The 69,983-nt window shown below is 50.1% G+C and overlaps 2 protein-coding genes and 1 long non-coding RNA gene across 12 annotated transcripts; 2 read left to right on the top strand and 1 right to left on the bottom strand.

Annotated features, from left to right (window-relative positions):
- The first annotated feature begins 26,936 nt into the window (after positions 1 to 26,936).
- On the top strand, positions 26,937 to 31,729 carry THY1 (Thy-1 cell surface antigen). 2 transcript variants are annotated; one of them, XM_074357018.1, is made up of 4 exons: positions 26,937 to 27,082; positions 29,004 to 29,061; positions 29,679 to 30,014; positions 30,470 to 31,729. In XM_074357018.1, the coding sequence occupies exons 2-4, from the start codon at positions 29,025 to 29,027 to the stop codon at positions 30,580 to 30,582; spliced, it is 486 nt and encodes a 161-aa protein (XP_074213119.1). In that variant the 5' UTR covers positions 26,937 to 27,082; positions 29,004 to 29,024; the 3' UTR covers positions 30,583 to 31,729. The 2 variants fall into 2 exon arrangements, with proteins under 2 accessions (XP_074213119.1, XP_074213120.1); XM_074357019.1 differs by lacking the exon at positions 26,937 to 27,082 and adding an exon at positions 27,683 to 28,581.
- A 12,993-nt stretch (positions 31,730 to 44,722) lies between these two features.
- Positions 44,723 to 69,758, top strand: USP2 (ubiquitin specific peptidase 2). Of its 9 annotated transcripts, none has more exons than XM_045515562.2 (14): positions 44,723 to 44,857; positions 52,685 to 53,502; positions 53,742 to 53,927; positions 65,103 to 65,153; positions 65,667 to 65,790; positions 65,994 to 66,105; positions 66,204 to 66,314; positions 66,460 to 66,524; positions 66,698 to 66,801; positions 66,888 to 66,968; positions 67,099 to 67,217; positions 67,308 to 67,502; positions 67,685 to 67,805; positions 68,036 to 69,758. In XM_045515562.2, exons 2-14 carry the CDS (start codon positions 52,726 to 52,728, stop codon positions 68,183 to 68,185), a joined length of 2,196 nt encoding a protein of 731 aa, XP_045371518.2. In that variant the 5' UTR covers positions 44,723 to 44,857; positions 52,685 to 52,725; the 3' UTR covers positions 68,186 to 69,758. The 9 variants fall into 9 exon arrangements, with proteins under 9 accessions (XP_045371518.2, XP_045371520.2, XP_045371519.2 ...); XM_045515564.2 differs by having other exon boundaries at positions 44,728 to 44,861; XM_045515563.2 differs by lacking the exon at positions 44,723 to 44,857 and adding an exon at positions 45,767 to 45,917.
- On the bottom strand, positions 59,404 to 61,392 carry LOC123616435 (uncharacterized). The gene is made up of 2 exons (XR_006724429.2): positions 61,130 to 61,392; positions 59,404 to 59,743 (listed from the first exon to the last, which is right to left on the bottom strand). It is a non-coding gene; the product is annotated as an uncharacterized LOC123616435 (long non-coding RNA).
- Positions 69,759 to 69,983: the final 225 nt, after the last annotated feature.

Here is a 69,983-nt window from a genome sequence, read left to right as displayed (position 1 = left end):
TATATAGGTCCATTAGAACAAACTTGTGTTTGCATTCGTTACATCATTGCTGATATATTTTCGTCTACTTAACATCAATAATCAAGAGAGATGCATTGAAATCTTCCATTATAATGAAGGATTTGTTCATTTTTCCTCACCATACTATTCATGATAGATGTGACCGGAATCTCTTTGGATATAGCCTGTCCTTCATTCTTTTTCTTCTCGCCTTCTGACTTTAATTAGGCATTTATTAGACCATCTTATTCTAGCTTCTCTGTCTCTTAATTTCCCGTATTTTCCATCTCCTTTTCTCTCTTTGTTGCATTCTGAATAATTTCCTCAAATGTGTCTTTCTGTTTCCTACTTTTTTCTCAACTGTGTCAAAACTGTGCGTTTTCAACCTATCCACTGAGTTTTCATTTCAACAATTATATTTTTGATTTTGAGGTAATCCATTTTTTTGAAGTGACATTCACATAACATAAAATTAATCATTTTAAATGGAACAATTTAGCGGCATTTAGTACATTCACAAACCTCAGGGCTCTCCCCCTACCCCAGCCCAATACCTGCCGGTCCAGGCTGGCTCCCACACAGCCCCAGCCCCCAGCCCCCTCGGCCACCCTGAGGGGAGTGGGGGGCTCCTTCTGCAACTTTTAGCTATCAAGTCCCAGTTGCTAGCTGCCACAGATGGGGTCCCAGCCACTCTAGGACCAGATCAGGACTGCTTGTTTGTTTTTGATGGTGGATCCCTGGAGACCTCTCCTTTTGTGAGAACAGCAATGCCTCAAAGATATGTCTTACTTAGAGTCAAGCTGTGATTCAGCAGGGGGTCTCTGAGCCCCCAGCAGTCATGATCCTGGCCCACTCCAGTATTTACCCATAATTAAGCTGATATTTCTATCATCATCCTGTGTCTCTGCCTCGCAGTTGGCTCTGAATTCAGGCACAAAAAGTGGAATTATTTATTGGGTCCCCTCAAGTGCCAAAAGAGCACAGCCAGGAAGAATTGGGAAACACAAGAGGCAGTTGTGTGAGCACGGACTGCCCCTTCTGAGTCTGTTTCCTCTAAAATGGGTATAATGCTTAATGCAGCCACTATGGAAAACAGTATGGAAATTCCTTTAAAAACAAAATAGAATTACCATATGATCCAGCGATCCCACTCCTGGGCATATATCCAAAGGAAACTCTAATTCAAAAAGATACGTGCACCCCGATGTTCATGGCAGCACTATTTACAATAGCCAAGACATGGAAGCAACCTAAATGTCCATCAACAGATGACTGGATAAAGAAACTGTGGTATATTTATACAATGGAATACTACTCAGCCATAAAAAAAAGAATAAAATAATGCCATTTGCAGCAACATTGATGGACATGGAGATCATCATACTAATTGAAGTGAGCCAGAAAGAGAAAGAAAAATACCATATGATATCACTTACATGTGGAATTTTAAAAAAGGACACAAATGAACTTATTTACAAAACAGAAACAGACTCACAGACATAGAATACAAACAATGGTTACTGGGGAAAAAGGGAGTGGGGAGGGATAAACTGGGAGTCTGGGATTGGCAGATACTAACTACTATACATAAAACAGATAAACAACAAAGTCCTACTGTATAGCACAGGGAATTATATTCAATACCTTGTAATAACCTATAATGAAAAAGAATATGAAAAGGAATCTATATATGTATACATATGTATAACTGAATCACTATGCTGTACAGCAGAAATTAACACAACATTGTAAATCAACTATACTTCAATAAAAAAAAAAAATAAAGCGGGTATAATTCTACCTGGGCTGACTACTCCCAGGGTTGTTGTAAAATTAAACGTAAAGGCAGATGGGGAAGATCTTTGAAAGCTGAAATAACTCAGTTAATTTTTAGGATTGTTAGTACTGCAAATATCATTATCACTGCTAAAATTAACCATAATAACCAACACCAGGGTTTCATCACCAGCCCCGCAGGCAGGAAAGATGGAAAATCAAACTCTTCACAATGCTCTTGGGTTTCCTGCTTTGGCAACGGTGTGGAGACATGATGGCAGCCAGTTGCTCAAGCGCAATTATTTTATTTCATACCCTTGGATGCAGAGTTCTGCAAAAATGCCACCCAGACATTCTTGAGCCATAATCCTCAAGGTGTTGACTAATGAGCTTGTTATTTTCAGTTTAAAAAGCCCTCTTTTTCCCTGTTTCCTTTCCACCACCCTCACCATCCCCACTATTTGAATTCACTCCCTTACGGGAAAAGAGGTAGAAGTTGCAATTGAGTTCTGCCAAGTGGGGCAATTCAATATTTTTCGACATATTTTACTGCAACCCATAGTAAAATATACAATTTACACAGCAACCCAGTACACACACACACACACACACACACACACACACACACACACACACACAAACATACATCTCACAAAGCAACTCCTACCTTACATATTACATACTTTCATATTTTCAGTTCTATTCTATCCTATACTGGTATAGTCTTCGTATGTTTTTATTTGCGGTCACAACTTACTAAACCGACTTGCATGGGGAAGTAACAAAGAAGGGTGTATGTCCGCCTCCCTCAAGATCCTGAAGAAAGACACGAGTTTCTCCCCTGCATGTCTCAATATGTGTTAAAGTACAACTTAAGCCAGAAGCAAGAATGACCAGGGTGAATTTTCCTGATTTCTCTGAGACAATGCCCGCTTTCCTCCTCCTCTTCCTTCGAAAAATATGTATTGTGCGCCTGCTATTTGCCAGGCACGGTGCTAGATGCCGGGACTACAAAGACAAGTGAGAGGTAACAGACATTCCCAAAGCTAATCAAAGGCTTAATGGTTAAGCCTAACGGGTTAACAAAGGAAGCCCAGGGAATGGGAGGGGTCAAGCCTCTTCCCCATCCTGATGCACTCCCCCGACCCTCCACACACTTCACCCCAAGCGAGGTGGAGGGACTTCCCTGGTGACTTTCGAAGGAAAACTTGCCATGTGTGACCCTGACATTTTCTCTTCCCTTTCTCCTCAAATCAAACTGCCTTTGCAGAGTGCAAACTTTACTCTGTCCTCTAGGTTGAAAGTTTTACAAACAACCTGCCCCAGCACTGCCTGGGACGAATTGGGTAAGTGGACCTCATTCTGGAGTTGAGTATTACAAAAAGTCACAATCTCTTGGGGGCTGAAAGATCAATGTTGTTTAAGGGGACAAACTTGCCATGAGTAGTAATAAGCCATAGAGATCTAATGCATGGCACCATTCATATAAACACTATTGTGCTATAATTATGTAATGTGATAAATATCACTACAGTGTATTACAACACATACTACAATATATAATGTATCCAAGTATACATATACCTTACATTTATACAATGTTATAGGTCAAATTTATTCAATTTTTTAAAAAGTCACAATCACCAACACCAGCTCTTTCATACTGTGACAGCTCATCTCCATCTGCCTGACGCCCCATCACCCTGTCTTCGTGTTCATTGTCCCAGGATTTAAGGAGGAGGGGTGTTATATAGAGGGTCTCCATGCACACCTGGCATCTCCCACAGGTGAATCTCAGCCCTTCCCAATGCACATCCCCATCCTGGCTTCTCTGTCTCTTTCCACTTCTCTCACCAGTGTTCTGCTTCACAAAAACCAAGGAACCAAGTTGACAAAGACAACCATCCCCAAAGAGGGTAGACGAGAAAAAGGCTCTCCCAAGAAGACACAAGTGTTTTCAGTGAGCAGATGGTGAAGAGGCTGTGACACTCACATCCACAGAGTGAGCCACAGATCCAATCCTCAACTCGTTCTCAAAGCCCAGACCCCACCACGTTTCCCCCACTTAAAACCTTCCGATGCCTCCTAACAAAAGCTCTCCCCTCCGCCACAGGGAGCGCTAGTCCCCTCTTTGCCTCCTTTAAGGCACTCTTCAGCACCCCCTCCTCTATAATAGTTTCTCAGACACCCCTGGGCAGAGGGAAATGTGCTTGGCACCCACATTTAGCTAGTTTCTGTCACAATGGTTTAATCCAGCTATTGTCTGACGTGCTTCGATTCTTGAGATTCAATGGAATTGGCTAAAATCCCATTCCCACCTCCATCCCAGTCCTTCTGAAATTCTAAAGGCGACATGTCACCTGCTCCAGCCCTACTTTGCCTAATTTGTTCAGGTGCATTGTCCTCTCATAATGCTGCCCCTGTTCTGCAATAAAATGACCCAGATGTGAGATTCACACATACACATCCACACACATACACTGAGGCCTTTATTTAATAGATTTGACTAAAGGTTTGTGACAGTGTTACATTACAGGACCCAAATGATTTAAAATTAAAAATAGGCATCCTGTTCTAAGAATCCTATCAATTCACTTTCCACCGTCCCGCCTGTTACTTGGCCCCCTCTTTGCCTCTGTGATGTTCAGTTCTGGTAGGTTTCTTACACAGACTCGTTTAGATGTCACCCTCCCTTCTTAGGATCTTGCCAACACTTGCTTCCAGTTAGCTCATCAAGAACCTTTTCTAAACGGATACAGTTTCTTCCAAAGAACAACTGGGTTGTAGGTTGTGACTGTAAAACTTTTATTGTCTGTATATAGTCGTGTTGGGTTATGTTTGCTTGTTCTCTAGAAACGGTGAGCATCTGGGAGCAACGAGAGGGAAGGATCTGCACAGGTCTGCCTGCTCTTCAAGTGGCAGATCATTTTGATGATATTTATTTATGATCCCCTCCTGGCCATTTCCCTTCCCTTTTCCCCCATCCGAGCAGATCAACAATTCCTGTTCTTCCTTGCTTCTGGGAGGGCAGAGACTGCTGATTGTGACTGTCATCATTTTCTTATTCTTGTAGTATCTGACCATCCAAGTTTTAGCTGTGCTCACAGACAACCAGAGTAAAGGCGACATTTGCCAGCCTCCCTCATGATCAGATGTGACCATGCGACCAAATTCGGTCACTTCTGAATGAGCAAAAGTGGTGTGTGCTTAAAAGGAAGGGGCATTACCTTCCCTTCTCCTTCTTTCCCTTTCTGCTGGCCAGACGTGGGCCCAGAGACCTGATGGAGAGCTCTCAGGGACCATGAAGATAAGAACAACATCCCAGGGGGTGACAGAGCTGAAAGTCACAAGTGTGAATCCCCAGCCCCACGTCAGCCCTGGTGCCCACGTTCAGACAGGTTCATGAATAAAAATTAATAAAAATTAACCTCCATCTTGTTCAAGCCACTGTATTTTGGGTTCCTTTGTTACAGCAACCAAAAGCAAACCTTAACTACATTACTTTACTAGAGCTTCCATAACAAAATGTCACAAACTGAGTGGCTTAGACAACAGAAATTTACTTTCTCATTGTCCCAGAGGCTGGAAGTCTGAGATCAAGGTGCCAGCAGGGTTAGTTTCTTCTAAGGCCTCTCTCCTTGGCTTGTAGACAGTTGCCGCCTTCTGGTGTTTTCACACGGTCTTCTTGCTGTTTGTGTCTGTGTCCTAATGTCACCTCATGAGGACAGCAGTCATGTGGGACTAGGGCCCATCCTGAAGACTTCATTTTAGCGTAATTACCTCTTTAAAGCACTTATCCCCAAATGCTGTTACATTCTGAGACACCACGGTTTAGGACTTCAGCACAGGAATTTTGAGGGGACACTATCTTGCCAATTATACTAACAAATACACATTTCTGCCTGGTTTCTGTTTTCCCCTCAGTGGATATGCTAAGTATCCTTGAGAGAGGGGGGAAATGCTTGGAAGCATGGAAAGAGAGTTAGTCTTCTGGACGAAAAAGAGATTCTCTTGAACCAGAGAGGCAACAAGGACATGCTGCCGGCACTGGGGACCACATCCTGCTCCCCGGTAGCTCCTCAGCAGATGATCCGGTACAGGATTCCTGTACCCCAAGCCCGAGCCCTGGGGGCGTGGATGTCAGCAGGGAAGGCCTGCAGGAGGCTGAGTAGCACGAGGGCAAACACAGGGCCCACAGGCCGGCCTCCCTGGTGCCTGGGTTCCTCACATGACCTGGAACCTTTGCACTTGCCTTGGGTCACAAGGCTGCTAGATGACGAAGATGCATTTCCCGCCAACCCAACACAACAAAGACTTGGAGTCCCAAAAAAGTTGTTTTACAGAAAATAAAGAAATGCACTCTTTCTCGCATATCTGAGTTAATTAACTAAAATCAGCATTTGTATCTGCCTGGGCCTAACAGAATCCAGCACAGAATAGCACACTTGAGGGATCGGTGGGGAGGAAGGAAAAGGGAACAAAAGCAGATACACAAGCCAGCACCTCCTCCATCTTTCTCCGGTCTCAGTCTTCCCCAGGAAGCTTCCCTCTTCTGAGCTCCAGTGGGCATTTATCTTATCACATGTACACTGGTTTCCTTGGCGTGGTTGTGCTCTTGCCTTCAAATCCCCACAGAGGGTGAGCAACACCTGTCTGCTCACCCCTGATCCTACACCCCAGGCAGGCACTCAGCTAGGGTTTTTTTTTAATTGAATGAAATGGGCACTGGGTCAAGACACAAAAACAAGAAGAAACAAGGAGTCACTCAGGGTGGAGTCTCCTGAAGGAAGCTTCCTGAAGGCAGAAGCTGGGCTGGCTCCGGGGAGGGGAGGAAGATGTACTTTGGAGCAGTGTGGCAGGAGCAATGGGGAAGGCCTAGGAGCCAGGCAACGCCCCCATCTCTCTCAGGAGCTGGCGCCAGGCCTTCGGGGGAGTCCAACACAATGCTGTCCTCTTCCTGGTCATGATTTATTCCACTGCAGCTGTGACTGAAAATATCCTAGGCAGCTGGCTTACTCTCTGAGGACCCAGCGTGTGGGAGTGAGACAGGAGGGAAGGGGGCAGGGCGCAGCCATTAAAGGAATGACACAGCAGTTAGCACCGAGATGGCAGAAAATTCAATTCCCAGGGAGCCTAGAGGCCCAGGATGGCGGGAGGTTTGACTCCTAGTAAACCTGGAGCTTCATTACACGCTCACGGTAAAATATTAGTGTGGTAAATGGCACTCCCACAGGCGCCATGACAGTTCCAAGGCTGACCGTAAAAGGTCAAAAGTGGGTGGTGGCCCAGTTCCTGGGAATCCCAGCCCCTTCCCTAAAGTAGTTGGAATAATCTGCCCACTTGTTAGCATATGAAGTTACCGAGCCCATAAAAATGAACAACCCCACACCTCGTAGCCTTTCTCTTGCCTTTTGAGAAGGCTCGCATTCTGTCTATGGAGCATGTATCTACTTTTACTTTAAACTAAACACCCATGCCCATGCCTTGTGGCCTCTCTGGCCTTCTAAGACAGCCCGCACTCTGTCTATGGAGGATGTATCTCGCTGAATAAATCTATCTTCACTCAACTAGGGCTCACCTTTGAATTCTTTCCTGCCCAAAGCCAGGAAAGGACCTTCCTCACTTGGTGGGGCACATCCCAGGGACTTGCCCAAGAACTGGGACATGGCCATCCTCTTGTACCCCATTTTCCCGTATCAGGAGGGCCTGGAGTGCAGCCCCAGGATACAGACCCGAGCTACACAGGATGTTCGGTCAGCACCATGGGGGTCAGACATCAGCCCATTTCAGAGAACCACACTGAGGCCAGAGAAATGACAGACCAGGGTCACCCAGAGCCAAGCTGGAGGAGAAAAGAGGGAAATATGACTGCCCAAGAGGAAAGATAGCATTTGTCCTCTGTCTTCTGTGGAAATATGGGTTGCCATGATCTAAGTGCCCTGACCTCCATGCCAAGTGCCAGGTGAGGAAATCCAGGCCTGGCTGAAATGAAGCGGCTAGAAGAAAGTCATTCAGGAGCCAAACCTCTGGGGTTCTGTCCTCACATCACCAGAGCCAGGAAGCAAACATAGACCATCTGTGCCCCCATCTCTGAATGCAGGGCAATAGCTCAGCTGCCTTTTCTCCATCACTCAATAACATGGTCCTCATTTCTGTCTGAGACCACATCAGAATGGCCTCTACCGTCCATATTTCTACCAACGTTCTGTGCATGATTATTCATATATTCTCTGAAAAGATGGAAGTTTTCTCTATAGCTCTCTTTCCTTTCTAAGCACTCACCAGACTCCTTTCAAGTCCCTTCACAGCTATATCAGCATTTTCCAGAATATACTTCAAAACTCTTCCCGCCTGTACCCATTATCCAGTTCTAAGCCCCTTCCACATTTTTATGTATTTGTTATTACAGCACCCACTTCTGGTACCAATTACTGTCTAAGTCAGTATTCTCTAGAGAAACAGAACCAACAAGCAAGAGGGAAGGAAGGAGGGAAGGAAGGAAGGAAGGGAGGGAGGGAGGGAGGGAGGGAGGGAAGGGAAGGGAAGGGAAGGAAAGGAAAGGAAAAAAGGAAGGAAGGAAGGAAAAGAAAGAGAGAGAGATGAAAGAAAGAAAGAAAGAAAGAAAGAAAGAAAGAAAGAAAGAAAGAAAGAAAGAAAGAAAGAAAGAAAGAAAGAGAGAGAGAGAGAGAAAGAAAGAAAGAAAGAAAGAAAGAAAGAAAGAAAGAAAGAGAAAGAAAGAAAGAAAGAAAGGAAGAAAGGAAGGAAGGAAGAAAGGAAGGAAGGAAGGAAGAAAGGAAGAAAGAAAGGAAGAAAGAAAGAAAGAAAGAAAGAAAGAAAGAAAGAAAGAAAGAAAGAAAGAAAGAAAGAAAGAAAGAGAAAGAAAGAAAGAAAGAAAGGAAGAAAGGAAGGAAGGAAGAAAGGAAGGAAGGAAGGAAGAAAGGAAGAAAGAAAGAAAAAGAAAGGAAGGAAGTAGGATGGAAGGGAGGTTTGTTGTAGGAATTGGCTTGTGCTGTTATGGAAGCTGAGAAGTCTCACATTCTGCCACCCACAACTGGAGACCCAGGAAAGCTGGTGGTGTAGTTTGAAGCCTGAGAACCAGCAGCACCAAGCAGCAAGGGCAGGAGAAGTTCAATGTCCCAGCTCACCAGTCAGGCACAGAGGGAACTCAACCTTCCTCCACCTTTTTGCTCTGTTCAAGCCCTCAACAGCTCGATGGTGCCCATCCACACTGGGGATGGCCATCTGCTTTACTCAGTCCACTGATTCAAATGCTAATCTATTCTGGAAATAACATCAGTGAGAAATCATGCTTAACCAGCTATCTGAGCATCCATACTGACATGAAAAATTAACAATCACACATCCCCTTCTTGGTTCTCATCCTTTAAATAAAAGAACAATCTAGCTGGAGAGAAAGAATCATAAATCATAGATAATTAACTAGAATAGACTCCTAGGCACAATTGTATCTGCCAAAAACATTGCTCTAAAAGCAGTGTGATGCAGTCAGAATGACCATCATTAAAAAGTCCACAAGTGATAAATGAAGAAGGTGAGGGTGTGGAGAAAAGGGAACCCTCCTACACTGTTGGTAGTAATGTAGTCTGGTGCAGCCATTATGGAAAGCAGTATGAAGATTCCTTAAAAAACTAAAAATGGACATACCCTATAAGCCAGAAATTCCATTCCTGGGCATACATCTGGAGGAAACTCTAATTCAAAAAGGTATATGCACCCCAATGTTCATAGCACTATTTACAATAGCCAAGACATGGAAGCAACCTAAATGTCCATCAACAGATGACTGGATAAAGAAGTTATTATATATCTATCTATCTCATATGTGTATATATATATATAGATATATATATAATGGAATACTACTCAGCCATAAAAAAGAATAAAATAATGCCACTTGCTGCAACATGGATGGACCTGGAGATCATCATTCTAAGTGAAATAAGCCAGAAAGAGAAAAAAAGTACCATATGATATCACTTACATGTGGAATCTTAAAAAAAAAAAAAAAGATACCAGGGGGTGGGCAGGGATAAATTGAGAGTTCAGGATTTGCAGATACTAACTACTATATATAAAACAGATAAACAACAAGGTCCTACTGTATAGCAGAGGGAATGATACTTAATACCTCATAATGGCCTATAAGGAAAAAGAATATGAAAAGGAATATATATATGTATTATATATATAACTGAATCACTCTGCTGTACACTAGAAACTATCACAAAATTGTAAAGCAATTATACTTCAATATAAATAGATAAATACATTTTTAATGCATGGTGATGAAAGGGCTTTGAGGTGAGAGTTCTGCCCTGAACATGATGCGCCAAGGAAAGTGGCCACGGACAAGACACCTGAGCTGAGCCGAAGGACGTGTAGGGTTTCACCAGGTGGAGGAGGAGGAGGAAGCCAAGACCTGCAGGAGAGAAAGTGATAGAGGCGTGATGCAAGGAAGAATGTGGATGGTGAGATGACCAGTGTAGCGGGGGAGGAGCAGGGCTGGGGGCAAGGCCAGAAGATGCAGTAAGCCTGATCTTAGATGGCACAGCATACGAAGGAGCTGGATTTTTAATCCTGCTGGGGGTTCCCAACATTTTTTTAAAATAAGAATTCCCCCCCCTTTTTTTTAATAAACTTTATATTTTACAGTAGTTTTAGGTTCACAGCAAAATTGAGCAGAAGCAGCAGAGCTATCCCGTATAGCCCTGCCCCCTTATACACACACCATTATTAATATCCCTCACCAGAATGGTCCATTTGTTACCATCAGTGATCCTACACTGACCCATCAATATCACTCAAAGTCTACAGTTTCTATTAAGAGCCACTCTAAACGGGTTTTGACAGCTGTATCTGCATGTATCTACCACTACAGTTTCATACAGTGTAGTTTCACTGCCCTAAAAATCCCCTGTGCTCCACTATTCATCCCTCCCCTCAGTCCCTGGGAGCCACTGTTCTTTTTAATCTCTCCACCTTTTGCCTTTTCCAAAATATCATATAGATGGAATCATACAACATGCAGACTTTTCAGACTGGCTTCTTTCACTTTATAATATGCATTTAAATTTCCTCCATGTCTTCTCATGGCTTGATACTCAATTCTTTTTATTGCTGAACAATATTCCATTGTCTTTTTTTTTTAATTAGTATTGAATTAGTGTTTTTATTGACATCTCTAGATGGTCATTGTCTTTTTTTAATGTCAAAATATTCTGAATATTCCTCTAACATAATAATAACATTTTTGGAATTGACAGATTGAATGTGTAAGGACAAAAAGTATGAAGAATTCAGCAATGCTTTGCGTGTGTCATTAGCTATGATGACCTCTACATATTCATATCCCGTGTTTTTCATGCTAAATAAAAACCAGAATGACAGTGTTTGATGCACGCGTGATTTGCAGATCCCGGGGTAGGTGGCATAAAGCTGAGGGTGCTGTAGGTACTCATGACCCACCTAAAGATCTTTGGCAGGACACAGGACTAGGGAGATCTGATTTTTAAAAGATCACTTCAGCTAGCTATATCCAAGGGTGGACACCAGGACTCTCTTCCTGCGTGCTCCGGGACAACTCTCCAAACAAGACTGTGGCTACCCATGGTAGGCACAGTTGCAGCAAATTCACAGAGGATCCATTGAAAATTCTCATCCACACATTCAACCAAAAACCTTACCTGGGTTATGCTTCCATACAAAAAGCTTGCTTAGAATGCAACACTGAAGAGTCTAGATTCTAAACTGAATTTCACAATCCAAGAGCTAGATACCTACTCCAGAGAAGACCAGAACCTGCAGAGGCCTCGGAATCAAGCCGAGGCCTCGGAACCAAGCCAAGGCCATGGACAAGATCACCGTTAAAGAAGATTCAAGGTAGAGAAGCAAGCTGGTGTCACACCTGCTGCATCTTCTCCCAACTGCATATCCTCATCAAGGAATTTAAGAACAGCCCTTAACTCTAGGATTGATTTCAGAGGATAACTTGCTCAAGAAATCGGGGTTCCAGCTTGAAGAATCTAAATTTTATTTCAAAAATGAGTCACTAGGGTCCCTATTCAGATAAAGAGAAAACCTGATGAAGCCCTGGAACAAAGGTAATACCAGGAACACAATCTCTGAGATGAGAGGATTCAAGGTTCAGAAGCTTCACAAAGTGACACCAACCTTATCAAGGTCCGTCTGATTTCTCTGGAGCCAGGAGTCAGGACAGAGAGGTGAGTTCAGTCTATCTGATACTGTCACTCTGGCCCCCAAATCTCTCGCTCTTCTTAGGTTCACCCTTTCCCTGGGCTACAAGCTGAGTCTTCTGGAGATGGTTAGGCAGGACTTCAGGAACAAGAAACAGACAGAAGCGCTGCACCTCACAGCACTGCAATCCTAGCCCAACTGTGCCGTCCAGGAGAACTCAAGGACGGTGCAAACAAAACTCATACACACCATTCTGCAATCACCCCAGTAATCACTGCTCCAGGCAAAAATCACTGGTGGGTGTTAAAACCTTTCAGACAATGTTCCATGACTAACAAGATAGACACAATATCTCAAAGAGTCTCCCCAAAGATGACTTATTAATTACAAAAAAAGAAATTGATAATTTTACAGTGGAGAAACCCGGCAGACTCCATCCTAACCAAGGGATCCAAATCCACTTCACCAAGAATGGCACAACCCGACGTGAGCGCCTCCTGAGAGGGTGGGCTGACAGGCACACAGCATCAGTTCTGTGGCATTACCGCCCGAAGGGCATAAACTGAATCAAATTATGAGGAAACACTAGAAAAACACAAATTCGATTACAGTCTACGAACTAACAGCCCTGTACTCTTAAAAAATGAATTGAATAATGGCAATGGGGATGGAGAAAAAGTAAGCTAATTCAAATAGATAATTAAAAAATAAATCTAATGAAGTGTTCTGTACGTAGCACACACTAAGATCTCTGTGGGGGAGAGAGGTACACAACCAGAGATCTGTTTGTGCCCCCAAATTTCTCTCCATAAACACCCAAGAAACTGGTAACATCGGTTATCTCTGGGGAAAGGAGGCAGAGAATTGGGTTTGGAGACAGCACAGCTTTTCACTATAATCCTTTCTGTTTGAGTTTTTAAAATCATTGAAGTGTGTTATTTGTTTAAAGTTTTTTTTTTACTTAACCTTAAAAGTGGCTTTCAAACATAGTGTTAAGTAGAAGATAATAGACACAAAAGAGTACATATTATAATGATTCCATTTACATAAATTGTAAAACGAGGCACAATTAATCCATATAATAAAAGTCAGGCCGGGAGACTCACATTTCCCAATTCTGAATTATATACCAAGCAACGGTAATCAAAACAGTGTGGGACTGGCATAAGGACAGAATACAATGTCACATCGTATTCAGAAGTTAACTCAAAAATGAATCAACCGCATAAATGTAAGGGCTAAAACTATTAAACTTTAAGAAGAAAATATAAGGGTAAATCTTCATGAATCCTGGATTTGGGAATGGATTCTTAGATATGATACCAAAAGCACATGCAACCAAAGAAAAATTAAGTTAACTGGAATTCATCAAAATTTGAAACTTTTATACAAAAAGGGACATCACCAAGAAAGCAAAAAGACAAGCTAAAGAATGGGAGAAAATATTTGTGAATCATATATCTTAAAAATGTCTAGGAGGAAGACAGAGCTCAGTGGTAGAGTGTGTGCTCAGTATGGACAAGGTCCTGGGTTTGATCCCTAGCACCTCCATTAAATAAATAAATACCTAATTGCCTCCCTCCCCCCCAAAAAATAAATAAAATTTTTTAATGACTACTATCCAGAATCTATAAAGAACTCTTAGAATTCAACAACAGAAAGACCAGCAACCCAATTTTTAAATAAGCAAAGGACTTGAATAGACAGGTCTCAAAAGAAAATACACAAATGATCAATAAACACATAAAAGATGTTCAAAATCGTTAGTTACGAGTGGAATGCAAGGCATAACCATGATAACATATCACTTCACACCCACTAATGACAGCTATAATTTTTTTAAAGTGTTAGCGAAGACATGGAGAAACTGGACCCCTTGTGCATCATGGGTGGGAATGTAAAATGATGCAGCCTCTGTGGAAAACAGAGTGGTGTTTGATCAAAAAGTTAAACATAAAAAAAAAGTTAAACATAAAATCATCATAGGACCCAGCAATTATACTCCTAGGTCTATATCCAAAAGAACTGAAAACAAGTATTCAAACAAACCTTTATACATGAATATTCCTAGCAGCACTATTCACAATAGCCAAAAGCTGGAAACAACTCCAATGTCTATCAAAGGATGAACAAGTGAATGAAATGTGATATATACATACAATGGAATATTATTCACTCATAAAGGGGAATAAAGTACAGATACCTGCAAAACATGGGTAAACCTTGAAAACATTCTTTTAAATGAAAGAAGCCAGAAACAAAAGGTCACATGTTGTATGATTCCATTTACATGAAATAGCCACAAGAGGTAAATCCCAAGATAGAAAGTAAACTGGTGGTTGCCAGGAATTGGGACATAGGAAATGACTGCTCAACGGGGACAAAGTTACCCTTAGGGGAGATGAAAATGTTTTAGAACTTGACAGAGGTGGTGGTTTCACAGTATTGAGAGCATAAAACGCCACGGAATGGTTAATTGTATATTGTGTGAATTTCATCTCAATTTTTTTGTAATGAAGAGGGGAAACAGTCAGGTTAAGGGTTAGCCTCCTCCTGAGGTGAAGGTAGTGCCTGGAAGGGGCACAGGGGTGGCTTCTGCGGGCTGGCCAGTTTGCTTCCTTGGGCTAGGTTCTGGTTGCCCTTGGGCGTGAATTTGTGAAAATTCAGCAAGCTGTTATACATGTGATGTGTGCAGTGTCTTCTATGTATTTCATACCCCAATAAAAGGAAGTTTGGTTCTGTACTTTTTTAAAAAGGAAATTCTTCTTGCTACATTTAAGAAGCTGACAACAGCTTTTATCTGGAGACAGGGCCAGGATAAGGGTGATGCAAATGAGGTGAATCTCACAAGTGCTGGGCCAGATCCTGTCTTTGTTTCAAAAGCTGATACTGTGTTCATCGTGAGTTTTTGGCATTTGTTTTGTTTTTTGAAATATTGCCTTTAAAAGATTGTTTATCTTGGTCACTGTGGTTCTGGGCATCCTCTTAAACGTTGTGCCTCAGAACAAGGCCTCATTCACCTCACCCTTGTCTTGTCCCTAAATTTCAACCCAGACCCTTCTCCCTGGTACGCTACCAAGACCCCTGACCCCCAAAGCTTCTGGCCCCCCGGGTGAGACCACATAGCTCAGTAAGTCGGGACCCATGGCTACACTACCTGCTAAGGAGTTGAAGAAAAGGGAGCTGCCAGAGTCTGTACTGGGGAAATCTCAGGAGAACCCTAATAATGGGCTTGCCCCATTCCCATAATCCTTAGCAACATTCATTTCTGAAAGTGTTTTCTGTTTTCTGAGTGGGCAGAGGTAAATGCAAGTGTCCTGAGTGTGCATTTAAGGGCATAAGATGGAGGCTGCGGCATGACTTCTCCAGTGCTCTCTCCTTACACTCCTGGGGGATTCGTTTATGAAATCGGATCCTCACATTAGGAAGAAAAAGTTTAAGACTGTTTTACTTTCCCGTGCATGATGGGGACTTTTTAAATAAATAGATTTCTACGAAGCAGCATATATTTTTTAAGTGCAGCTAAGTAGAGACTTCTCCAAAGAATGTGGTACATTGAAAATGTTTAGCAATTTAGAATATCTTATCTAGTTAATAAAGGTACATTCTATAAAGAGAAAAATAAATATTTTAAATACATATTATAAAAAACCTATAATATTTATATATCTACATCTATATGAACGTATATATGATATATATACTTTATTTTTAAGTGGGACCAAATTCTAGAATGATGCAGTCTAATGGACACTTCTGCAATGACAGAAACGTTTTACATCTGCAGTGTCCAACATGGTAGCCGTGACCCACAATTGGCTACTGAGCACTCGAAAGGTAGCTAGTGTGACCGAGGAACAGAATTTCTAATTTTATTTTGTATTATATTGTTTAAATTTAAATGTATTCAAATAGCCACATGTGTTCCTGTACTATACTGCATTAAACAACACAGATCTATACAGTATTTTGCAAACATTTAAGTCACTCAACATTGATTGGCAAGGTCTTTCCAATTCAATAAATATATTTCTCAATATTAGTGCCTATGCGCATGATAACACTAACAGGTTAAAAAGTGTATTATAAAACTAGATCCCAATCACAGGAGCACCAAATATATATATTATATATATTCAGACAAACAAAGAGTAAGTTCAAAGGACCTGGGGTGGGACAGGGCTGAAATATCCAAGAACCAAAAGAGGGTCTGTCAAGTGTGATGCTGGTGAGGAAGGTGATGTTTAGTGAGGCAGAGGGAAACACAGAGCCTATGCACGCAGTCCTTACAGGAATTTGAGTTTTGTTCTAAGAGAAACGAGAAAACACTGAGCCATTGAGAAGGGTTTTAAAGAGGGGAGGGACATGGTCTGCTCCATGTCTAAAAAGAGCACTGATTTGGAGAACGGCCTATAAGGAGTACAGGAGGATCATTTAGGAGCCTCAGGAACAGCAGGGAATAGTGTTCGAGAGTTCAGCTTCTAATCTTTTGATGAACTCCTCCGTGCCTCAGTTCCTCATTTGTAAAATGGGGATAATAATGGTACACCTATCTTGAGGGTCATTTTGAGAACTAAAAGGAACCAGTGATTTTAGCAATGTGGAGTAATGTGCAGCAAACTGGAGGCAGGAGACCAACTAGCAGGTTATTGCAATAGCTGAAGCGAGAGAAGATGAGTACTAGGTGCCGTGTCAATGAGGATGGGATGGAAGAAGCATTTTGCAGGTAGAATTCAAACTTGGATGAAACACTGGTTATGTGGGTGAAAGCAAGAGAGGATGACCCCCAGGATTTGGACTAAGAAAGATTTCTTGCTCAGAGTCACTCCCCACAGGTCTGCTTATTCCTCCAATCGCTCCTGGAAGCCTGGATGGACAGAGATCTGCCTGGGCAAGCTGGAGAGAGAAGCGTTCAGGGTTAGGGCTGTGCCTAGTTGAGCAGAGAGCTCCAGCCATCACCACCACCACCACCACCACACACGCACACACTCACTCGTACTCACCGCCACATGGACGGCCCAGCAGTACCCCATGCTCACACCAGAGAAGCTGAAACACATGCTTTCCTACACAATGCACTTTGGAAGAAAGAATATCCGTCAACATTCTCCTCCTTTCCTTCCTGCCAATGAGCAGCAGAAATGCCTCCAACATAAAGAAATTATTTCTGATTTTTTTTCTTTTCCCCATCTAAGAGTTGAATTTCCCCTCTTTGGGGAAATTCCTCCTACTTTGGAGTAGCCTGACCCAAGCAGCTGCAGGATGCTACATTTGCATGCTGCAATTCTACTGGTTGAAGTCAGCTGGCAAGAGGTGTTGGATCAGCCTCTTCCGAAGGAATCAGGGTATTATGAGTTTGCTAATCAGGAGGCAGCAGCTTGCTTCCTGGGCAGCTTTGCCCGAAATGGGTCCTGGCTGCAGAAAGCTGAGGTGGAGGTGGCCTCAGACAGCTGTGGGGTCTCTGCCTGTATTTTTTGTTTTCCCCAAAAGCCAGTTTTTTAAGAAATGCTAACTCTGCTCACATTCCACAAGGATGAATCTTATTTAGCCCTAGGCATAGCAGTACCTGCCAAAAAACTGCTAATCCATTTTCCCTTTACTGGAGAGACTGAGTCAGGAATCAGGGGGGCTATTCTCACCGCTCAGACAGCCCTTTCTGGCTCTCCCCTGACTGTGCAGACTGAGAAGAGCTGAGCTCTGAAGTTGAGACTGAAAGCCCGGACAGCCCCACAGCCCACGCTCTCGAGCATCTTTGCCAGGCGCTGCTGCCCAGGAGTCTGGCGCGAGCAAGATGTTACCAGCAGGCGGGTCCTGGCCTTTGTGGGAGACTCCAGCCCTAGGTTTTGGAAACCGGCAACCCACCTCCCCACTTCCAACCACACTTGAGAGAAGAGAGAGCCACTGGCAACCCCTCACTTGCAAGGTTCTTCTGCTTTACATCCTCAGTCTTTTCCTATTCACTCCCAACCCATGACTATGGGAACCAGTTCTTTTAATTTCTGTATTCTGATGCTTTGACATCTGGGGTGACTGTCCCTCCCAGGGTCAGCCAATTCCTAGAGAGCCTAAACCACTCAGCCACAGGTGCACCTTTCAAATGCAAACCAATTAAATCAATCAATCTAATTAACTAATCTACTTCAGGTAACCAGTCTGATTGGAGGATGTCCACACCCTCAACCATCTTCTGTACTAGGCTCTCACATTCCAGATCACTAGCCACCTGCCCTAATCATCCCACGGCCAGGTACCTGCCAGCTAGAGCCATCCTTGTGCCCCAGAGCCCGCTGAGATTTTTAAACTAGCCCATCCTAAACCTGTTTATCTTACCCCGTCTGTTCTGTCCCACAGAAACCACAATAAAGGCTCTTGCCCCCAATTTCCCCTTTTCTCTCTGCCTCCTGACCAATCCCAGCACTTTCCAGTGTGGTCCCCCGTGAGCAGCGTGCACCCCCCACCCATATCTGTGAATATAACGAACTACATTTTCAGTGGTGATCATCTCCTCGTCTGCTGGCCTTGCCATACATAAGTAATAATAAAATCTATATTTTTAAATAATGACCTCAGACTTCAACTCTCACATGCTTCTGAAACTGTCTTCATCAGGTGACTTCCTCATTGCTAGATCTAATGAGTACATTTTGGTCTTTACTTGACACCACTGACCGCACCCTCACAGAAATGTGCCCATTTTCTTGGTGTGGCTCTGCCCTGCTTCTCCCATCCCTCTGGCACTCCATCTCACCCTCCCTTGCTGCTTGAGTATCAGTGCTCCTTCAGGTCCTGCCCTGGCTTCCGTTTTCCTCTGTGCCTATGATGCTCCCCGGGCAATCATCACCACTCATCTGCCAACACCCACCAGAGATATGCCCTCCACTCAGATGACGCTCCTCGGCCCCAGCCTGGACCTCTGCTCTGTGTGTCCCACAGAACCTCAAGCTCACGTGGCTAAGGCTGAACTCAGATTTTCTGCCTCATAGGTGCTTCATCTCTTCTCTTCTTTCAGAGCATCCACACCAGAAACCTGGGAGTTCTTGCAATACCTCACTAAACACATCTAGGAAGTGCCTATGTGCTGAATTCTCCTGTGTGGGTCTCCCTCTCTGTCCCATCTCTTCCATCTCCATAGCTCCTGCCCAATTTCAGGCCCTCATCTTCCTCAACCGAACTACCTATGCTCCCAGTTGCCCCGCACCCACTCCTGAGCATCCTTCCAATCCCATGCTGTCACCCCAGTTTCCACTCATCTCTCCAGAACACAAGTCTCACCACACTTCTCCCCTGCTTTATAGCCTTCCTTGTCTCCCCACCGCTTACTGCATAAAGTCTAAATTCCTTAGCCTGATAAATCCAGTCTTCTGGGATCTGGCTCCTTCTCCCTCCCCAGCCACAGCTCAGGCACCATCCCTTCCTCCCACTCCATGCTCAGCCCACATGGAACTTCAGAAAGTGCAGTTGCCCAGACCCCACTCACGCCTCCATGCCTTTGTTTCTGAGACTCCTTCTGCTGGGAACACCTTTCTTCTTCCCAGAAAAACAACCACTGCACTCTCCCAAACTCTCCTTGGAATTTCCTCTTTTTTTGCTTCATAGCACCTATAATACTTGATTGCTCTTATTTCTTTTTATGTTCATTCAAAAAGATTTATTGAGGTTCTAGTTTGCTCCAGGACCTAGAGGCCCTAGAGATACAGCAGAAAATAAAATAGGCAGACACCCTGACCTCAGCAAGTGTCAATCACACCACCCTGGGCTCCAGTAGTTGCCTTCTACCTCCCTACTTCTGCTCTGAACATACTGCAAGAGTAAAGGACCACATGGGCAGGAGACGGTCCATGTGGCTCTCTGTTCATCCCCCACACTGCCCCAGAGTAGTCTTTCTAAAGAATGCATCTCTCTGGCCATTTCACACCCCTCCTGTAAAACTCTGATGGGGCCACATTACCCAAGTCCAAGTAGACAAAGGTTCCCTCCGCGGGCCCTCCCCCAGCTCTCCAGTGTGCCCTTCACTGTGTACCGCTGCAGGCAGCCTCAGACCACGTGTATTTTCCCACATCCGCTTTGCTTTGCTTTTGTTCTTGTATCTATGCCTTTGTTCATGCCCTCTCCTCAGTACTCTTTCTTCTCTTCACCTGGTTTATCTGTAACCTATTGCTATGTAACAAACCACCCGGACTAATATCTAAAGGCAGCAACAATTCTGAGAGTCAGCAGATTGGTCAGAGATCAGCTGGGACAGCTCATCTGTGCTCCACACAGACTTGGCAGGGCTCATCCGTGCACTTGTGGTCAGTTGACAGGTGGGCTGGGGGTTGGATGATCCTGGAAGGGCTCACTCAATGCCTGGCAATTCAGTGGGGCTGTTAGCTGGAGCATTTCAGTTTAGGTCTCTCCATTTTGCTAGCTTGGGCTTACTCACATGGCATCCGGGTTCCAGGAAGCAAGCCCTAATGGGCAAGTACTAACAAAGTCTCTGCCTGTATCACATTTGCTTAAATCCCATTGGCCAGATGCATGTCGTATCGCTGAGCCTAGAATCAATATTGAAATGGTGTGACTCACTGGGGAGCCATTAATATAGCAATCTACCACAGTCTGCCTTCTACCCTTAGGACACATAGCCTGCCCACATGTAAAATATACCCCACTTCCCAAAATACCCAAAGTAGTATCCGATCAGGACACCAGGCTCAAAGCCTGTGATCTCAACATGCAGCAGATCTGGATGTGGCAGAATCTCCTGGGTTACAACCCCTCCTTTGATCCAGAGGCCTGTGAAATAACAAGACATCTGCCCCCACGTGTCCAGCATATAATGGTGAAGCACACACAGGATAACCCCAATAGATGCTCCCATTAAAAAGAGGAGGAACAGGAGGCACGTAGCAACCACAGATTCAAAGTAATTCTGAAATCCAGCCAGGCACCATTATCAGGGCCCCTACTCCGGAAGCAGAGAATGTTACTTGAATAGAGCCCAGTTCTCCTTGGCTTCTAGTTATATCCTCTGGGCTCTTGGTTCTGCCCTCTGAGACAATTTTCTTTTCCATAAGAAAGGCCTGTGTGAATATTGACCAGTTTACCACCCATAGACAGTTTAAGAGCCCAAGGCCTCTTTTCATTTTTAAGCGTTTCGTTCCTTTTTAGCGCAGATAGTTTTGCCAATACAATACCCTTTAAATGTTTATGGGGTTTCTGTATTATTAGGTGCACTTTGTTCACTAAAGGACGCACACATAACTAATTTCAAGAAGACTCTAGGGGGAAGGGATAGATTGGGAGTTTGGGATTAGCAGACACAAACTACTATATACAGAAGAGATAAATAGCAAGGTCCCACTGTACAGCACGGGGAACTGTATTCGATAACTTGTAACAACCTCTAATGAAAAAGAATATGAAAAAAGAATATATATGTACATATGTAACTGAATCACTGTGCTGTGCACCAGAAACTAACACAAGATTGTAAATCAACTATATGTCAATTAAAAAAAAATAAAAGAAGACTCTATTTCCATTATGGGATAATATCCTTACTATTCTTAGAAGCCCTTTCGTTTAACTACTAAGCAGCACGTTTAATCTTCCTGGGGTCTGAACAGAGATTCTACAATCAAACCTTTGATTTAATCTTCACCCTTAGGCCAGTTCTCACTTTGAGAATCTGTTGCCTTCTGGAGCGACCAGAAGTGAGAACTAGTTTTCCTTTCCAACTCAGCAAACTGTACAGATCCTTATTTAGCTCATCTCTCTCCTGAATTATCCTATCATGCAAGCTAGAAGCACCCACATGAAATTTTCAACGTTTCGTCTCCAGATCCCTTTAGCCAAATTCACAAATTCATTAGGCGCATTTTCTAAGTTATCAAAAGCAATGTCTTTGCCAATTGTTTTTCCACCCTTCACCATGTGTCACCACCCTTGGTCCAGCCTCCAAGCAGTTTCCTTACTGCTTTCCCAGCCTCTCCCACCAGCGCATTCACTCTCTCCAGCCTGCACAGCAGCTGCCTCACTGCTTATCATTCAAGCCTCTGCCCTCCGCCCAGTTCCAAAGCCAGCGCCGCATGTTCAGGTTTTTATTTTATTTTATTTTATTTTATTTTATTTTATTTTATTTTATTTTATTTTAGTGAAGGTACTGAGGACTGAACCCAGGACCTCATGCATGCTAAGCAAGCACTCTTACTGAGCGATTATCGTCCCTGCCATGTTTAGGTTTGAAAGCCGCACCACACTTCTAGGTACCAATTTATGTGTCAGATCCTTATTGTTATATAACAGATCATCTAAAACAACTGCTTAAAGCGACCACTCAGACAGCTTGGGGCTGGGATTGTCTGGAAGCTTCTTTAGTTACATATCTGAATCCTGGGCTGAAATGACCCTAAAGGCTAAGTTCACCTGGGACTGTCTACCAGAGTGCCCATGCCATGCCTCTCCATGGGACTGGGGCTTCTACAGCGTGGCCCAGAGTAGTCAGACAGTTTATATGGCGGCTCTGAGAGTAAGTGTTTCAGCAAACAAAGTAAAAGCTTTATGGCCTTTTTAAGATCTAAATTCAAAAGTCTTTTAGCGTCATTTCTGCCATGTTCTACTGGTGGAAGCAGTCACAAGCCCACTGAGATTTCAAGGAAACACAGACTTCACTTCTTGAGAAAGGAAGATCAAAGAATTTCAATCCAGGTGTTAGAACCATCTTAGTAAGCTTATTGGGGTCGTTTCATTTGTGTTCTATGTGGCATTAGTTGGGACTACAGATGCTTTTTGTGATCATGTAGCAGGTCAACAGGGGGCTAGTTGACCCCAAATGGTGGTTGATAGAAACTAAGGCTTCTCAGTTCTCCACGTGGCTAGCTCAAATTTCCTCACATGGCAACTAAATTCCAAGAAGGCAAGTCCCAACGTACAAACACTTATCAAGCTTCTGCTTGCATCTCATTTGCTGAGGGCTCATTGACCAAAGCAAGGCACATGGCCAAGCCCAGAGTCAGGGCAGAAGGGGATTGCATAAGGGCAAGAGTATTGGGTTGAATGATTTGTTGGAGGCCATTACTGTCACAGTCCACCACACTTGGGCAACTCCCATTCGTCTTTAAGGACTCAGTTCATGCCTCCCTTTCTCCAACGAGGCCACTCTAACAGGCTGGGTCATTAGTTGCCCCTCCTTTCAGCTGCCACAATACTTTATACACATCTCTACCTCTGCACCTACCCTACTGTTTTCAAATAATCCATTTACCATTTCTATCTCCCCCACTGGACAAGCCTTTGAGCACAGAGATAGCGCTCCATCAATCTTTATATCCCCAGGGTCCAGCCCTGTGCCTAGAACAACAATGTCTTTGATTAATTAAGCATCCATGAATTAAGTTTCTTAAATAAATGTTGAAATTTTGATCTCCCTTGGTGCTTTGTCCTCTCTTCCTCTGCCCTGCATTCTCAGAGAAACTTTTATTCTTTGTCTCCAGCCAAACATGCAGTTCTTCAGGGAGTGACCTCACTCAGGGACTTGACCTCAACCACACATTAGGTGAAGCAGCAGAGTGTAGAGCAGTCGTTCGAGGATTTTTTAATTTTGTAGACCAGTCACATTTCCAAAGAAGTTTGAGTTACCACTTTCCTTTTTTTTTTTGCCTCGAAAGGACATTAAAAACTCACCATCTACCACTATCACTTCAAAAAAGTGGAAAGGTATAATCTTAGAATGAAAGTATAGGCCACCACAAGGAATAGCAGGTGTGTGGCCTCAATAATCCCAAAATTAGGACTCTCTAGTAGGTACTGTCTTTTCATCTGATAAAACTGGGACGGTCTCAAGTGGCCTAACCATAAGTTCTCCTTTCCAATGATCAGCTTCTGCTGCTAAGTTCCTCAGGCCAGTTAACCCTCCTTTTCATGGGGAACCAGACATAGTTCCTGCTCATCTCTGAGAAGCAGGCTTCAGTCCCCTGCCAGCCCACAGAACTATTCAAACAAGCCAATCATGTCCTCCTGCAGGAAACAGGCATCCCACCTTTTGGATGAGACAAAGTCTGCCTCCCACAGCTCCTGCTTGTTCACGGTTCCTGAGTGCAAGTCTTTATGGCAGGTGGCAGTGCCTGGCACGTGGTGTCTTCCTCTAGGCTGTGAGCACATGTGACCAATAAACTGCTGTCACTCACATCTGTCCAGTATCAGGTGTCATATGTTCAACCATCTCTAAAACCCCAAGGTGGGAATCTGGGATCCTCCCTTATCAACAGAGTGACTTGGAGGCGATCAGAACAAGGTAGCAGCCTGGCAGCTATGTTCACACAATACCCCACATTGTCCTTGTTTTTCTCATTTCACTAGGGACCAGTGAAATCAGTCTAGCAGAAGTCGGAAGACCCACCCTGGGAGCAGTGGTGAGCTGTGTCCGTGCATTCAGGAGATCTGGGATCTAGCTAGTCCAGCTGGGCTCCAAAGTACTTGTCTGGTCTTTGACAAATCATTATCTTTCTTGAGCTTCAGTTTCTAGCTATAAGATGATGATATGGCTTCTGCCACCTCTGTGATTCTATGAAGACAATCTGATGAAAGCAGTCAAAAATAAGAGACAATGGCTGGTAGTCCCTTGGTCATCCTAAAGGAATGTGCATTTTTAGAGGAGTATTTACTCCATGTGTCTCTAGATAAGGCAACTGGAGATGATGGGAGAGGAAAAATCCAAGGGACCAATAGGGCAGTCACAGTCTCACAGGAAATCTTGCTTTGGGTGGGTTTTTCTAAACCCTTCCTGCTTTCAGCACTCTTATCCTGTCCCACTAGCAAGTGGGAGTTTTTAAACCTCCTCCCCATCACTGCCCTGTGTTCCATCTCAGCCCCTAAATGTCTCATCTGAGCCATGAACTCCAACCAGCCCGAGACCTTGCTTTAGCAGGCATACAATTGCCACACCCTCTAGAGTCCACACTCTCCTCCCCTTCCTGAAGTAAAGTGCTTGGGGACCCAGAAAGTAGGCCAGGTCCTCGTAACCTTATCAAAATAGCACAGCTAGGCCTTCCATCCAGCAACACTCAGACTGGGCCATAGAGTGGGAAACAGAGCAGCCAGAGCCCAGATGTCTTCTGTAGTTAAGGAGCTTCTGGGTGTATCCTCGTGTCCTGCTCCAAAAAAAGGAAACATCTCCAGCCTCATCTGTGTGTGTGGTAGGGCGGGGTCAGGGGAAGCTTAGGCCAAAGCTAAAGCAACGAAAGCAACTGTGTTCTGATAGGAAAGATCCCTGGCCTGAGAACCAGAAAGCTGCTAAGCAGGTCAGAACACACTACGTGGAGTGACAGGGAAGAAGCAGCATGTCTGGAATGCAGCCGGAAGATGAGTGGGAAAGACGAGGTGGTGGTGGTCAGCAGCCAGGGGCCAGGACATCCAGGGCCTTAAAAATTACCCTATAAGGAGAAGCCAGGTCACCTGATCGATGAAGAGAGATAGTCTACAGTCCCCAGACCCTGGGGAATTTGTGATAATTGCAGGCTACTTCTAGATCAGGGAGATCCCAGGTGGACCAGGGCAGCTCCATTTCTCATAAAGTGCTCCAGAAGCTTCTGTTGTTTACCAAAGCCAGTGGCCCCTGGACTCTATCATCTTCGAGGCTTATTCTAGTGCTAGCCCAGGGATGGCTTCCAACAGTGCCATTACAGTAATAGAAGCTGCAGCAAAGGTGCCAGGGCTGACTTCTATGAGGAAATATGAGAATGGGTAGGGAGATGGTGGGGGGCGGGGGATGCCGCCAGCCCACAAAATGTCCGGACTAGAATTCACAAAGAGGCCATAAGGATGCAAATCAATCAAAGAAAACATTACTCAAAAAAAAAAAAAAAATCACCTCACCTGTGGGTGGAAGAGACAAGTGATCAGCACTGGATATAAAACAAAATTAAATATAAAAAAATAAATCCTAGGGCTTCAAACTGACGGGGCTAGGTGGGGTGCCCCAGGGGATTAAAAGCTTGGTATCTGCTATTCCTTTCTAGTTGGTCCCATCTCCTCCCCCTACCCACAGTTCCACAGTTTCTCCTCCCACTGGGCTGGGATGCAGACTTAGACTGGCTCAGCACTGAGGATGGGGGTTCCACAGCCCAGGTCAACTGGCCAGCTCTCCCACATATTGGCTATGAAGTGGGATGGAGTGGGGCGGATGAACCTGACAGATTGTGGCGGGGTTCGTGAGGCCATGGACGGAATGTGCCAGGCACAGTGCTTGGTGGAGGGCAGCACCCTTCCCTTGTCTAAAGACTAGGCAACAGTATTCAGGGACACCGGAGGGAGTGAGGGCAGGAGGAGTGCCTGAAATTGAGAAGAACCTTCTAGCTGTCTGTGCCAGGAAGTGCCAGCGCTGTGCCTTCCGGTGCCAGGAAGTGCTGGCCCAGGCACTGAGGGGGACTGAGCGCCCCAGGGTGTTGTAGGCTGGGTGAGCGGGGTGGGGCCGAGCTGGGGACTGGGAACGGTGCAGTACCTGTCGTGCTTCTAAAAGGCTTCTCCAATGTGAAAAAAACACCCCACCATCTTCCTTTAGAGAAAGCCTGGACCGTTCCAATACCAAAAACCTCACTGGAGGCTCCCACGGAGATAGATGTGCTCCAGCTAAAAAGGAAACGAGGAGGCGTGGGCGCTGCCTAAGGGGGCCCAGTTGCTGGCCTCCATCCTCCACCCCTTAGCCCTTGGTTTCCCCACAGACTTCAGAAGCCTGGGTCAGAAGAAAGGGTTAAAGCCTTAAAAGAGGAGCAAACTTAGCGGGGCTCTGGGAGGGGGCTAGCGTTTCCTGAGCGGCCCCACCCTAATCTCCCGGGTCCTGAACCCTCCCGTCCCTGGCCAGGCCTGCCAGCCACAGGGTGAGGGTCCCCTTTTGCTGCATTGGCCACTCTCCCACACCAATATCGGACCGCCTTCTCCTCCCTCTGCCATCCTTTCTCGCTCCCCACTCAGCCTCTGATTGGCCGAGCCCCCGGGCCCTCCCCGCATCTCTTCTCCCACCCCGGGTGAAAACTGCGGGCCCCGGGCAGGGTGCAGCAACTGGAGGCGGCGGCGCGTCGGAAGGAGGCTGCTGCGGCGGAGCACCGGAGCCCAGGTGAGAGCTGGAGCCGGGGCGGGGCCCGGGGGGCAGCGATGGGCCCGAGGCGCCCACGCCAGCCCACCCAACCCGAGGCTTTGGAAAACGGTCCGAGGGCGCCCTGGGAAGGAGCCGCGCAGTGCGTGCGGAGGGAGCCTGCTGCCCAAGCAGGGGCTGGGGCGGGGTGCCACTGCTGCAGGCCAGGGGCCGCGGCGGACCCCGCCTTTCGGGGTAGGCGCTCCGGGGCTTTCGCCGGAGCCCCGGTAGGCTGTGGGGTCGTTTGCCTGGGACTGGGGCGCTGGAGGAGAACCGGGAGGAAGGGCGCTAAGGACAGCCTTGTCTGTCTGCTCTCCACCGAGACTTCCCCAAACCCGGCTCGCAAAGGCGGGGGCAGGGGGCGGTGAAATGGCTGGGGGTGGGGGAGGGAGAGAGGAAGACCGCACACTGGAGGGAATTTCTGCCCTTCGGCCTCGCGGCCGACTGAGTGCGGGGCACCCAAGGCACGGTAAACCGCAGTGCCGCGGGCGGGGACTAGGGGGAGGCAGGCAGGCGGGGGAGGCGAGAACTGGAAAAGGATGAGGGGGAGAGGGACCTCATTTGGGAAGGGAAAAGATTGGAATATGGAAACGGTATAAGGGTGGGGTTGGTCGAATACAGGCTAGGGAGGGAAGGAGCGCGAAGCTTCTTCGGGTTCTTGGCTGCGGGGACACAAGGTCGAGAAAACCAAAAACAGACTGCGCCTGCCCTACCGCGCTCTACCCCTCCCTTTGGCTCTACATCCCCCTCCCATCAGCCCCATTTCTTCCTTTCTAGTTCTAGCTGCCCCTTCCCCCTTCCCCTCCTAGAGCTCAAGCTCGCACCCCTCCTCTGTAACTCAGTATCTGCTAATCAAAACCAGATGTCGACCCCTTTCTTCCCCCAACAGCTCTTTCGGGTCCCTCCCTGCAGGGGTCCGAGATGGAACAGACTGCAGCCGCGGCCTCCGCGGGACCCCAGCCTCGCCCCGCCCCGCCCCGCAGGGCTGACCGCCCGGGATCCAGGAAGCAGCGAGAGGCGCGCCCTACAGGCGCACGCCCCTCCGCTGGCTTCTCCCTGGCCAGCGCTGCTGCGGACAGGCTAGGCTACCCGCTCCATGTCGCCTCGCCAGGATATTGATCCAGCCTAGGCTGCAAAAAAAAAAAAAAGACAGGGCAGAGAGCCTAGGCAGGGAGGCTACTGAAGCCGGACTGGGAAACCGCACACCCAGGAATTCCACCCGGAGAGCTGGACCATTGGAAACATCTTGGTTTGGATGCAGAGAACAAATGCAATTGGAGAGCACTGTCGCTTTTCCTCTTACCCAACCGGGAACACCCTTAGCTGTGCACCTAATACAGTCTTACCTGGAGCCACACACATACCTGACGTCATCCCTACCCACACAGTCATCTAAGAGGAGAGAAATTAACGTTTGTGGATCACTTACTATGGAACAGTGCCAGATGTCTGTCATTTTTCTTAATCCCCATCACAACCCTGTGGGTATCTAAAGCTCAGGTTCATTCAGCATCTTTTGGGCATCTGTTACATGCCAGGAACTGTTTAGGAATTGGTGGTTTCCCCTTGAAAAGCAAATAGGAAGTCCTTGCCTTCCAGAAGGGAAGTAGCAAGGGTCAAGTTAAAGTCACTTACCCAAAGCCACCCAGCTACTAAGTGCTTGGCACAGATATATACCACTGAAGGCTGTGTTCCCCATCCCCTTTGATTTCCCCAATCAGGAAGAGCCCAGAGGTAGTGTTACATTCACTGAGAAGTCAGGAGGGGAGAGGACAGTAGAGAGGGGCTTGGATGCCCACCATGGTCATTATGGCATGTCTCCCAGGGGCCCTCTCGCCCTGACAGTAACTGTGGGCACACCTGTCCCACCTCTTGGCTGATTCCCATCCTGTTCCACCCCCAGGTGGACTGAGCTCTCGGCAACATGAACCCCACCATTGGCATCGCTCTTTTGCTGACAGGTACTGGGCAAGGGGCAGGGTTGGGATTCCAAGCTTCCTTCCCTTCACAGAAGCTAGCTTTTTCCTCATGACCTCAGAAGGCAGAGGTGACTAAGGGAGAGAGGGCCCTTTTTCCTCCCTAAGTCAGCTGAACAATCTTGTTCATCTTCTGACTGCCTGGGGTGGCTTTTGGAAACACAAGTCACTGAGCCTGCCCCATATTGAGTTGGAATCTCCGTATGGGAACCAGTTGCATCCTCTCCCCCAAGATCTCCTGACCCTGGAACACATTGGTGGGACCCAGGACTAGAGCAGATGAGGGAGGTAGACTGGGGTTTCCAGTGGAGAAGGTGGACTGGCCCTCAGGGACCTCTGGGTGGGGAGAGGTACTCAGAGAGCAAACCCTTGTACCCTCCCTGGCAGGCCCTCTCTACTATTAATGGCAGCAGGAGGCCCCCTGTTCTGCAGGTCCTCCCCAACTCAGAGAGGGCACTGCTGGTGCCAGTCTTTTTTTTTTTTAATTTTTTTGGGGGAGGTAATTAGGTAGGTAGGTAGGTAGGTATGTATTTATATGGAGGTACTAGAGACTGAACTCAGGACGTGCATGCTAAGCATGTGCTTCCCCTTGCTGGTGCCAGTCTTGCAGGTGGCCCGTGGGCAGAAGGTGACCAGCCTGACAGCCTGCCTCGTGGACCAGAGCCTTCGTCTAGATTGCCGCCATGAGAACACCACCAGCCTGCCCATTCAGTACGAGTTCAGCCTGACCCGGGAGACAAAGAAGCACGTGCTCTATGGCACTGTGGGGGTGCCTGAGCACACATACCGCTCTCGAACCAGCTTCTCCAGCAAGTACAACATCAAGGTCCTCTACTTATCCGGCTTCACCACCAAGGATGAGGGACTCTACACATGCGAACTCCGCCTCTCTGGCCAGCCTCCCACCATCTCCAACAAGAATGTCTCTGTGCTCAGAGGTAAGGCAAGCCCTCAACACAAGACCAAATGAGCTGGGAAAGGCAGGCTGGGGAGGAACGGGCTGGCTGGGACAGCAGGCAGTCCCCTTAGCTGGGCCGGAGAGGGGAGTGGCCCCAAAACCGCTCTCCCCTTCCCCACACTGCTGCCTGAGCCCTGGGGATTCACGGCCCTCAGTGTGAATGGGGGAAGGGCCAAGTGTGAATCACTTGGCTTCCCCAAGCCTCCTCCTCCCTACCTGGAAGACAGGACGGTGCTGGCTACCTCACCTACAGTTTTCTTGTGATGATGTCAGGAAACTGCAGATGGGAAACATGGTTCTATTGGACCAGGTCGGCCCTGGATTCAGCTAAGACCTCATGGCACCTGCCTCCCCAGGGGAATGGGCCTGCGCCTGCCTGAGTCCTGGTCTCTCTTCATTCCAGCCCTGCCCCTCTACCCCATTCTCTCTCCACAGACAAACTGGTCAAGTGTGAGGGCATAAGCCTGCTGGTCCAGAACACCTCGTGGCTGCTGCTGCTCCTGCTCTCCCTGCCCCTCCTGCAGGCCATGGATTTCATCTCCCTGTGACTGGTTGGGCCCATGGAGGATACAGGAAGCCACAGGCCCAGTCCAGAGAGTCTACTTCTCTGAGTCAGCTAACCCCCTCCCCCCAATGCCTCACACACCTCGGGGAGAAATGGGGACCCTACCCCTCCTAAGGAATCCCAGTGCTGCATGCCATTATCCACCCTCTCTGCCACTGCCACCTCGTACCCTCTCCGCACGCCACTGGCTATTTGTACTCTTTGTTCCAGAGCTGCTTCTGTCTGGTTTATTTAGGGCTTTTCCTTCCTTTTCTTTGGAGTTCGTGAAAAGGGAAGCCAGGGCTGGGAACCTGATGGAGAGTGAAGGGATGGGAGGGGTGTAGGATGGAGGGATATCAGCCCCTGGCAGGTGGGAGATCATCCTTGCCCACTGGGACCAGGGGCCTGGGAGAGACCTGGATGAGGAAAGGGGAGGGGGTCAGCAGGCAGGAATGGCACCTGCAGACCCGGGATGTGAGGGCGCCGCCAAGCACTTGTGGCCCGTCATGTGAGGACAGGACTGAGCATGTCCAGGAGCACTTTCTGCCACAGCAAAAAAGCTGTCTTCTTATCCCTGCAGAAGTTCCCAAGGGGCCTGGGTCCAGTGAGAATGCAGGTTCTGCCCAGAAAGTGGTGCTGATGGGTTGGAGAGGCAGGGTAGAAGGGAGAGTCCCTCATCTGCCCCAGCTGAGGAAGCTAAAACTGGGAGCCTAGTGTCTCTCACCGGCTCAACCAGAGTTGGGAGGTTGGCAGAGGAGGACACGCCCCCTCCCAGGCTATCCCAAGCTCCTGAGAGCTCCTGGAACTCTGACCTGGAGACAGTAAGTCAGGCCAGGTGGAGCCCCGGAGCCGCCCAGAGTGGCCCAAGTGTTTCTCCTGGAGGCTCTTCCCTCCTCCCCTATCAGTGCCTCAGCCTTCAGACACCCCCTGCCCCCTAGGCCTGCCTTCTCAGGACCTCTGGGGGGCCTGAGGCAGGCCGTTGGGTGAGACCCATGAATGGGACATGCCTCAAGAGATGGCTTTTCCCAACACCCAGCCCCCCACCCGGCGGCCCTGCCCTGTCTCGTGACCATGTGTAGTGCCACCACAGCTTACGGCATCTCATTGGGGAAAAAGAATACTGTACAATAAAACCAAGCCTCTGGAATCCATTCTCCTGTCAGTCTGCTTTGCTCCTCTGTCTCCAGGCCTGTCCCCCTCCCTTAGCCAGAGGCCTGCCTGCCACCTCCCTGTCTCCCCCTTCCCTACTTTCAGCAGCCCTTCCTCTCCCCCGCTGCCCACAGGGCTGGACCACTGTGTGCCCGGCTTCTCAGAACCACTCTAACGTGGCACGTTTGCCCTAAAAAACGTATGTTCCATCTCTGCTGACTCACCTGGCAGGAAGGACAGACTCCAATGGCCAAGCCGCATGGCACTGGTTCCAGAATATGCTAAAAAGCACTACGGTGTGGAGTCCACGTTTTTCTTCTCAGATCTGGTTGTTCTCCCCCCATCAAGTCACATCTGCTATGGAGAGGACGTGCGGGAGCCTTGGGAGCTGCCCACATCACCAAGGAGTAAAGACAAACCTCTTAAAACCAGCACAGCTATCCAAAGGACCGAGGGTGGGGAGGGAACACTGAGGCCCATCGCTGGCTCCCTCCCCTAAAAGCCACTGAGTGGAATGCGAACAGCGACCCCTGGCACTGCGGACTAGAACAGCATCCCAGGGTGATTCTAGGTTGCAGTTGCTGGCAGAGTGAGGCAGCCCCCAGACAGCCTTCCCTGCTTTGCAGGGGAATTTGGGGGAGGAGGGTGGTAACTATCCAGAAGCTGACTCATTTGGTATTTAGCTCTGGGTAGGATGGTTTTTTTCCTGAGCATTTGCTTAAAGGCCCAGGATCTAAATTTATGCCACTGACTCCCACACTGCCTGACATCTCCCATCAATGCCTGTGCCTTGCCAGTGGCCTATGTAGCAGCTGTGCCCAAAGAGGACAAGAGGAGCCCTCAAGTAAGAGAGGGAGCTGCCTGGGTCACCGACCACAGAGCCCATCCCCGTCCCCCCCTCCCCCCCGTGCAGGGTGTCAGCCACTCAGCCCAGGCCAGACAGCCTGGGGTCTCCAGATGCAGGGACATCATGGACACAGGCCCCTCTTGCTCTGCCCTGCTTGCAGCCAAAAAATGAAAGGAGCCTTCATAGGGGGAGGGAGTTCAGATGCTACCCTCGGGGTAGTAAGAGCCAAAGCTGGAAGGTCTTTCTGGAAGAACTGGGAAGCCTCAAGCGTGAGAATACCGTGAGACCCTGGTACCTGTGTGAGCCTCTGGTATGGTCTGTGTCACAGCCTGGTTCTGTTTCCCTGAAGAATTTAGCAGCCACCCTACCAGCATCCTGGGCAGACACCTTGCCCACAGCAGCCACGCTTCAGGGAGGAGAGCCTGAGGCCCACAGGGGTGGGGGTTAGCTTCAGAAGACACAGAGGCTGTCAGAGGCCTAGGGACCATAGGAGGGCAAGAACAGAGAAGAGAGGACCAGACCTAGGCCTGAGAAGGGGCCCTACGACTTAGTCAGGGCCACCGGGCCTCACAGCATAGGGCGACCCAGAAGGACCGCTCTGCAGGCTGAGGCTGCCGGGGACTTTCAGAGGCAGGCCACGACAGCCACCAGGTCCTCTCTGGCCATGTCAGGAGAGCTGTGAGGTGCTGCAGGGCATCTGTAGTGACTTGGCTAATTACAAAGAGGGCTGGGGCCCTCCCAGGTTCCTGCACACATGCCCAGACCCCACCCCATCAACCGCCTTCCCACTCCTCCTCATCCATCTCCCACGTTCCCCTCTGCCATCTCTGTCCCTACCTTAGGACATGGAATTCTTGCTCAATAGCGACAGAAGAAGCCCCTCTCCACACCCCCATTTCTGGTTGGATCGTCCACCGAGACAGAGGAACAGCAGCACAGGGCGCAGTGTGAGGACTTCCCTGACATCCAGGGCCCCCTAGGGAAAGGCGGGAGAGCACCACGGGGAGATGGAGGGACTTCCTCTGGCTAACCAATAAATGTACCGGCTGTCCAGGGCACTTGCGACACGCGTCCTCCAGCCCCCTCAGCATGACATCCCTTTCCTCTCTGTTTGCAGTTTCCACATTGTGATGGGCAGGTTTGTCTCCACATGTGAAAGAACAAGTCCTGGGCTAAGAGTAAACCATTTCCTCATCTACCATTAAGGAATCCTTGGGTCTGGGATCCTTCAGAGTTCTGGCAAAGAGTAAGGGTCGTCAGCTTCCTCCTGCTAACCCAAGAGGGCTTCAGGACAAAGGTGGGATGGCCTTCCTGCCCAGGGCTCTCAGGCTCCAAGTATCCCCCACCCCTAGGAGAGGATCGTGTTCTGTGAAGACCCCCAGGAGGCGTCGTTGCCTGACCAAGGGAAGACCTTGGGGCAGGGAAGGTTTGGAAGTGGATACATGCTGTAGAGGGCAGCGGAGGACCAACGGGAGAGTTCCATGGAGCCAAGTGTGGCTCCACACCCGGAAGGGGCCTTGGATGGCTGGAGCTGCCCAGAATCAGAGGTAAGAGTGCCTGGCAGTGGACATGGTCAACAGAGGCCACCTACCCAGTCTGCAGGAAAGCAGTTCCCTGAATTCAGTGGGAACCTGGGCTAGGTGACCCTAGTCACTTCACCCTCCAGTGCCTCAATTCTCTAATTTCTAAAATAAGATGGAAGCCCTGGAATCATTTATTTATATAACAAACATTAAGCACCTGTCTGTGCTAAGAGGTAAAAGACACAGCCCCAGTCCAATAAGAAGTGAAGAATTTATTTCAGCACAGTGATTGGTACTATAGGCGGGAAAACAGTGGCAGAGATGACTTCGAGGTTTCCCAACATGCATTCTTTTCTTCTTTCTCAGCAATATGACCCACAAACTAGAACTAGAATACATGGTCCATAATAAAGACTACATTTCCCGGCTCCCTTGTAGCAAGGTGTGTATATGTGGTTAAGTTCTGTCCAATGGAACACTAGCACAAAATAATGTGTATAATTTCCATGAAGTGCTTTTAAAGGGAGAATGTGAAACCCTTTCACCTTCATGCTGGCTGGAATGCAGGGCTGATGGCTGGAACTGGAGCAGCCATCTTGGACTACGAGATAGAAGCTGTGGGTTACAAATGACAAAGTACAAGATAGCAGCCTGGATTCCTAGCGATGGTCGAGCTGTCAGAGCACATGGGCCCATCATCAGGGTCCCTGACCCAGTCGTCTCCATTTAAACATTTGCCAAGTGTGCACTCCGTGACAGGGAGGGTAATTATCTGTGCAGGGCAGTGAGGACAGAGCAGTGAGTGGTACAGACAAGTTCCTACCCGCATACAACTTACGTTGCAGAATAGGAGGCAGACAGGGAGCAAGTAAGGCAATAAGTAAATGAGGTTACTATAGATCATCTACCCGTAGAAGGCAGCAAGAGAAGGATGGGCCCACTTTAGTCGGATGATCAGGGACGACCTGAGCAGGGGGCCACTGAGCTAAGACAGGAAGGATGAGAAAAGGCCAGCCATTTGAAAGCTGCAGGAGCACAGCCAGACAGAGGGAATAGGAAGGGTGTCTGGGCGAGGAGGGGTGCAAGGGGTCACTGAGGAGGTAGGTAAGAGCCAGGTCCCAGGAGGCCTTGGAGGTCCTGGTGAAGAGTTTGAATTTCATTCTAAGAGCAACAGGGAAAGGATAAAGGATTTGACCTAATAATATTTTTAGAAGATCCCTCTTGCTGCTTTGTGGAAAATAGACTGGAGAGGAACAACAGCAGAAATCAGGATATTGCTGTGGTCCTAAGAGAGCTGATGGCAGCTGGGATAAAAATGGTATGGCAAAAACAGAAGGGGTGACTCTGAGATACATACAGTTAAAACTGGGAGGACCGGTGAAATCTGAGGAAGGTCTGCGGACTTCACCAACAGCAATTTTCTGGTTCCGATGTTGTGCTGCATTCATGTTGGATGTTACCACTGGGGAAAACTGCATGAAGGGTCCTCAGGACCTCTTCACACTATTTTTGTAACTTCCTGTAAATCTTTAACTATTTTAAAAATAAGGGGTTTTTGAAATTCACAACAACCAAAAAAAAAAAAAAAAAAAAAAAAAAAGGGGGCAAGTATTAACTCCAGAGGGAGGAAAAGAAGAATTCTAATCATATAGCACATTACATAGCTAGAAATATCGACAGAGTCATACTAATATAAACACTAAACAGCTATTTTAACCAAAAATTGTGACAAAGCTATACTGGAGGCTGGGAGAAGGATAAGTATATGTGTTTGGTGAGGGAGGAAATGAGCGTACAAGAAAGCTAACCCTCGTTTTCCATAGGTGAAAGCCAACAGATAATACTTAAAATTGAAAAATCAAGAAACAGCTATCTATATGAGAAAAATCTAAATATAGAAGCAAGTAGCAGAAAAACTAGCTAAAATAGTTGAGAGTAGTTGCTCTGGGGAATAAAAATGTAGGATGGGGTAACAGACTGCTTTTACATGATAAACTTGGTAATACTTTTTGTCTCTGTAAATGTATTCGTTTGCTAAATAATATACATCAAATCTAGCTAAAGAAATATATTAATGCCAGGCACCCAAAACAGAGAGGACTTGCTTACTAGTGGTTTGGATGGGGGTGGAGTGTTGAAAAGAAGGGAGAAGAAGTCCTGGATGACCCTTGGGTTTTGGGGGTTTTTTTGCTTGAACAATGAATGGATGATGATGCCATCTGTTGAGATAGAAAAGGATGGGGGAGCACTGGGGTGAAGAAGTGCATATGTTAAATCTGAGATGCCCATTAGACACCTAAATGGAATATCTAGAAGGCAGCTGGGTATCACAGTCCTAAGCACAGGTGAGAGGTCAGGGTTAGAGATAAAATTTGGAGACATCAGCATTTGAGTGGTAGGCACTGACCATGGGACAAGTAAGATCATGGAGGAAGATAATTATAGAGAAATAATTGAGCCTAGGCCTAGAACCAGAGGTGGTCCAATATTTAGAGTTTACAGAAAAGCAAGGGAGATTAAAGAGCAGCCAGTGAGGAAAGAGGAAAGCCAGGGGTCTGTGGAGCCAGAGAAGGAAAAGTTTTGAAATAAAACAATCAACTAGGTCAACAGATACTAAGAAGCCAATTAAGACCAGCACCAAGTTGGTGACTATGGTAGCTAGTCTGCAAATATGGTCCTCTAAGTAAAATATGCCCCTTGTAATCCCATCCCCTTGAGCCTGGCATGGTCCTGTGTCTTGCTTATGACTGGTAGCGTATGGTAGAAGTCATGCTGCATGACTTCCAAAGCAAGGTCATAAGAAGACTTGCAGCTTCCACCTGCTTCTCCAGGAGTGCTCACTCCTGGGACACACCCTCTTGGAACCCAGCTATCATTCTGAGAACCCAAGTCACATAGTGGCCACAAGTAGGCACTCCAGTCACCAGCTTCAGCTAAGCTCCCAGCCAACAGCCACCATCCACTGCCAGCTGTGTCAGTGGGCCATGTTGGACATCCAGCTCAGCTGAGCCTTCGGGTGACTCCAGGCCCAGCTGTTGCTAACTGCAACCTCATGAGAAAGAAATCCCAAGCGAGAAGTTCCCAGCTGAGACCATCAACTGCAGCAGCATGAGACACATTAATAGACTGTTTAAAGCCACTAAACATTGGAGTGTTTGTGATGCCACAACAGCAACTTTAACAAGAGCAGTTCAGTGTAGCAGTGCTAACAGAAGCCCCTTTGGAGTGGGAGAGTGAGAGTGAATGGGAGAGTATAGACTTCTTTTTCAGGAAGTTTTGCTGTGACTGGTGTGGGAGAGTTGTTTATTTTTAAGATGGGAGATACTAGAGCATGTATATTGATGGTGATTATTTCTGGAGACAGGGAAAGATTGATGAACAAGAAGGAGAAGAAAACAAAGAAGCAGAATTCTAAAAATAGCCTCCCAATGTTATATACCACCTAATCCCTGAAATCTGTGACTGAGATGAGATGTCCCCCCGTGATTATGTTATGTTATATGGCACAGTGGGTCTTGAGAGGAACTGTCCAGGTATGCCTGAGGTAATCACACGAGCCCTTAAAAGCAGAGAACTTTCTCCGGCTAGTGGCAGGAGAGGAAGGCAGGGAGATTTGAAGCACAAGCCTGATTCAGTGCGCCACTGCTGGCCACGTGAGAAGGAAGGTGGGCAGCCTCTAGGAGCAGAGAGCAGAGAACAGAGCCCAGCTAGCAGCCAGCAAGGAAACAGGTACCTCACACCTACAGCCATAAGGAATGGGATTCTGCCAACAACCTAAATGAACTTTGAAATGGATTCTTGCCCTGAGCCTCCAGAGAACAGCCAGCCTGGCCAACACCTTGATTTTGGCCTTGTAAAACCCTGACCAGAGAACCAGCTGAGTCCACCAGAACTTCTGACCTACAGATTGTGAGATAATAAGTGGGTGTTTTAAGTCATTAGATTTCTGACAATGTGTAACACGGCAGTAGAAAACTAATATGGTGGGAAAATAAACATACCAGGGAAATATAATAGAAATGCTGGGCAGTGCTGAGTGGTGACCCATCTGAGGTCTGTGGTCAAGAACATAAAGTGGACTTGACTGGGCGATCTTCTCCAGGATCATTCACCTGCATGGATGCAGGCATAGGGAGGTGGCCTTGGAGAGGATCCAGATTTTTCCAGGCAAGAGCAGCAGAGGGAAAGGGGGAAAGGAATGGAGGAAGTTAGCAAAGGAGTGATTAAAATGATGTGTTTTAGTCCTAACTATGTAAGGATGTGAAGATACCAGAGGATGGGCAGATTACACAGAGGGAGAAAGAGGAGGTAAAGGGGGCTGAAGGCTTGCAGGACAGCAGGTTGGGAGGAACATCCACGTGGCTGTTGAAATCATGGAGGAGGATGAAAGAAAAGGGGCAGAAAGGAAGACAGTGAGCCAGGAGTGAGACTAGTGACCTCGAGCCACTATGTGACAGCAGAGAGGAAGGGGGTGGTAGGGAAACCAGATGCCAGGAGATTCGGCAGCGGTGCTGGAAGGAGGGAGGAAGGACATTTACCCCACCTGTTGTGGGTTGAACTGTGGCCCCCCAAAAAGACACATTCAAGCCCTAGTCCCCATTACCTATGAATGTGACCTTATTTCCAAATTCTATCTTTGCAGATAGAATCAAGTTAAAATGAAGTCATAGGATTAGGGTGGGCCTAATCCAAAGACTGGCATCCTTACAAGAGGAGGGAAATTTGAACTTAGAGAAACAGGAGACACAGAGAAAAGGCCATGGTCGAGGGCTGGTGAGGGGTTGAGGGCGGCGGGTGTAGCTCAGTGGTAGAGCGCATGCTCAGCATATAGGAAGTCCTGGGTTCAATTCCCAGTACCTCCATTAAATAAATAAATAAATAAATAAATAAATAAATAAATAAATAAATAAATAAATAAATAAATAAATAAATAAACAAACAAACAAACAAACAAACAAACAAACAAACCAACCTAATCCCCATCTCCCCACAAAGAGAAGAAGGCCATGTGAAGATCGAGGAAAGACTGGAGTGGCATTGCCTCCACCCAAGGATCACCTGGGGCCACCAGAAGCTGAAAGAAGCAAGGAAGGACCCTCCCCTAGAGGCTTCAGATGGACCATGGCCTCAAGAAGTGTGAGAAAATAAATATCTGTTGCTTTAAGTCACCCAGTCATGGTAATTTGTCGCTGCCGCCCTAGGAAGCCTAAACATCACCTCCTGGCCCAGAGGTGAGTGAGGGTGAGAATAAAAGCAGACACCACTTAAGGGGGCGTCAGGGGCACTGGTGTCCTCGGGGTAAGTGAGTTTCATTTAAAGCAGGAGCTCGGGGGAATTTTTGGAGAAGAGGCTGGGGACGAAGCAGAGCTTGCCCAGAGCAGAGTCCAGGCACAAGAGGGCTTGGATTGGGGTGGGGGTGGGGGGCCACAGGATTTGGCTCAGGTGAGGAGAAGCAACAGGAGATACGTGCTAATAATGGATTAGCTGGACTCTCTCGACTTCTAAGGACCAAGGCAGACCTTGAGGACCAGCATAATGCCATCAGTGAGGGGACAGCGGACAGTCAGTTTAACTGTGGGCCTCATGTTGGGTCCCACCATCCTGGGATCCCAGTCAGCTGCAGGAGGGGCCTGCTGTCGGGCAGCGTGGGCCCTGGCCCATTCAGGACACTGCCCCCTCCTGCCGCAGGGCAGCTCCACCCCTCACACAGGGTGACAGCCTCTTGGAGCCTCCATGTCCTCTGATGATGACAGCCATCATCACAGCTCTGGCTCAGGCTTTAGGCTTTACAGCTTTCTGGCTTTCTGCCATCTTGACCCGAGGGGTCCAGTATGGTAGCCCCTGGCCATTTGTGGGTATTTAGACTTAAATAAATTTCATTTAAGTAAATTAAATTTTTAGTTCCTCAGTCACACCATCCACATCTCAAGTGTTCAACAGTACATGTGACTGGTGGCTTTCCTTCCTCACAGGAAGTTCTATTCGGACAGAGCTGGACTAGACCATGGGCAGGAACCAGTTGTTTGAATCCCTGCTCTTATAAAGCAAAGCTTTTCCGCCACAGCTGAACTCATGAGGCGGAGGCAGAGCAAGAACAGGAGGGCCCTCACGGGAGCACCTCTCGGCCTCGCTCCCTGAGGCGAGGGTCAGCTCCAGGAGTGCTCTGAGCACACCAGCACCTCAGAGACCAGAACACAGTGTCATGAGGCCCGGAGAGGGGACTCCTTACTGCTCGTCTAAGGCCCACCACCCCCATTCTTTACTTCCTGTCTCAGCACAACTGACAGAGGAAAGTCCACTTCCTTCAGAGGAACACAGGTGCCCCCCACCATTGCCGCCATCCACAAGGCTGTGGTACGCCTCTGCCCCTAACAGGCCACTCACACCCATACGCACAATACACGCCAACTCAGTCCATTCAAAAACGTCCACATTAGCTGGCTGTGTGGGGCAGGAATAGGCCTGTAGGACATCCATAGGCCACCCTATTCCATCTCACCTTCCATCACCTCCGGCCCTCCCTAGTCCCTGTCTCTTTCCCCAACCCAGACCCAGCAAGAGCACTCAAAACTCAAGGAGATACTTCCTCCCTCACTCTGTACTGGGTACCATCACCCTCACCTCACCAAGGACACTGCTCCGCTCTTCTCCTCGCTCTCTCTGCGTCATCAGTTCTGACTCTTCACTGGCTCTTTCTCATCAACATATAAATGTATAGTTATTTTCCCATTTAAAAAAATTTGCTTTGTAACTGAGCAGGACCCTGTGGGGCATTTTCAGGACAGACCGCCCACCCCACCACCACCACATCCTCCACCTGCCTCTTGTTTGTTGAACTTTAGCCTCCTAGGCCTTCCCCAAGTTCCAAAGAATAAATTTAACCAGAGAAGTGAGAAAATGCAGCAACAAAGGAAAACTGTCAAGCAAGACAAAATAACAATAGTTTAGTCATTAAACAAAGTCAAGGACCTTTAGTTTCACTTCAAGGGCTATATAATATTTTAAGCCATATCTTTTGATTCATTTTGCAGATACAGAAACCCCCACCAGGTGGAAGAAGTTAACTGCATGCTGACCACAAGCACGTAGACCTCAGAGCGGTTGGAACCAGAAGGTTGATGATACTGACTCCGGATTGCCTCACTACCAACCAATCAGAAGACTGTCCACCAGTTGATCATGCGCCACTCAACCCTCTCCCTCACCCTGTCTCTAAAAAACTTTCCCTGAAAGCCATCGGGCAGTTCAGATTTCTTGAGCATTAGAAGCCTGTGCTCCTTGTTTGGTGCCTGCAATAAACACTGCACTTTCCTTCAAGTCAGTAGATTGGCTTTACTGCTTGCAGGCAGGTGGACCCAAGTTTGGTTTGATAACATCTTGACCTCTCTTCTCCTTTTAGCTCCTACCCAATCTCTCTCCTTCCTTTAGCACAAAACTCATCCAAATAGTTGTCTATACACTCCATCTCTCTCCCCCCATTGTTTCTTGAACGCATCCACAATCCAATTTTCACCCTGTCACTACCAAAACCATTCTTGTCAAGGTCATCAACAACCTCTTAAATCAATTCTCAGATCCCTTCATTCATTAACCCATATGCAGCACTTGACACAATTGATCTTTCCTCCTTGGTAAGTTTCCTTTTCTTGGGTTGCAGCATATCACCATCCCCTGGATTTTTTTCCCCTACTTCACTAGCCATTCCTTTCATTTCCTTTGCTGGTTCCTACTCATTTCTAAAACCATTTAATGTTGGAGAGCTCCAGGATTCAGTCCTTGCACATCTTTCTTTTCTATTTATATTTGCTCCCTTGGTGATCTCTTCTAATCTCATGGCTTTAAATAACATCCATGTGCTGATGACCCTCAGCTTTATATCTCCAAACCAGACCTTGCCAAATGCGTACATACAGCCTCTTTCTTGGCATCCTGACATGCCTAATAGACATCTCACACTTAATATGGGTTTGGGGGAAAGGTATAGCTCAAGTGGTAGAGCTCATGCTCAGCACCCAAAAAGTCAGGGGTTCAAACCCCAGTACCTCCTCCAAGCAGAAATCAATGAAGAAACCCAATTACCTCCCCCTCATAAATCAAACTTAATATGGATTAAATCAGCCTCCTGACCTCCCCCCATCCCAAAATCTGCTTCTTCCACAGCCTATATATTTTCAGTTAATGTTCAGGCCAAAAATTCCTCCCTTTTTCTCTCACCACCTAACCCATCAGGAAACCCTGTCAACTCTATATCCAAAATACACCCAAAATGCAACTGCTTCTCGCCACCTCTCCTGCTACCACACTAACCGGAGCCACCATCATGTCTCACCAGATGATTGCAGTGACCTCCTAAATGGTCTCCTTCTTCAACTCTGACTCTATTCAGATCTGTCCTCCATACAGTAGCTAAAGGGACTCTGTTAAAACAAAAATCAGATCCATGTCCCTCCTCTGCTCAGAATCTCCCAGTGGCTCCTATCTCAGAGTAAAGGTTAAAGTCATCTTAATGGCCTTAGGGACCTACAAGGTGAGGCCCCTCCCTCATCTCTTTGACTTCATCTTCCACTCTGTCTCTCCCTCTTCTCTCCAGCCACACTGGTCTTCTTGCTCTTCTTCAAAAGTGGCAAGTGCACACCTATCTCAGGGTATTTGCACTTACTGTTCCCATCACCTAGAACATTCTTTCCCCAGATATCCAGATGGCTCACTCCCTCACCTCCTTCATTCAATGGTCATTGAATGTCACCTCACTGAGGCCATCTCTGATGACACCTTATATTACCTTTATCCTCCTCCCTGCTTTATTTGCCTCCATAGCTCTTACTGCCATCCGATACTATGTATTTTACTTATTTCCTTATTTGGTTATTGTCTTCTACTTCTAATAGAACGTAAGCTCCTTAAAGGCAAAGATTTTGCCTGTTTTGTTCACTGTTATATCCCTAGTTCTTAGAAGACTACCTCGCATATCTAATAGCGATCTGTAAAATGTGGTGAAATAAATGTTCTAACGTAAGCAGATGGGGTGGGAGGTCTCTGGATAAAGAAAACTAGGCATGGCTTTTTTGACATAAGAGAAGTCATTTTTGGCCTAAGCCATTTTGTAATCTAAGGCTGGCCACAATGCTGGCCCTTGAACAGGTCTCAGGAATTAATGATCTTAAGGGAAGTGAGAAAATGCAAGAACAAGGGAAAAGCAGTCAAGAAACAATAGATTATTGATAAAAGAGAGTCCCAGTTCCTCCTCAAGGGATATACATAACAATCTGATGCAAATCTTTGAGTTCTGCAGGAACTAAGGACCCCACCCAGGTGGAAGATGGTACCTGCTATGACCCTAGACTGGTCAGAACCTAAGGATTGATGTTGACCTTTTCTGACCCTCATGACTTCAATCAACTAAAGCTTTGACTCTGGAAACATATGCCCCAATTCTTCGAATTCTCTTCTGCTCTCAAGCCCCTTCATGAATATGCATACCCCACCCAAACCCCTTCATGAATATGCATGTTTCCTTAATATAAAACATCCCCCAATTTTGCTGTTTGGGGAGACACTGCATTGAGAAAGATCCCCAGTGTTCTCCTTACTTGCTGCAAGTAATAAACCCTTCCTTCTCCTGCTCTTTGGCTTGGTTGTGTCTTTTGGTTTGATGCCCACCAAGAGGTGGACCCAGTCTTCAGAACTAAAGAAACATAAAAGAGTTGAGATCCAGAAGGAATTTGACTTGGCAAGAAGAGGGACACCTCTTTCACTGCTTCTGGAACAGAGGTAAGAATGGATTCAAGTATGTTTGTAGGCAGAAATTTCAGTGTTTCCCAGTTTCTCTGGGAAATAGAAGACAAGGAGGGACTTGAGAGTGGTAATGGACAGCAATACCAGCCATGGAGAATAAGAGAAGGAGTTAACAACATTTGGAAGGATTGATGGTCCGGATGAAATCAAAAACCTGGATTTGCCTTGGCACCAGCCTACCTGGCTGTGTGGTTTTCTTCACCACCATGGGGAAGTGGGGGAAAGGTTATACACAAAGAATGGGAGTGGCAAAAATTCAAGTTTCGTTTTGGCTTTTTCTTGAAAGACAGAAGAGAATCCCTTCCACTGACTCAGTGCCTCCATTTACCCACTTAAGGAGTCATCATCACTCACTAATCTCATGCTAGTTAAATGAGCAGGGAGTGTCTTAAAGAGTAGAGAAAAAGAGAAAAGGCAGAAGAACAGGCCTCTTCCAGCCGGGTGAGAGAAGCAGGAAATTTTGACTTCCCTAAAAACTGAAAGGTGATATATATGTCCTGGGGCTCAACTTCTGACCTTTCTCCCCCATCCTTGCTCTCCCACTACCTTCCTTTCGTGTCATATCCAGGTCCACTTCTTTCCGCGCTCCACCTCCAAACTCTCGTGCCTTTCCTCCACGTGTTTCTCTGTGTATATCGGTCGTCAGGGAGACGCTGGCCGGGCGGGGCTCTAATGACGCCACAATAGAAACAAGCCAATAGCCGTGACACGTCTCAGTGACGCGAGACGCGGGGTGCGGCTTTGCCCGCCCAGGCGCAATGAAGCGGCTGCCCGCTGGGTGGCGCCGATTTCCCGGGGAGGTCCTCTTCGGGCCCCCGGCGGAGGTGGGGGAGAGGCGGGCAGGAGCCGAGGCCAGGGAGCCCTCTGCGTCAGCTGCTGCTCATTGCGCCGCTCCAGTACCAGCCGGGACTCACCCACAGCTCCATGCTTGTGCCTGGCTCCACTCGTCCATCCTCAGAGAAGAGGTAGGTATGTGCCACCTGTCGGAGACTGGGGAGTAGGGGATGTGGAGGGCAGTTCCGTTTGAGGCTCAGAAAGTGAGGTGTCAGCGACAGCCTGGGCAGAATGGGCGCTAGAAATGTAGGGCAAATGCCAGCTGCGCTGAGGATCTCCAGCTGTGGGTGCCAGTTGTGTGAGGGGGCCTGCCAGCTGACAGTGCAGGGTGCGGGGAAGAGCCATCTGTGTGCTGATCAGTGTGTTCTAAGGCAACACTGCTTCGGCAGGTCCAGGGCTCTGAGCCCGGTGTGGGATGTGGCCTGGGAGTGACGCCTGGCCGCTGACAACCTGCTCTCCACGTGTGTGCGCAGCTCCTTTACACTCTCCTCTCAAAGCTCCTGGGGGGCTGTCTCTGGTCAGTTTGCCAGAGGGGTGAGGGGGAGGGTAGCAGTTAAGTAGAAGGGGAGATTTTCCACCAATCCCAAAGCAGAAAGAGGCATCTTTGAAATTCTCACCAATCTCAAACCAGAAGCAGCACGCTGTGCTCCAAGGCAAGTAACTTATACTTAACAGCCAAAGGAAGCCCTGGCCAACTCATTCTAGCTGTCCTCCAAGGAGTGACCATCCACCTCCTGACCTGGCTGCTTTTAGAATGGGGCTGAGTTGGAGCTTCTGCTGAGCCTCACCTCCCCAGGCATGGGCATGAGGAGGTCCCCCAAGTCCCACTCATAAAGTGGAGGAAAGGAGAGCTGGTTGGGTCGGGGTTGGAGCAGCCACCACTCCTTTGAAGCTCTAGATGATGCCAAACTGGAGTCGGAATGAGGACTGGAATGAGGGCCTGGGACGAGGGCGTCCTCTGAAGTGCATCATCAGGACCCGAGCTGAGTCAGTAGCCTCTGCCGAGACAGGGTGGAGGCACCATCCTGGGTACTCCCAGTCCTCAGGGAGCGCCATCGAGAAACAGGAGAAACAGACCGGGAGCAGACGAGAGCACCAAGGCCCAAGAGGTTAAGAATCCTGCTCCGTCCTCCCGTGACCCTGCCCAGCCAGCCCGGCTCCTTAGGCTTGGGATCCTGAGCTCTCCTACAGGTAGAGTGGAACCACCTGGGAGCAGCCAGGATTGCTCCTGGTAGCCTGGGGGAAGCGGCACTTGCTGTATTTTTCTAGACAAAGGAGGAAGGAGCCTAAGTGGGCCTGGCCATTCTCTGATGGGTGGACTGGACATCTGGGAATAGGGCAAGCCGCGTTTGCTCTTGCCAGTTATGGGATATGGACCAGCTCAGAAAACCGTGGCTCTGTTCTCTGACATTCGAACAGAGCACACCCAAGGGGTGGCCTCGAGGCCCTTTTCTCTGTAGCAAGTTTCACCCAAGAGGTGCTACTACAAATACTACCACTAATTATAAGTGGAAGTATTCAATAGAGTGATAATTATCATTTATTGAACTCTTATTATGTGCCAGGAAAGTTACAAATATTATTTAATCCTTACTGCTTGAGGAATAGCATTGGCATTATTATTATTAATATTATTACTCCTGTTTTACAGACTAGATAAGGTTCAGAGAGCTTAGGTGATTTTCCCACTGTCTCAGAGCCAATAAAAGGGATAGACCCAGAATAAAAGCCCCGGCCTAGGAGTCCATTATAAAAGAGTTTGGACTAGAAACCCGAGAGGGGTCCCATCTGCCTCTCCCTATCTGTGTGCCCTTGAGCGAGCTGCTATCTGCCTCTAGGTCTCCTCCAGCTCCAAAGTAAAGGAGGGGGACAAGCACTAAGGCTTCTTCCTCTCCTGCAGTTCTGTGACTGACACCTCCTTCTCTATATTTTTGCCTCAATTCCACCCCTATCCCTCTACCATCTTTCCAGTTCTGTTTCCCCTTGAATCTTCCTCCTGTTCCACTTCAAGATGCCTTCGTTCAAACAGTCCTTGTAGGATCTCCTTGCGGGGTACTGGCCCACCACCAGGGAGGGTCTGCCACTGCCCCTTTAATTCTCCCCAGGCCTGGAATGCGAGAGAGTGGTGCTGGCCATCTCTGTGAGGTCAGATAAGATACTATATATATCGGAGTCGGTAACCTGAGCTCCGGATTACCCAGCCCCTGAGTCAGGCTCCAGCCTCTGGGCTGCCACTGTGCTCCCTGCCCTGCTGGGGAGGAGAAGACCCCAGATCCCGTCCAGTGTCCCCGGACACAGGTCAGTAGATGCCCTCTTTGGTATCTGAACTTTACAGGGTCATTGTCCAGAGGGCCCTGGACTGTCTGTTTTGGGGAGCATGTGAAAAGCTGCCCCACTGGTGGGTGCTGTGGACAAGGCCAAAAGCTCCAAGGCCCAGAGGAGAAAAGCAGAAGCCCTAGGGGAGATGGAGGGAGGGGCTCTCCTCTGGGGGGCTGGGGGGGACCAGAAGAGTGCCTGGAAGGGGGTGATTGGAGAAGAGAATGTAAGGATTCCAGTAGTGCCTGGGGACCCATGTCTTTGCCTGTTCTTGGAAGTGTAGAGATGCCCACCCCATCCCAACCCCAAATCAAGAAGCACCATCGAGGCACTGCCCTAAGCCCACCACTTCCCCAGTCAGGATCTGGCTTTAGTCTCCAGCCTCTTTATCTTACCTCTTTGCCCCCTGCCAACCCGTGGGCAACTACCAGGATCTAGAGAGAATGAGATGGACCACCCCCTTTGTTGATCCCCTGCCAAGGTATATGCGGCATGATTAGGCACTAAACTGGTGGGTCACCAGGTGCCAGCCCCTGAGAGAGAGAGCCACCAGTGACCTGCTGAAGGGGAGAGGGCAGGCTGAGGCACCTGGAGGCCTGAGGAGTAAACAAAACCCTTGGACTATGGGAGCACAGATATGCCCCACCCCAACCCTCCACTCTGCCTGCATCCTCCACTTCTGCCAGGATACCCCTCGACCCAGGAGTTGACACTTGTGTCTAGACAGGGCCCCAGCAGCTAGGAGTGTGGGCTGGAAAGTGTAGAAGAAGGGAGACAGGGCCCCTCTCAGCCCACTTTACCCTTCAAGGTCAACCATCCCAGTGCCTCATTCCGATGTTGTTAGCAAGCAGCTTTGGGAAGCTCTGAGGTCACCACTGTGGAGGTTCCCAAGCACCTGGTCCGACTTGCTGGGACTCCCCTACTCACCCATCCCGGACACCTGGGTAGGAGGGAAGGGACTGAACCCCATCTAGGCGTACCTCTGAAACCCAGTCAGGGGCTTTCTATCCAGGCCATGGTGAGGCCACAAAAGCTGGCATGCCTTCACCCCAGAAAGCAGAATGGATCTGGCCAGAGAGGGGCCATGAAGGCTGCTGGGGTTTAGGGCATTACCCATCCGCTACCCTGGGGGCCGGGAGTGCCTGGGATTCCTGGGGAGTAAGTCCCTCCCCTTGCTGGGCAGGTTAGGGAGCCCTTCACGTGAGCAACAGGAAATGACAGTGGCTGACGTAAGGGGCCCAGCTACCCCAGTGGGATAGGGTTCATTTTAATCCCTGACTCACCTAGCCTGGGTACCTTGGGGAGTAGGCCGAGCTGCAGCAAGGGTAAGAGGCTGGGGGGAATGTCCATAAGCAGGCCTTGGGCCAAAGACCCTGGCTGGGGCCAGATGCTGGGGCCAGGGGACGCGCAGGAGCTTGGCACCACGAGTGAAATGGAGGCCTCCGGGACCATCTCACAGCTGATCAGCATCATACTGGGGCTCAGGTTGCGCCTGGCTTCGCTTTCATTCCCCTGCAGTGGAAACTCAAAGGGCAGCTCCTGCGGGAGTCTGTACCTGCCATGCTATTGCCTAAACAGGGGATGCCTGGATCTCCCCAGACCCTATGCCAGCTGAGGGAGAGGCCAGGGAGGTGTGAAGTGGGGGCCTGACTTCAGGGTAGCTATGAGCAGACAGAGCACAGGTGGAGATCCCTGTCCAGCTCTACCACCACTCCCAGTGTGACCTTGGGAAATCCACATCACTTCCCTGAACGCTAGTTTCCTTATCTGCAAAGAGGCATAATAATAGCACCTGTTGCTTAAGGCAATCGTGAGGATTAAGTGAATTAATACACTGGTGTCCCTGAAGTCTTAGTGCAGTTTAAGCTTTAATAACTTCAGAAATATGAATGCTGAATACTTCATTTGAATGTTTCATTATTTAAACGTCTTGTAAAAATTTTTTTAATTTTGAAGGAAAATATTTTGAATTTCAATTTAATGTAAAAAATTAAACCTTCAAATGACGTTTGTAAGTTCGAGGCTTTGATTCTTCCCAAAGAATCAAAGCTTCAAACTGACCCTCACTCTGTATGAAGCATCCTTAGAATTGCGCCAGGGGCACAGTGAGGCTGTCTGAGGGTAAGACTTTCAGCTGCTGAGAAATGAGAAGCACTCAGCACAATGCCAGGTCCAGAGGCACTCAGTACCTGCTGGCAGGGATGACGGCCACCTGGCTCACTAGTCCTTCTAGGAAAAGGAATGCAGCCACACCTCCCAAGAGGGGGAAACTGAGCAAAGGGAGAGGGAAGTCTGGCAGAGCGGGGCAGAGCCAAGGCCCTCAGTGAGATGGCACGAGGAGGAGGCTGGCAGGCAGACTGTCCGAGGTGGCGGGCACCTGGGGAGACGCTGCCTGGAACCACATGCCTGTACTTGCCAGCTCCCGGGTAAACAGTGAAAGGAGTTGGGCAGCAGGGGCCCCACGCTGGGCAGGGAGGGGGATGGGGGATCACAGCCAATCGGCTGGCCTCCCACTGCCCCATGAAAGGGCCATTCAGTTCAGGCCGTTCCTGTGGCAACAAGGAGACTCGCGGCCATGTGAGTGCCCGTCCTGTCCCTGTCTTGCGCAGCAAGGCTATAGCCAGGGCCCCGGCCTGCTCTCCCACCCAGGGTGCCTTCTGCAGCCTCCAGGGACAACTGTGCCAGGTAATGCAAGGGGTGCCAGCCCAAGCCTTCTGCTCACCTGAAAGGTGCTGGCACTTTCCTCAAGAGTGAAACTGGGGGGTGGGGGAGGGGAGAGGCATGTTCAAGGCCTGAATAGGGACCTTTTCCCAGACAGGGCAGCTTCCAGGGGGCTGTTAGTGATGGCAGGACCACCGTGGGGGGCAGGAGGGGGAGATCTGTCAGTCGCCTGCCAGATTGGAGCAGACAGGAGAGCCAGAATGAGGAGCCAGCCCTCCTGGGATTCTGGGGGCTGGAAGGTGTGACTGCACCTCCAGCCCCCAAACCTTCCCAGGACTACTTGTGGGCCATCCAAGGGCCGACTGTCCCTGTATGCTGTACCTTGTTTGGCCCCAGCACTTCTGCGTCAGCAGGGCCAGGAGAGGTCACAAGCTTGGGGCACTGCCCGCAGAATACCAATTCCCTGGGAACCTTCGTGTGGGGAAGAGGGGGGAGACCAGTGGGGAGGAGGCAGGAGCTCAGGCCCTGGAAGAGGGGCAGTCATATCTGATTGGCTGCTGGGTGTCCCAGAGCCCAGCTCCTGAGACCTGGAGTCTCTTTGACTTTGAATTATTGATGGAGCTCTCCAAAGTGAAATAGAGCAGGACTGGTCCCATGCCCCTGCCCCTGTGCCTCCTTCTGTCTCTCCCCCAGGTCTCCCTCAGCCTTCATTCTCTTCCTTCTCTGGCCCCCAGAAAGCTAAGCAAATGGGAGGAAAGTTTGTGGTTTCTCCCTAATCCTGCTGGAGGTCTTTCTCCAGTTCACTTTTACCTAGAAAGGGATGAATGATGTGCTGGAGGTGGGAGCACAGTGGGCAAGGAAGTACCCACGAAGGGTAAGAGGTCCCCGGGTGGGAAAGGCAGGCAGTAACTCCAGGCCAGGCCTTTGCAATGCCAGTCTGGACTGAAAATGGCTGGAGGTCTCTGGCAGTGTCTAGAAGTTCTGTTCTGGAAGTTGCCACCTGCCAATCTCCCACCCCTGCACCTATCCCACGCCATACATGGACTGAGTTTCTGGAGCTCTCTGCCAAGCCCTCAGCATTTGGGGCTTGGCATCAGCTTCTCTCTGCCCTAATGGGCTGGGCTGTGGGCTGAGGGTAGGCTATGGGCTGCCCGAGCCACTGACTGCTGAACAGCTAGATTCTGCCCACTGCCCGCTCATCCGCTTATCTCATGGGGGCTGCAGGCAGAAGCCTGGCGCCTGGGGCTGAGGTCAGAGGCCGGCCAGGCCAGGAGACAGCCAGCCCTGACATTATTATAGGCCTATGAAGGGAGGAGCCGGGCTGCCTGGCAGGGGCTGGGGGAGGAGATAATAACCCCCTTCACTGTTGGGAGCTTTCACATGGTATTCTCTCATTTGCTCCTCGCAACATCCCTGTGTGGTAGGAGTCATAATGATGATTATTATACTGATTTTACAGGTGAGGAAATTGGGGCTCAGAGAGGTTAAATGACTAGGGCAAAATCACCCAGCTTGTCAGCCCCAGGGCACGTCCAAACTGGCCCCTACCACGCTACTCTGAGAGTCCTGGATGGCTCTGCACCGCCCCCCACTACCCCAGGAGCCCCCCAGGAACCCCTGCTGACTCTCAAGGACAGGGACCTTATCCGACCTGCCCTTCTCTCTGAGCTCCACTGTATTTATCTACTTATTTTGAAGGAGGTACTAGGGATTGAACCCAGGACCTCGTGCATGCTAAGCACGCTCTCTACCACTGAGCTATATCCTCCCCCTCCAGCTTCATTGTAGATAAAGCCTGCAGACTTAGGGTGATGGAGAGTGGTCTCTAGGGGCCCCCATGGGAGCCTAAATTGGGGGAGAGGGGTGAATCCAGATACAGTGGAAGGAGCACTGGGCTGGAAATCTGAGAGACAGATTCTAATCCTGGCTCTGCTAGTGTGTGACCTCGGCCTAGTCAGTGGCACTTTTCCTCTTTGTACAACAGAGAAATTATGATGGATGATCCTTCATGGCCCTCAAAACTCCCCAATTCAGAGATTCTTTGTTCCTTCACCAGACCCATCCCAGCTGCCAGGACTGGGGGTGGGGACAGGGAGCGCTACCTTCAGTGCAGGATTTTAGCCTCTAGGGGGCCCCCTTTGCACAAGTCATTATCACCAAGAGCAGTTCAGGATGGGTGCTGGCAGGGGAACCCCTGGGAGGCCACAAGGCCCTAACTCCACTTATAGAACAGAAGGCTGAGATCACAAAGGAGGTTGGGCTCTACCACACGAGGATCCCCTACCGCAGCAGGTGACCCTGTCCAGGGAAGAACTCTGGGATTGGGTCTGGAAACCAAGGTCAAGCGCCCTCTCAGCTACTCACCCCCAGCGCCCTTTAGTCCTCTCATGAGCCTCCTTTTCCTCATCAGGGATCTGGCTAAACGATCCCCAGGTCATGCCAGCTCCAGACAGCGCAGGATTCCCAAAAGACTCCAGCTCATCCCATAGGTCAGAAAGGAGAGGATTAGCCTAGACTCTTGGAATGTCCGGTGCTTTCGATCCAGGAGGGGAGGGTGGCGGCATCCCGCCATCGCAGGAGGATCTGCAGAAGCTAAGGAAAGGGAGCAGATGGGATCTGGGCTGGAATGCTTGTTGCTTGAAGGGCTGCAGAGGTAGGGCAGTTCCTGCTTTCATGCCAGAGTCTTCAACAGGACCACTCGGGGTGGCCAGGACTTGCTGAGAGTGACAGCCCCCCATGGTTTCTTGGTTTCTTGTGCTTTCCCTGAGGTCTGAATGCACAGGTGCGTGCAGACCCGCGTGCATATGTGTGCACACACACGCAGAAGTGTGTCTTCCAGCGGTGGGCCAGTCTCTCGTGGAAGCAGACCACAGGGTACCTGGGCAAGATCTAACGTCTGGCCAGCTGGAGATGGAGAGCAGGTGCAGTGGGAGCCTGACCCCCAGCAGGGCTCTTTGACAACTGCTTTCTTTGTCTTTCAGCCCATGAGGCTCCCAGTCCCCACTGAGTGCCGCCCTGAAGGATGTCCCAGCTCTCCTCCACCCTGAAGCGCTACACAGAATCGGCCCGCTACACAGATGCCCCTTACTCCAAATCAGGCTATGGCACCTACACTCCCTCTTCCTACGGGGCCAACCTGGCTGCCTCCTTCCTGGAGAAGGAGAAGCTTGGTTTCAAGCCAGGCCCCCCAACCAGCTTCTTCACCCGTCCCCGTACTTACGGCCCCTCCTGCATCCTGGACTATGACCGAGGCCGCCCCTTGCTGAGACCCGACATCATCGGGGGTGGTAAGCGGGCGGAGAGCCAGGCTCGGATCGCCGAGCGGCCCTCAGGAAGTGGACTCAGCGGGGGCAGTGGTTTCCCTTATGGAATGACCACCAGCTCCCTCAGCTACCTGCCCGTGAATGCCCGCGATCAGGGGGTAACCCTGACCCAGAAGAAGTCGAACAGTCAATCCGACCTGGCCCAGGATTTCTCCAGCCTTCGGACCTCAGATAGCTACCGGATAGACCCCGGGAACCTGGGCCGCAGCCCCATGCTGGCCCGCACGCGCAAGGAGCTGTGTGCCCTGCAAGGGCTCTACCAGGCAGCCAGCCGCTCCGAGTACCTGGCCGATTACCTGGAGAACTATGGTCGCAAGGGCAGTGCACCCCAGGTGCCCAGCCAGGCCCCTCCCTCACGAGTCCCTGAAGTCCTCAGCCCCACCTACCGACCCAGTGGCCGTTATACTCTGTGGGAGAAGGGCAAGGGCCAGGCCCCTATGTCCAGCCGCTCCAGCTCCCCAGGGCGAGACACGATGGTGAGTTTGCCCCTGGGGGACCCAGGAATGGGCTGGGGAGGCAGTCACTGATGTAGAAGAGCCAGGTGGAGGAAAGGACTGCCAACTGGACCAATGATCGAAGACAGAGGTTTTCTTACCCACACCTCACAGTGGCTGCTCCTGAAGCCCAAGTGGGGACAAGCCAGGGAGGTCATCTCAGCACATCTGATGCCCTCGTGGCTCGGTGCCTTGCTCAGGGGTCTTCCCACTCTCCCTAGGAAACCTACTTCACGACCTGTGCACTCAACGATGGTCCAGCAGTGCTCTTGGAAGTGCCCAGCTACCCCCACCTACACTACGATTCTTACCCTCTACTTTCCCAGCCAACATGCTGGGGTCCCCTGCAGGCCCTGCCCCCTCCTGGACTGAATGCTGAGGCCCCCAGACCACCAGTGTGCCCTGTGGTAAGAGAGGCCTCCCTGCTCTGGTTGCATCTCTCCTGCTCAGGCTTTTACATCCCAGCCCAGAGGTATGGGTCAGCATCTGGACATAAGACATCAGGGGAAAAGGGGGACTCCTTTGGTTGACACTGGTTGGCTCAGGACCAAGGTGTCTGGACAGTAGTTTTTGCATGTCTTTTGAGAAAAATGGTGGAGAAATTTTTGTCTAGGGCTTTAGACAATCCAATATCTCTATACTCCAACCCTGCCGGGGCTGGAGTGAAGGAAGGGGATCTGCTGGAGACCAGGGGTATGGGCTGGCATGGCCCCACTTCCATCTAATCCCTAAACACCCCTCTCTTGGGGCACTGACTACCTTCTGCCTTGTCTTTATTGGTTTACCCATTAGGTGGTGAACCCTCAGAGGATGAGAAAGAAATCACATCTCTACATCCCTCACCATGTGCCTAGCTCAGTGCAGAACTCATCTGACCTGCTTATCATGTGGGTGGATGGATGGATGGATGGATGGATAGATAGATAGATAGATGGATGAGTGGGTGCCTGGGTGTGTGGATGGACAGACAAGCATATGGGCAGGATAATTGGGTGCTGTGTCTCCTTCATTACCTTATGTACATTTCCCCTACTCTTTGGACATGTGTCTTTTAGAAACAATAGCTGTGCTGTAGCAAGAAATGCTGCTTAGGGTGCTTGTCTGGAAAAATGGAACAGGAGCATAAGGCAGGGGCAGGGCTTTGAGTCATACACCTTGCAGCTTGTCATAACTAAAGGTCTTGAGAGGACAACTTTGATACCATAACTTAAGAGAGTCTGGGCCTTGCTGGGCCATCTGTGAAGCCATGGGAAATACCAAAGCTGGTGACTCCTAGAACATTCGGACCCTGAGAAGGCAGGGTTGGCTACGTTGGAGAGCTAGTGTAGACGAGGAGTGGGAGACAACAGGGCTGGCCTGGGAGAGAAAGATGTGCTCTCAGGGGGCACGTGCTTGGGTTGAAGCGTGATTCACTTGAACACGTCTGGTGTTGCCCGTCTCAGGGGCAGTCAGAACGCAGCTCTCAGTGAAGGGGCTTGGGTCTTAGAAGCCTCAGAGGGGCTCCCTCCCTTAGCTCAGAGGAATAGGGCTCTTTATGGTGGGGTCTGCAGACAGCCTACATCAGAATCACTTGCACAGCTTAACAATTCAGGGTCCTGGGCCCCACCCAGATCCCCCGAATCAAACTCTCTGGGAATGTGCCCTTTTCACAAGCCTCCCTGTAACCTTCACACACGCTGAGGTCTGAAAACCTCCCTTTACAGATAAAAGGGCAGACCCACCCTCAGCCCCAATCACAAAAGGGCAGGCCTCCTCCTCCTCTGGGAGTCAAGACTCCACTGGGACTCTGCCTCCTTCCCACACTGGCATACCCCAAACCTCCCTGGAGTCCGCTGCCCTCCAGCCCTTCCACAGCGGACACACGGCCCCACCCCCACCCCAGGGCTGGGGGGAGAGAAGTTTTGAGTTGGCCTCTGGGCAAACTTGGCCCCCTAACATCCTTCCGTCCCCTCCAGAAACAACTCACAAGGCACTTAAGGAACCAGTGGCCCTACAACTGAGCTATTGTTTCACTCTGAGCTCGTGCTCAAGAAGATACTGCCAAATGGGAAAGGCCCCTCCTGGGGTCAACAGTGTGAGACCTTGACTTTACCTCGCCCCCTCTCTCCTCACCATTCTCACCATCACTTCCTGGGGCTGACCGCATCTTGCTGCGGTGAGAACAACCCTATTCCTAGGGCCTGGACCACTTCTTTCTAAAACCAAGTCCAGTTTCCTTTCCCATCTTCATTTGGGGATCTCATGCATCCATTTCCAGTGCTCAGCTCACTAGCAGTGTAACTAACCTCTGAGAGGTTCCTGAACTTCTGAACCTGTCTCCTCTGTAAAATGAAAGCAGTCACAATTCCCACGTCATAGATGATTGTGAGGGATCAAAGATTGTGTGTGAAAGGGCCTGGCACATAGTAGGTGCTCGATGAATGTCCCTCCCAGGTGCTTTGGGAAGCAAGAGAGGTGTGAGCCATGGTCCGTGGCCTCAGTCCATTCACAATTAACTTGAGGAAATAAGTTCTACAAATAGTTGCAATAGGAGGCAGCCCGAGGTGTTTCTCTGTGTCATAGGTGGTGGGAAAGGGAGAAGTCACCTGAGGCCACGATGGGCTGCTATGACCGCTGGAAGGACAGTTTGCCTCTTTAACCTCGGACACCTCTCATCTGAGCTGTTTCCTCATCCATAAAAGGGAGTGGTCATGCCTGCCCTGCCCACCTCACAGGGATGTCATGAGGCTCAAAGCAAATATTGGATGTGGAGGAATCTGAAACCTGTAAAATGCTGCAGGAGAGCTTAAACTTAGCGGGGGGGGGGGGGGGGGGGAGATGATGGAAAAGGGGCATTTGGCATCTGAATGGAGTGGGGAGGGGACCACGGTGGGGAAGAACAAAGGTGAGAAAGCACATCCTGTTTCAGGGTCCAGTGTGATCTGACTCCCCTGGGCCCCCACCCCAGGGCAGCCCTGGCCCCAGGCTCTCAGGGTAGCTGACTTGAACTACAGTTGGCACTCACAAAGGAAGGTCAAAAGCAGACCCAACCGGGGAGTAGAACATTTCCAACCAGACTCATTCCCCTCATTAATACAATAGCCCACGTGAACTTGGAATATCACAGATGCAGCTGAGCAGGAGTTAAAGAACTGGTGGGGGGAGGGGAGGACACATGAATTCCGAAACCACCCCCCCCTCCGGCTTGCTTAAATACCAACAAAATGCCAGTCCACACACCAGTGCAGCTCAGCCTAGGACAGTGAGGGCTGCCCCAAGCTTCACCTTCTGTTTTAAGGCAGAGAGACTGGAGAAGAGCGGGGTGTGTTAGTTCAGGACTGGTAAGAAAAAAAAGAGAGAACTTCCACCACCCACAATGGGGACTCCAAGCCAGGCCCGGTGGGTTGGCCCTGCAGAGAGCCGAAGGCTCAAACACCCAAACCAGTCCTGTCCCCCCTCCGCCCCACCTCTCCTGTTCCCTCGGGCCTATGGAAGGACAGGCTGTTCCCACTGAGCCCGGCCAGGGCTGCGCTTTAACCCTACAATCCATCCTAATCCTCCTCCGCTCCACCCACTCCAGCTGCTCCCTCCCCGGCCCTGGCATTCTGCCCTCCGGCCTCAGCCCTGCCCTCCCCTTGCCTTGCCCTGCCCAGGCCACCCTGTCGCCTCCCCAGGAAGAGCTGGGGTTGGCCCAGGGCCCTCCAGAGCAGTCACCAGACCGGGCACCTGCTGCTCAGGTACAGAGCCAGAGACTGATGGCTCAGAGTCTGAGACTGAGGCTCAGAGCCTGGTGTAGCCTGTTACCCTCAACACAGCCTCCTCCACAGCCTTGCTCTCTGCTCTGGAACCTGTTGCTAGGAGCAGACAGTCGGGGAACCTAGATTACCAGGGTTCTTTTTGCCACTGGGTCTGCTGACTCAACCTTGGGTTCCAGCTGTTCAGTGACAAGGAGATTATATAAGCTGAGGTCATGTGCTTTTTCTCTTGGGTGGGACTTTGGACTTGACTGCTGCAAAGCAGTGGGGAACAGGGAGGAGTTTTACTCCCAAGAGAACTAGCTGAGGACAGCAGGGGCTGCCCTGGAGCTCCCGGGTGAGAAGTATGACCTTCCTCTCTCCGCTGCCTTCTCACTGTTTACTCAGCCACGCTGAACTGCATCCCTGCTGTCTTGTTTGTCCAGCTTGGCAGCCTGAGACCCTGGGGCTTGTCCTCACCCACTTGGCCACCCGGAGGAGGCTAAACTTCGTGAGGGCCTGAATCTGTGCTGACAGCATAGGACAGTCATGTGGAGACCTTAAGCCAGAGGGGTCCCACAGCCAGGACTGGTACTAGCTACTGAGAAAGAAAGAGCGGTCGGTTTGTGGTCTGTGGTTAGACTCAGCAAGACACCGATGTCTCCATCCCTTGAAGACTGGCTGTGGACTGTGACCTGGCTGGTGGCCTTGGTGCTACCTTAACCAGGCTCAATTTCTCAATCAGTGCCCAGTACCATGCTCCCTGCCTCCTCCTCCATCCCCACTCCAGGTTGTCTCTGGAATTAATGTGGTGCTGGGGTGGGGCTCAGCAAAGCAGAAGTTAATTCAAGCCTGGCCAAATATCCCCTGCCCCTGAGGAAGCCACTCCACTGACCATCAGCTGCAGAAATGAACACCATGTTCAGGGCTCAGAGCTGGACACGTGGCCCCCTGCACCCTCTCACCGCCATGGATATGTAAAACCGGCACCCCACACAAAGGTACAAGCAAGAGGGAAGTGTGTGGGCCTCTGGAATCCAGCTGGTTCGGGCCAGACTGCCCCCTAGGCTCAAAAGAGTACAGAGATTTTGGCCTCCTGAGGTCTGAGTGATGCAGAGAGGTGGAGCTGCCTATAGAACTTAGGTAGGACTGACTGGTCCTCCCCACGAAGGGCACTTAAACCCTAACAAGGATTCTGAGCCCCTGCCGGTTCAATCGGTGGATGAGGCCACCAGTCTGTCCCATTTGAGGTGGTAACAGCAGGTGTGCATGGAAGCAGGGCTGTTGGCCTGAAGGCATTTGCCTGGGCCTGAGCAGTTTTTCTAAACCAGGACCCAGCTGCCCACTAAGATCTGAGAAAGCAAGATCTCCATAGTCCAGCCTCAGGCACAGCTAACCGTGACTTTAACTTATTTAAATGCTCCATTCGTGCCAGGAAGGATTTGAGGTGAGAAAATTATTTACAGGGGAGGCAGGCCAAGCACAGGCTTTGAGAAATAGCAGTTTCGCTCCGGGTGCAGGAATGAGCCCTGCTCAGATTAGCTCAGCGTGTTTGAGGCCGAGTCATAGGGCCAAAGCCAGACTCAGATCCCGTAAGACTGTATGTGTTACCCGTCCCACTTCAAGAAATGGCACGGAGGGAGGAGAAGGAGTCTCACTGGGACTTGGCTAGTTAAGAACTGAACCAACAGTTCTTGGTTGGTTGTGTCCTGTAGCAGCCAGACCTGCCTGACAAGACTGGACCCTGTGTGAATTCTTTCCGCCCAGACTTCTCAAAGGGCTCCCACGCAGGGGCTTCCCCCATCTGGGCCTCCCTGCTCCCAGCAACGTCCCTAACCTTCTGCATTCCAGGAAAGAGGGAGAGAGCGTACTGGCAGGATGCCATGATGGCCTGGGGTAGCCAGCCTATATCAGGGGGAGACAGGCCAAATGCTCCAGTGCGTGAGCACCTGATGGACAGCGTTGTCTGCAGCACACTTATTCAACAGGCAGACCCAGACTCACCCTGCCCCCTCTCCCGAGGCCCAGTGGGACTTCCAGGATGCCCAGCAGAGCCTGGTCTGTCCCCCTTTAGTGATGGGCTCAACACCTTTATTAAGCACCCACTAAGAGAAGCCCCAACCCTGCCCTTGAGGAGGTATCAGTGTGATGGCACCATCAACACACAAGCTCAGATCATTTACAGAAGTCTTAGAGACACTTAGGAAACAAAGATAAACATATTAAGACAAATTAATACAGTGCAAACAACATTAATAAACAGTAATGGGGTATTTAGAGCTGGGTGGAGTTCATTAGAGAAAGCTTTGTGGAAAACATGTGTTTTGAGCAGAATTTACCAGCAGGTAATTAGCAGAGAACAGGAAGGGCCATCCAGAATCTCCTGGTAGTTGCTGCAAGCCTGGGTTTTGCTGTAGCACAGGTCTGGGTTCAAAGCCACACTGCCATTTACTAGCTCTGTGGTCCTGGCAAGTCTCTCTCTTGACCTCTCAGGGCTTAAAGTCCTTTGTCTAGAAAACAGAGGTAATAGTTACTGCATCATTGTGTTATTATGCAAGTTAACTGGGATAATATATATAACGCACTTAGAAGTACCTAGCATTTAGTAAGTACATAATCAGTTTTGCTTTTTGAGAGAAGGCAAGTGGTGAAGCAGGTTGGTTGGCAGCAAGGATCAGAGAAGAGGGAGGGTGGTGACAATGGTGTGCTGCCTATGGATGACAGCCTCACAGACAGGGCTACCTGAGGCTTCCGTACTGGAGAGAAGAGTCGGCCGCTTGTGGTGTTTCAGGGCAGAAGAGTGATGTGATGAAATGCAGGCATTGCTGCAGACAGTGTAAGACTGGCTTGAAAGGGTGTGGTTAGAAAGAAGGCAGCGAGGACAAAAAGGCTGTTGCATTTTGTCCAAGGTCCAGGTTTGGTCACTGGGCGAGGACAGTGACCTAACATCCCGCCCTCACTTATTAGCCAGGAGAATGCCCTATAGCTCCTGCTGCTGTCCACTCCTCCCACCACCGCTCCTGGAACACACAGGGGCAACCGTCTGTACACCTCTCTCAATAGCACAAAATTGCTGTTCTGTGGGAGGCCTGGGGTACAGCCATACGTGTGTCCTGGGCACATTCCCCGTGTGGCTGTGGTCGTGTGTGCAGTGCGCGTGTACATGTGAGGATGAGCAGGCCAAGAGGAACAGAAGGAGGCCACAGATGAGTAACAGCACACACTGCTGCCTCTCAGTATTTTTAAATGCTAAAAATACTGGCTAAAAATAGCCATCAAGCTCCAAACAAGATACTTTCCCCAGGCAGATTCTGTGTGGGTACCCGATAGGTGAGGCGGGTGGAGCATCAGGAATAAAACACTGAGACCTCTGATCTTCAAGTATTGCTGCCCCTAGGTCAGAGCAGTGCACTCTCCCCCACACCAGCTGAGCACCTATTTCTCCACCATCGTGTTGCTTTATCCCCATCTCCCAAAAAGAAATCAAAATTTGAGATTCTGGAAGAGATGGAGTTGGGTAACTGGATAGAAGAGGCCAGAAAAGATTCTTTCCTGGGGCCAAAAGGGACAGTGACCTCTTCCACCTTATAAAAATATGGGCACTGCCTCTTGATAATGGGCCAAACCCTAGTTCCAACTGGAGGGAGGAGGGGAGGTCAGTCCCAAGGCCCTGGAAATCTATCTTCCTAACCTTGGCCCAGTGACCCTCATGGACTGTGTGGATGTTGGGCTTCAAGAAGGCCTGAACCTCCCCCCACCCCCCGCCAATGCTGTACAGGTTTGTGCGTGAGTGCATCTTTCCCTGAAAAACGAGTACAGAGCTTTCATCTGGTTCTCAAAATGATCTGCAAGGCCCCAAAAGTAATGAATCGCAGGCTGCCTTGGGGGAGGCTCACCCGGCTGACACTCGGCCTTGGAGACATGTCCTCTGCGGGCCTCAAAGTGTCTCCCGAGTCCCAGTCCCGAGGCGGGTCCGGGGCTCCGCGCTCCGGTCCTGCCTGCCGGGATCCTGCCCGCCGCGGGGGGCTGCGGGTCTCTGCGGCGGGTGGGCCCGGCCGGGGCCAGGGAACGGTGGGCAGGGGCCAGGGAGCGGACCCGCAGGAGATGAGGGGTGGGCGGGGGAGCAGCCTCGCCCGGGTCCGCGTGCCGGGGCCCGGGGGCGGGGCCGGGGCGGGGCTGGAGCCCTGGCCCCGCCCCGGCGCTGACGTCGTGGGGCCCGAGGCTCCCGCGGGGGCCGGCAGTCCGCCGGATCGCTAAGCCGGTGCCGGGGCGGTTGGCGGCGCGCGCCGGGGAGGTTGAGGCGGAGCGGCGCGCGGTCGACCCGCCGTAGCGGTTACCGCCGGGCGCCGCGGACGGTGTCCTGTGGCGGCCTCGCCGGCCTGGGCGTCCGGGCTGTGGGTCCGCGCGGTACTTCCCCGCGCCCCCTTGGCCAACGTTAGGCGAGGGGCCGAGCCCGCCGCCCGCCCCCCAGCATGCGCACCTCGTACACCGTGACCCTGCCCGAGGAGCCCCCCGCTGCCCCCTTTCCCGCCCTCAACAAGGAGCTGCGGCCGCGCTCCACTCTCTCCCCTTCCCTGCTGATCTCCACCTTCGTGGGGCTCCTGGTCAACAAAGCCAAGGTACGCGGGGCCCTTTTCCGGGACCCCCACGCTGAGGGCTGGGGTTCCGCCTCCTCCCCGGGACGCCCCAACCCATACCTCCGTCTGCCGCGCGCCCTCGGCCCGGGCGCGGATTCTTCCCAGCCCCCCCACCCTCCTTTCCCAGGGTCTCCCGGCAAGGAGTGCCCCCTCCCCATGTGATCTCACGCTCACTCGCGGCCCCTGCCCCTTGTTGAGGTCCCAGCCCCGAGTCCCCCTCCCCTCTCCCTCTCCGCGACCCAGGCACCAGGTGGCTCTTGGGCTCTTAATTAATTCCTGGCACCTATCCGGACAGGTGCAGGAAGGCGTAACCTTGACTAGTTCTCGGGGTGTGAGGGAACGGGCAGCTCGCTGGACTCTGCTGGTGTGACTCCTCCAAGGCCAAAACCCAGCAAGAAAGGCTGATCAGAAGGGGGCTGCCTCCCCGTCACTGATCCCAAAAGGCCCTCTCCCCGAGGGTCGGTAACAGGGGTCCTTTGACCCCGTGAAGGGCAGAGGAATTGCAGACTGGAAAGAGGTCAACGTCCCTTCTCTTCCCAGCCCTCCCCAGTTCTGCTAAGTGGGCGCTGGAGCCTTCAAATGATGTAGCCACTCCAGAGTGATGCTGGGGCTAAAGGCTGGGCACTGTCCCCTGGGGGAAGGGAGAAGGGGCCAGAGCTTGGCAGATCTTATGTAACAGCACCAGCTCCCGTGTTGGCAGTGCGTGCACTGCCCCGTGCCAGGGCCACACCAGGCTCCTTGGCTGCAGCCAGGACTCATGGCTGACCCTCATGGCACAGGTGAAGTACGCCGGAATGCTCTTTCCTGGGCTGGGGTCTCGAGTGTGAAGGCACAAACCTCAATCAGCCTTTTTAATATGGCCTATATTCCCGGATGTTTCCAATGCCTTAACGTAGAGCGGGTGCTTCCTGAGTCCCCTGCACCTTCGCTGGAAGGTGAACGCTGTTTACTGGCTATGGAGGTGGCATCTACTTTCTAGACAGTGGTTGCTACTGAGTCACATTAGGTGTGCTGCTGGCTAATTTGAAGGATGTTCTTGACCCAAATTTTCTCAGCTCTTTGCACTTGAGTTCCAGCATCCTAGCTGGAGTCAGTTCCTCCTCTCCTGGTGAGAGGCTGGCTATACAGGGTCTCTCCCAACTTCTCCAGTTCTAGCTTCTCCCTGTCAGCCCTGAGGTAGGATTGTTTTCCCCGTAAGAAAGGTCACTTCTGGGACATTTTGTTCCTCTCTGGAATGGAAAGTGCTGACTTTCCCTGGAGCTCCTGATTTCCTATTCATGGCAGAAGACTATCTGGCAAGGCAGAGAAGAGTCCTGCTCTCCCCTCCACCCTAACCCCCTGACTCCTGTCACCCAGCCGCCTTCTACATAGGATGCTTACGAATTGCCAAGTGGTTTCAAGCTCAGGAGGTTTTAGACAGACACAACCCCCACCCCCAGAACGAAGAGGGTCCTAGCGATGCCTTGAAGGAGCCTCTCCAGCTCTCCTCCACCGGCCAGGCCACAAGTAAGATTAGATCCTTCAGGATAGTAACTGTTCATCACGATGCGTTCTTCTTGACCCTCTGTCTGCTGGGTCAGAGTGTCGACACCGCAGGAATGCTTCCCTAGAAAGATGCCTCCGGTCTCCCGCTGCCCTACCCCCACTAGTGCTGCGTGACTGCATCTCAGCCGAGGGTGGACAGTGACAGTCACCAGTGATGGAAGCACAGGGGGGTGAGAACTAATAAAGCGCTGCCAGAAAGAGGTGTCAGAGTGGGCGTTCAGCTGCGGGCGGGCTTTACTGCTTAGTTCCAGGCGGGCAGCACGGAGACGTCAGTGTTTCTGCTGGGCCCCAGGTTGCCCTGAAAGTGCTGGTAAGGTCTTTGTCCAGGGAATTGTCTTTGTTGTGGCCCCTGCCTGGAACATCAGGGTTTAGATTGTTGGAAAGGTAAGATTTGAATTTTGCTTTTGGGGCCCTACACTGCTCTGTTCTTCAGAGGCTACTTATACCCCACCTGCTGCCAATAGGCTTTTCTTTCCAGCTGCAGGTAGAAATCAGGTCTGTCTGCTGGTTTAGGTATTTCCTTGCCTGCCTGTTAGTGTTAGACCTAATAAGTGGCAAGGAGGGATCCTCTTACTTGTGGGATCAGCAGGGCAGTTCCTGAGAAAAGCCCTCCTTCAGCCTGCTTCTCCCCACCCCACCCCCCTTATGCTGACAACCTCATGGGCTTTGAGCTGCTGACAGCCTCAGATGCTGTCAGCACACGGCATGAGTAATTTTAGCTGAGTTATTTCAGGCTTCTGTTCTGATCAGGGTTGAGCTGGCCCCACGCATGCCCCAGCCAGTGTTGCTCCAGAGCTGCCTGCTCCCGGGTCCCCTCCCTGAAAGGGAGGATGGCAGGGTCCTCTGTGCATTGCTGCTTTAACCCTTTGAGCCTGAAGGTTTTCTGACTCCTTGGAGGTTGGGCCAGGATTAGCCAAGAGACCTGGAAAAACAACACTCAGCGTCCTTGACCCAGCACCTGCGCTCTCTCCAGCCCCCTTCCAGCCTCCACCAGAGGGACAAGGGCAGGAGTAGCGCCTGCAGCCAGGTGCTCACCTCTGCGTGGCCACAGTCTGCCATCAGAAGGATTCCCAGCCAGTGGCCAGTCAGGATGTTGAAACCTGAACCAGGTGGGGAGGATTCTCCCAGGCTTTAATCAGCCCTGAGGAGCTGAGCTCAGCTGAAAGGAATTCCACCTGTCCCTGGCAATTCAGAATGGCAGGCCGACAGAATTTTTCCCAGCTGAAGATCTGAACTCAGTTGATTTTCGTCATTGGGCTTTCCAAGACCTCCTTGAAGTGGTTATTAGTATAGCTGCTTTATAGCTCAGACATTAGCGGTACACGTGTAGGTCATTTAGAGTGTGCCTGGACTGGGGACCTGAAACTTATGTCAGGAATCAGATATGTGAACTCCCAGTCTCTGGCTCTAATCTCTAGTCTCCAACATGGCAGAGAATGAAGAGTAACGTAAAGATGGGAAGAAACACGTGGTCAATAAAGGAAAGCAAAGCCTTGAGGAATATTTTTGTTGTGTGTTGAAAATGACAGGCATTCTCACCCCTCTTTCTTACAATGTACATAGACTAAAGTTGGAGAGAGAGTAATGTGTGTGGCCTGATGCTAGCAGCTACAATCGGCCAGAAAGAACCTAGCGTGGGGCCGGCTTCTTCCTTCAGCCTCATATGCCACGTGTTCTTTGCTTGCAGAATTCTAAGAGCGCCCAGGGTCTGGCTGGTCTCCGAAACCTTGGGAACACGGTGAGTTCTTCCCAGCCCACTTCTTCCCTGAGACCACTCCCTTCCATCCCTACTGGGACCATCTAACCAGAGTCCCCTCCTGGCTTCAGCTGACTCCCTACCCTCCAGGCCAGTTGGTAGCTGCCCTTCCTGACTGGTGTTTTACAGAATTGCTGGGCTCTGCCTCATCCCCGCCCCCAGCAGGAAGGACTGCTGAAGGGGAGTTGCCCTTTTCGCTGGCGGCCTAGCTACTTTCCTGGATCCTTCTCAAGGACATCCATCACTTCCCCACCCACTTCCGTCTGGCTCCCCCACACCCTTTTGTACACCTGTTTAGTAAATAACCAGTTGCGTCACCTGTGCCAGCGGTGGGAATCTGCCTCACTTCACACCTTTCACTTACAGAAAGAGGAACTTGAGGCTGTGGGAGGATTCATTTCAGGGCCAGGTGAACCGGAGGGCCTGGGGTATTAAGGAAATAGACATGCCAGCCGGGGGTCTGTCTTCCCCTGCTGATGGGACGCTCTCTTGCAGTGCTTCATGAACTCCATCCTGCAGTGCCTGAGCAACACCCGGGAGCTGCGAGATTACTGCCTCCAGAGGCTGTACGTGCGGGAGCTGAGCCACAGCAGCAGCGCGCACACGGCCCTCATGGAAGGTGAGGGGCCCGTGCGCGCAGTGGTCTTGGTCCCCGCTGGACACTTCCCCGCTCTCCTGCTGCTGTCCTGGTGGGGCTGTGTTCTGTGTTCCTCTTCTGTTTCTTTTTCTTTGGCTTCTTTTTGTTGGGACTCTAGTTGCTGAATTTCTTAGAGAAAGGGGCTCACCTGTCTTCCATGCCCCCCTCTACCCTCTCCTTCCAAGAATTTGCAAAACTAATCCAGACCATATGGACCTCATCCCCCAATGATGTGGTGAGCCCCTCTGAGTTCAAGACCCAGATCCAGAGATACGCCCCACGCTTCGTCGGCTACAAGTAAGGGCCCGGGGGGACGGGTCCTCCCCAGGGTGGGTGGTGGCAGCAGCAGGTGCTAGGGACGAGGGGTGTTCTCACTCTCCTTTCCTCGGGTTCAGTCAGCAGGATGCCCAGGAGTTTCTTCGCTTCCTTCTGGACGGGCTCCACAATGAGGTGAACCGGGTCACAGCGAGGCCCAAGTCCAACCCCGAGAACCTGGACCATCTTCCGTGAGTAGGAGGAGAAGCATGCCAACTTCTTTGGGGGTAATAGTTTGGGGGAGGATTTTGGATACTAAGGATTTCAGTTGGTAGACCTTTAGACTTATCATGGTCTGAGCTCTGACCCAGTCGTCTTCCTCTCTCTGGGTCCCAGTGATGATGAGAAAGGGCGCCAGATGTGGAGGAAATATCTAGAACGGGAAGACAGTCGGATCGGGGGTAAGTGCAGGCACAGGGGCATGCCTGCCTCCCCTGTGAACTGCTTTGCCTGAGCAGAGCATGGGTTCTCCCAGGGACCCCTCCCAATGCCCAGTGCCCAACCAACCAAGGCAGGAGTGGTGGTGAGAAAGGAGACCCTGCAGTTAAGCATCGCATGTCCATCTCTCCCCCAGATCTCTTTGTGGGGCAGCTGAAGAGCTCCCTGACGTGTACTGATTGTGGTTACTGTTCTACTGTCTTTGATCCCTTCTGGGACCTCTCACTGCCCATTGCTAAGGTATGCACCCCTGTCACCCCACTTTTGAAACGCAGCTCTTATCTTCTCTGTGTTGTTGACTTCTGACCTTTACTTTTCTCTCCCAGCGAGGTTATCCCGAGGTGACTTTAATGGATTGCATGAGGCTCTTCACCAAAGAGGATGTGCTTGATGGCGATGAAAAGCCAGTAAGTCACCCTCCGTGAAAGCGAGAGCACATCTCCCAGAGCCCTCTCGGGGGCAGACCAGCCGCGGAATTGCTGGATTTGGCCATCAGCCTTCCCCGCGAGTCCTTCTCAACTCTGTCGTATCTTTCAGACGTGCTGTCGCTGCCGAGCCAGAAAACGGTGTATAAAGAAGTTCTCCATCCAGAGGTTCCCAAAGATCTTGGTGCTCCGTATCCTTCAGATCCATCAGGGCAGGGACTCGAGAGACTGGTGACAAGGGGCCACTGTGAGGGCAGGCAAAGTAGGGAAGAAGGAAACTTGATGGGCTTTCATTCTCTTGTTTGCTCTTCTGCTTCCCAGGAAGTGCAGTCACCCTCAGGGGCTTGTCTCCTGTTCTTTGACCCTGTTCTCACCACCCTGCTTGTCCTTGACTCACATCAATACCAGATCTGAAGCGGTTCTCAGAATCCAGGATACGAACCAGCAAGCTCACAACATTTGTGAATTTTCCACTAAGAGACCTGGACTTGAGAGAATTTGCCTCAGAAAACACCAGTAAGTATTTTTCAGCTGGAAGGGCAGACACAGGGCACAAGTATCTGAGATGCAGATGGGAGGCCAAGAGGTGGAGGGAAGCTGCTCACAGGTGAGATGGGGAAGCTGGGAATAGGGGGCAGGCTGGGGACGGGGGACGCAAGGGATGCCTGGGGGCTTGAAACCTTGTGCTTCCTCCTCAGACCACGCTGTTTACAACCTGTACGCTGTGTCCAATCACTCCGGCACCACCCTGGGCGGCCATTACACAGCCTACTGCCGGAGTCCGGTGACAGGCGAATGGCACACCTTCAACGACTCCAGGTGAGACAGACCTCAGACGCCCGTACCTCCGTCTGTGCCTGGACAGAAGAGGTCAGGGCCAGAAGGCTGAGCGGCTGCCCATTTGAAGACTGTCCAGGAGACAACAGGAGAGGGTGGCCTCGGGTGTCCAGTAGAGAGATCAGAGACGGGCCCTCTCACTCCCCCAGCCGCTCGGCTGCATCGCGGTGGCCCTCGCCCGCCAGGCTGACCTGTCCCTGCTCTCTCCGCAGCGTCTCCCCCATGTCCCCCAGCCAAGTGCGCACCAGCGACGCCTATCTGCTCTTCTACGAGTTGGCCAGTCCGCCCTCCCGCATGTAGCAGCGAGGAGTACAGCCCGTCCTCCCTCCCCTGTGGTGGCCCCACATCCAAAGTTCTTTTAAAAAGACAAACAACAAAAACACCTGACACGTAAGAGGAAGATACAGTGAAGCTGCCGGGCAGGAGCTGCTGCAGCCTGGACGGGGTCTTGGGGGGAGCCCGGTGCTCCCAAGCCCGCCCGGCAGGGAAGACGGGACACTGCGGGCAGCCAGCACAGCGCCCCTCGGCTTCTCTTGTTTGCATTTGTAAGCTTGTGGTTTTTCTCCTGTGTGTGATAAACAACAACGGTCGGCGGGGAGAAGATGCTCGTCCAAGCCGCCGGCTCCAGCCCCCACGCTTCCCGAGAAGACAGCGCCCTCTGGAGCCTGCTGGGAGGATCGCTGCCTGGAAGTGCCGCCCGTCTTCCCCTGGACCCTGCTCACCCTCTATGGTCCAGGAGCAAGAGAAGCATCCATGAGCTGAGAGCCCTCTTAACGCTGCTAACTCCAGGGGCACACGTGAGGGACATCTTTGAAACAAGCTGTTTTTGGTTTTTAAAAGCCCAACTTTTTTTTTTAATTATCATAACTAAAGTTTTCAGACTGGAGATGCTCTCCTTCACACCTCTTAACAGCTGGGACATTGTGCTGGTCATTTTTCTTTTTTTTTTTTAATTCTTCAAATATGACTTATCTAGTGCTAGCCCCCAGTGGTGCTAGGTGGGAGTTGGCCAGGCCCCAAGCACAGCCACAGTAGGCCTGGGATCTGATAAGTTTTTTGGTTTTTTAATGTTTTGGATGGAATCTAGTTGCCTCCAAGAATTGTGCCTTATAGCATTTGGGGACCAGGGGGTAACTGCCCCTCCCTGAAATATCCCTCTGCCTCTGCCCTTTTCCCCAGTGCCATGTTCAGAGCCGCTGGCGGAGCTCGGGGTGGTACCCGCGGTCCCTGGCTTGCTTCGCATCACAGTGAGGTGAAGAGGAGAGTAGGTGAGAGGAGATGTCTTCAGGTAGTGCGTCAAGTTCTTCCCTCCCGCTTCCTCTAAGCCACCCCTGGTCTACTCCCCAGCTGTTGGAAGGATAGCACAAGCCCCTGACTCTAGAGCTGCTCTTACCTTTAATTTATTCCCCCATAACATGCTCTTTCTCCCCATCTGCCCTGCCCCAAGCCTCCTTCTCAGAGCCTCCTGACACAGGCCCTTTGGACCGAGTTTCTCAGGGATGCCCATGCCGCCCCCAGCTCCTCTTGGCATCAGTCTGCAGTCCAGCCTGGGAGCTGGAACCTGGGTGTTTTGGGACATCTTGCCTCAGTTCTAGGATTCTTTCCCACGGGCTTGATTTTGCCCTAAGTAGTTGGGCAAAAACTGTGCTGTCCCAGAGAAAAGCTGTTTAGCAACAGGGCGTGGAGCTCTCTGCACATCCACAGAGCTGGGCCGGGCTTGTGCCCCTCAGAGCCTAGAGCTTTCCAGTGCTCCCAGGAGGCATCAAAAAAAGACACCCTGAGTTTAACTGGCCTGACAGCCTTTTCCAGGGGAGACCTGTGAACCTGAGCCAAAGGGCTGGTGTGTACACTTGTTTACTGTGTAAGCAAGAGTAGAAGAATGTGTGATGTACAGTGGAATCTTGTACAGAATAAATAATAGCTTTGAGAAACAAATTGGTGAGCAGTGGAATCTTGATTTGGGAGGGGTTTGAACCCAGGAAGCACTCCTAGCCTGTCAGTGGCCAGGTATTTTACTGCTTTGACCAGATTGTAAATTCCAAGTTCTGGAAAAAGTTAACTACCCGCTTTTTGGTTTAAACTTCTCAGTTCTGTAAAAAAAAAAAAAAAAAAAAAAAAAAAAAAAGCTGAACTAGTACTCATTTTGAACATGACATTTCT

The sequence above is a fragment of the Camelus bactrianus genome, chromosome 33, assembly GCF_048773025.1.
Source record: "Camelus bactrianus isolate YW-2024 breed Bactrian camel chromosome 33, ASM4877302v1, whole genome shotgun sequence".
NCBI lineage: Eukaryota > Metazoa > Chordata > Mammalia > Artiodactyla > Camelidae > Camelus > Camelus bactrianus.
This window is presented reverse-complemented; position numbering and strand designations above follow the sequence as displayed.

Bases quoted from the DNA above. Each gene is read 5' to 3' on its own strand.
- THY1 (XM_074357018.1), top strand. From the start codon at position 29,025: ATGAACCCCACCATTGGCATCGCTCTTTTGCTGACAG. The intron at 29,062-29,678 runs GTACTGGGCAAG...TGCTGGTGCCAG, and splicing joins CATCGCTCTTTTGCTGACAG to TCTTGCAGGTGGCCCGTGGG. The intron at 30,015-30,469 runs GTAAGGCAAGCC...CTCTCTCCACAG, and splicing joins GAATGTCTCTGTGCTCAGAG to ACAAACTGGTCAAGTGTGAG.
- USP2 (XM_045515562.2), top strand. From the start codon at position 52,726: ATGTCCCAGCTCTCCTCCACCCTGAAGCGCTACACAGAATCGGCCCGC. The intron at 67,503-67,684 runs GTAAGTATTTTT...CTTCCTCCTCAG, and splicing joins ATTTGCCTCAGAAAACACCA to ACCACGCTGTTTACAACCTG. The intron at 67,806-68,035 runs GTGAGACAGACC...CTCTCTCCGCAG, and splicing joins CACACCTTCAACGACTCCAG to CGTCTCCCCCATGTCCCCCA.